Below are 72,089 nucleotides of genomic sequence, written 5' to 3' on the forward strand. Positions count from 1 at the left end.
TTAAAAATCCATTTATTATCATCATAGAAATTCTTTTAAATCGAATTTTAGTTAAATGTAAATTGAAAATTTAGCATAATATAAAATTCACTTTATAAAATTTTGCTAAATAGAAATTCGATAATTTAATATTCGACGCCGTAAAAATTTTTATATGTTAAATGTGGGTATTAGCATTAAGTAATAAATTTATTCGTATTAATGAATAATTTACTTTATTCGAAGTTGAACCGATAAAATAAAATTGTACCAATTAATTTTTATTTATATTAAAAAACCAAATATTTCACTGAAAAAAAAATTAATTAATATTGTTATCAAAGTTTAAAAAATCATTCATTAGATTCAATAAATAGTAGTAAATAATTATTATATCACATGTCTAATAATTGAGTGTGAAGGCCAACTTTTTAATTTGCATTTGCTTTAGGGAAAAAAGTAAAAAAAAATTTTTAAAACTAATAGTTACTTTAATTTATTTATAAAAAATTCCACAAAATTTGAATTCAATACTCTGTAAAAGAATCTTCCGCTATAGAGACATTTTTTTTGCCAAGAGTCGATCTTTTTAATGGTGCATCAAAAAATTTCGTAAATTTTTTAATAAACAAATTGAACATGGTTTTTGAAAAAAGTGAATTTTTAATGTTTTTTTCAGTTTACTTGATTTTAATATGGCTATTTCAAATTTATAGAGTATTAAGATTTTATTTCATTTTTCGAATTTCAGTTTATTTAATGCAACAAATTATTATTTGAGAAATTTAAACCGTATTGGATTCCATATTACAAAAATTATTCATTCAAATGTAAATTATTTTGTTCAAAAATGGATTACTTATTTGAGATATAGTAATAAAGTAATCGATTACTTTTGGATAAAATAAATCGTTTTTCTGTGAATTTTCCGTAAATTATTATCGAACTTATTACAACCGATTGCCATGATTTAAATTTTTAATCGATTAGCGCACAGAAAAAAAGGTAGGTAAAAAGTTGTAAAGATAGAGGATAAAAGTCGTTAGGATATGTAGGGTAAAGGATAAATTTGTGATGGATAAAAATGTTACTAAAATATTACTAGAAAAATGGATGTCATATTTGAGTAAACTGTCTAATTTTAATAAAAATATTAGTAATTTTACACTTAACTTATTAAATCCACAAATTTTATATAAATAAGTAATTGCATGTGGAAATATTTTGCCTATAATAAAATATTAATAAAAATAACTTTGACTAATACAACTGACAGCTGACGACAGTGCGTAAATAATCAGAACTGAGAAATTACAACTCAACGTCTGTATTGTTGCACGAAAGCAGAGTTGGGTAGTAACTGAATTTTTTGTGCATATTAGGCTGTGTCAGTCAGGGATGAGTAAATGTAACAAACTCGAGGTTTTCTACGTATGTTACATGGTTTGTTACAGAGGTAAAATACGTATGTTACCCCCCCACTACCGAAAAATGCATTGTGTAACAAATTTTTGAAGTATCATACGTATGTAACATACGGTAACAAACCATGTAATATACGTGAAGTATGTTACCTACCCATCACTGCAGCCTAATATGCACAAAAAATTCAGTTACTACCCAACTCTGCTTTCGTGCAACAATACAGACGTTGAGTTGTAATTTCCCAGTTCTGTTTATTTACGCACTGTCGTCAGCTGTCAGTTGTACTAGTTAAAGATATTTTTATTAATAGACAATAATTATAGGCAAAATATTTTCACATGCAATTACTTATTTATAAAAAATTTGTGGATTTAATAAGTTAAGTGTAAAATTACTAATATTTTTATTAAAATTAGACAATTTACTCAAATATGACATCCATTTTTCTAGTAATATTTTAGTAACATTTTTATCCATCACAAATTTATCCTTTACCCTGTATCCTAACGACTTTTATCCTCTATCTTTACAACTTTTTACCCACCTTTTTTCTGTGAGGCCTTTTTTCAAAGACATAATTCAAACCATAATTAAAATCAATATTGTACAATTTTTCGGGTCAAATTTTAATCAGAATTCTATCGATTATTTTTAGAAAATGTTTAATATTATATTTCATTAATTATTATTCATATAATTTCAATAATTAAGGTTATTTTTTGTCTCATTTAATAATAAATTTTTAGTAAATTTGAAAATTTGCAATATTAATATAATATCACGTTCACGTGAAAATATTAATTCAAAATTTTAAACGAATGTTGAAAAATTTACGCAATATATATTGCCTGAATATTTCTGTTTGTACTTTGAGTTCAATATTTTCACATAAATAAACATTTTTATATTAAACTGGTTTCGTAGCGGAATCTATATACACTATTCAAACTTTAAAAATTTCAATTTTATAAAACCAAACTTAAATCAACAATTAATTACAATAAGGGTCAATTAACAAACACTAAATATGTGAATATATTTAGAAAATTTCTTCTGTTTTATGGCAGTCGTTACTGTATATTTTTTTTTTGTTATAACCCCTTCTCTTGGATACAATATTGCATAAAAAAAAATTCAATGATAAAATAATTTATTCATTTAATAGTTGTTTTCAAATACTACACACTCGCGTGATCCTGTAAAGAAATTCCCACAGGGAATCAAAGTATTTGAACTTTGGAACGCCATTATTTGGAACAGCAAATTCATTTTTATACCTTTTTTTTAAAGTAATTTAAAAACTTTATATCTAATTAATATATGTACATATATAGTAAGAGAGCATATGAAGAGAAAAGAATTAAAATTTTCTCATATTCTTTAAAGTTTTTCATTTATTTATTCTTTTCAATCTCGGAAATTCATTCTTATTTCCAATTCCTAAAATTGAAAAAAGCATTGAAATTAATTAATCTCTATTCTAAAATATAATCAATTATTTTACTAAATTAAACAAAAAAAAATTAACTTTTTACCGCATGTGGGGGTTATTTTTACCTAAGAGTATAATTATTAAATTAAAAAAGACTATAAACTTTTTATATTCTTATTGATAATTAATTTAAGGTCTTTAGGTTCATCATATTTAATTTTAAATTATTACATAAATTATAGAAAAATAACAAAATTTATTTTATAAAATGTATATTATTTGAATTCATTTCAGTTTGATAAAATTTCTTTTGAAAAAAAAATTCAAGTTTTTCAAAGAATAATTTTTTCAAGGTCCACTTTCAGTTTTTCTCAATAAATATAAGATGAATAATTAGAAATAAAAATATTTAACAAGTTTAAAAAATTATTTGCTAAATAAATTTTAAGAATTCATCAAATAAAAGTAGAATTTAAAGGAAAAAGTTATTTTTAAAAAATAAGAATAAATATTGGAAAAAAAAGGTTTTCAAAAACGAGAATTTTAGAAAAATGAAAGCAATAAATAACAAAAATTTAAGAAAATAATAAGTCGAAGAAATTGAAAGAAAAAATGATAATTTTAAAAATTTCAATTAAGCGAGAATTTGAAGAATAATTTGAAAAAGAAAAAAAAATATAAGAATTTTATAAAAATGAAGAGAAATTAAATTTAATGTAATATGTACAGTGTGGAAAAGGGAAAATCGAGAATTTTATAAATTTTCAGAATAAAAGGAGAAATTGTGAGAAAATTGAGAATTTCTAACTAGTTTGTAAAAGTAAATAAATATATAAATTTTATGAATTGCAAAATGAAAAATAAAAATTTGATGGAAAAATTGCTTTAAAAACGAAAATTTTTAATAATAAAAAGATTTAAGAAGATAAAAAATATTACAAAATATAAATTGAAAAAAAAAATCGAAAAAATCTTCGAGTTTTAAAAAAATTAGAATTTATGATAAAAAATCGAGATCTTTGTTCCATTTGTAAAATTAAATAAATGTTAGGAATTTTCAAAAAAAAAAAATTTGCAATAACAAACCAAATTTTTAGTTTTATATTAACAATCCAAATGTCAGTGTAACAAATTATTTTAAAAAATAAATATCCTTTTAGAAAATTTTAATAATTCAAGGTTTTGTTACAAAATTCAAGTTTTTTCAAGGGTAAAAAAAAAATTTAAGGACATTTCAATGTCCACTGGACTGAAGTATAAATAAAATTTTTAACGTTCAAGGAAAAAATATAAACACTAAATTAATGTAATAAAAAAATTCTTTATTATTGTATAAATATTTTCTATTTACAGTATCTTAATACAAATAATAAATTGTTATATTAGTTATAACAAGTTTTTTTTTACCTCAACCAAGCTGTTTCAATAGTAGAAAGGCCTCGCATATAGTTTTTGCCAGTGCACACAATTTCAGTAAATAATACAAGAGAATGTTTTGTATTATGAAGTACTGAAGATGGATGTATTGAAACAGTTTGTCTTGAACCAAGCTGAAAAATCAATATTACAAATTTTAATACCAAAAAAAAAAATTCTCTTTTCCCTTTCATAGATAACAATTTTAATTAAAAACTTACAGTCATGTACGTTTGATCTCTTTGAAGTTCAGCCACATTATCGTAGAGACCTTCGAGAAGAGCTTTTCTTAAATTTTCAGTATTTGTTCCACAACTTGATTTTTCCAAATTAGCTCTTTCAGCCGTTTCAGCCAATTGTTTTCGAACATTACATGCATACTCTAAATTCCTGTGATGCAAATAATTTTCTTTACAAAAAACTTTCTTCTCTTTTGTTTCCACATAATTGCGATAAATTTTCAATAATGTAACATGATCTCCTTCCTCTGAGCTAAACCTAAAAATAAAATGAGACAATGAGAAAACATAAGAATCCTAATATTGATAATTTATTTGAAAATTTCAATGAAATACATACCTTGTTCTTGCAATAGCGGATTCTTTTCTTTTGCTTGGAGGTTCATTAAACACAGATTCTCCAGAGAGCATTGCAATAACTATGAGAGCTTCTTCCAAGCATTGGTGTTCAACAGAAGCTAAAATCACTTTTGTAAAACGAGGATCTAACGGGAAACGTGACATTGTGCGACCCAAAGTTGTTAATTGTGGTGGTGAGCCTTTGCAAATAAATAAGTCAAATTTTAATTAACATAATTAACAGGCATCGGATTATACGACTTTTTCTGACATTTTTTTTCGAAAATACGATTTTTTTCGACTTTTTCAAATAAAATGCGACTTTTATGACTTTTTTTTACATTTTTTTTTACAAATTTTTTAAACAAAATAAGTAATTTTTAGTATACAATGCAGATCTTCTTTAGATCTAATTTATTTCATTTATTTAACAAATTTTAAATTAAATTTTTTTTCTAAATTAATTATTTTTAATAATTTTAATGAAATTCTTCACAAATTCAATTATCTTAAATTGTTGATCAATATTAAAAATTATATGAAATTTTACAATTGTTTACAATTTTAAAAAAATCGAATAAAATTACCAAAAATTTCAATTTAAAACCTATAAAAAATTAAATAATTTTAAAAATTTTCCATCTAAAACTTTTTGAATTTTAATCATTTCATTTATAACTCTTCCAAAATTCAATTATTTTTAATGATTTTTAAAATATTCTTTGAAAATTCAATTATCTGAAAACATTTTTCAATTAAAAATTTTTAAAGTTCAATTTTTCTCTTTAATTTTTAATAAATTCTTCAGCAACAAAAATTACTAAAAATTTTATTTCAAAATCACTTGAATTCAATTATTTTCAAAAATATCAATTTAAAGCCTTCTAAAATTTAATAATTTCTAAAACATGCCTACTGTAACTCTACCAAAATTTAATGATTTTAAATTATTTTTTTATAATATTCTTCAAAAATTCAATTATTTGAAATAATTTTTCAATTAAAAACTTTTGAAATTCAATTTTTGCCTGTAATTTCTAATAAATTCTTCATCACCAAAAATTTCTATTAAAAATCACTTGCAGTTGAATTAATTTCTAAAATCTGAATTTTAAATCCTTGAAAATTCAATTACTTTTAAAAAAATGTTTTTCTAAAATTATTTGATAAATTATTTTCAATTCTGTAAAATTGAATTATTGTCTGAAATTTAACAAATTCTTTGGAAATTTAATTATTTCTAAAAAAATTTCTAGTTTAACTCTTCCAAAGTTCAATTATTTTTTAAAAAATTCAATTATTTAAAAAAAGTTACAAATAAAAAATCTAAAATTGAATTGTCAGAATTTTTGTTTTTAAAAATTTGTCCTATTTAGTTAAAATTTTTAAAATTTACGTCTTCGATTCTGAAATATTCGAAATAAATTTTCTTGATAATATTTCTAATTCTTATTAAGAAATTAATAAAATAGATTTAATATCGAATGACATTAGTTATTTAAAGTAAAATACTTATTAACTAATTAAATTTAATTAAAATAAAAAAAATTGACTTTTTCGCTTTTTTTTTTAATGTAAATCGACTAAAACAACTTTCTTTGCGCCTTAAAGTCGATCCAAGGACTAAGTTAAAAAAAAAAAAAGATGATTTTTAATGAAAATTGTTTACCTCTCACAGCGCCAAGTTTTTCTAAACATGCCACTGCTACTTCAATAGCTTCTTTTGGTGGTTTATCCATAAAATCAAAAGTTGTAATATCAATACCGATAGCCAATAATTGAAGAGCAACGCCAACAAGAGAGCATCTTAAAATTTCAGGAATAGGCATTTCCGCCAAAGCATCAAATTCAACTTTAGTATACGTTCTATAACAACATCCAGAGGACAATCGACCAGCACGACCAGTTCTTTGACGAGCCTGTGCCTTAGATACTTTTTCAACTTTCAAACTATCAAATCCAGTTGTTGGATGAAACATTCTTGTTTTTACAACGCCAGTATCAATTATATGACGAATACCTTGAAAATTTTCAATTGATAAAATTTGAAAAAATAAAAATATTACATTTTTTTTTTTTTTTGAGAATTGAGAAATAAATTTTATTACACACCTCCTATTGTAACGGAAGTTTCAGCAATATTTGTCGATATAACTACTTTTCGCATTCCTGGAGGAGATGGTCTAAATGCCTCTAATTGTTGATGAGCTGGTAATGCAGCATAAAGAGGAAACACTTTTACAGAAGGAAATCCTTTTCCTTCTGCTAATTTGGCTGCTCCTCGACAAAGCATAACTGCATTCTCTATCTCCTCTTGACCAGTTAAAAATACTAGAATATCTTCACTGTAAAGAATTAATTATTTATTTTTAAAATATCATTATTTTATATTTATATCAAAATGTTCATTCAAATTTTTTGAATAAAACTCAATTTTCATAACTATGAAAATAATTTAAAGATTTTTTGAATTACAATTACTACAAAAAAAAACAAGTAAATTAAATAAAAAAAAAGAAAATGTTAAATCATTATTATATTATATCGCGTCAGAGTTACATAAAAATAAATAAAAATTTCAAGTATTATTATGTGACAAAAATTCAATTATTTTTGCAATTCATTTTTTTTTTCATCAAATATTTCAGGGTGTTATAAAATTTATATTTTCAAATTTTCCAGATATTTCCCTGAAATATTTTTTCTGACTAACAATTTTCTTGATATTTAATTTGTAATTTCTGAAAATTCCCTGACTTTTAAAGAATTTTAAAAAAATTTCTAACTTTTATCTAAAAACCAGTTTTCACTAATTTCAAGTTCCTTTCTGATTTGCGATCACCCTGTATTATGACAATTAAATTATTTCCATATTTTGTAATTTTTCAGAAAATAGAATTTTAAAAATTAAATAAAAATAATTAGATTAGAAAATAATTAAAATTTTCAAGTACTTTTTAAAAATTTTAATATATTACGAGTGCACTAGAAAAAATGATAGAGGTACAGGATGTTAAATTTCCGAAAATATGTTGAATTTTGTTCCTAATGAATAGAAAAAATATGAATTAAATTTTAAATTTCTGTAAATATATTTTTCGAATTCGACAAAAAAAAAAAATTTTTTTTAAAAAAGGTTGTGTTTTTGATTAAAATAAATAATTTAAAATATTGTTTTCAATTTACAATTTTTATATATATTCAAAGTAATTTTCAAAATATTTATTCATAAACCAATTTGTAGAATTTCCTATCCCCGAAATACGAACCTGAAGTACGCAAACGTTTTTGATAAACGATTTTTAAAGAAATTATTTTTTAAAATGAAAAATTCTATAATTTTTTGTCTAAAAAATATTTTTTTATAATTTGTTGATTAATGAAAAGTACAAGAAATATTTTTTAGGCAAAAAATTATAGAATTTTTCATTTAAAAAAATTTTTTCTTTAAAAATCGTTTATTATAAACGTTGCGTACTTCAGCTTCGTCCTGAAATTCGACTTAAAAAAAAAGAAATTAACAGAAATACTCTAGTCTCTTTATTTATAATATTGTTTTTAAAAATAAGAATTATCAAAAAAACAAATGTAATTTATGTCACTTTTTTACAAAATATTTAATAAAATTATACACAACTTTTGCGTTATCAAAATTTTGACTGAAAAATATTAAGGTTAACAATTTTGAAATATTATTAAAAAAGTGTGGAAAAAATTGGTGATGAAAAATAATTAAAATTGGGAGAAAAAAGTTTAATATTTAAGAGAGACCAATGAAATTTCAACTCATTTTTTTTCTTTCATTCATTGAAAATCTATATGCGAGAAATTCAGAAGAATCATTAAAAAAAAGGGAGGAAAAAATTGCCGATAAAAAAATAGTAAAAATTTTGAAAAAAGTATAATTTTAAAAATGTTTGAATTATAATAAAATAATATCAACTAATATATTTTAGAAAATTTTAATAATTCAAGGTTTTGTTAAAAATTCAAGGATTTTCAAGGTTCACTGGACATCCTGAAAAATAATTGATTATTTTGAAAAATATTGATATTTGACAAAAAAAATCTTATTAAAGAAAATTTATTTTCCCAACTTTTTCATAATAAAAAATTAATGATTTTTAAAAATTCAAGGTTTAAAAAAAAATCTATGTGAATTCATGATTTCTTCAAACCTTAACGAAAAAAACCCAAAAATTTTAGTTTTCACCATAAAAATCAAATTTTCAGTTATTGTCATTATGATTTTTGTAATCAACGCATTAAAATACATAAAAGAACGTAATTTAAAAAAAACCGGAGATATTTTTAAAAAATTCAAAATTCCAAAATTATTTTAAAAAAAAAAGTTTTCCCAAGACCGGGCTAGGCTTAAAATTTTTGTAAAGGGAAGTAATTTTTTTTGAAAAATTTTTTTAAAACAAATCGAATGATACAGTTTTAAGAACAAGATTTTAACCTTTAAATTACAAAAAATATAGTAAATTTTAATTTTATAATTTTTTGCATAAAATTTTTGAAAAGTTCAGTTAAAAACTATATTTTGAAAGAAACTTTTAAAATTAATGCATTTTTATGAGTATTAAATATTAAGAAACTATTAAAATTCTCCAATTTCAGGCCTCGAATCAGGCAAACACTTAATCCACTTTTACAGATTTTTTATTAAAAATTTTTTTTAAATAATAATAATTTTGGAAGAGTTAAAGTTGAAATTATTAGAAATGATTGAATTTCAAAAGATTTGGTTAATTTTCAGACAATAATTAAATTTTACAGAACTAAAGATAATTTATCAAATAATTTTATAGATAACATTTTCAAAAAATAATTGAATTTTCAAAGATTTACAATTTAGATTTTTGAAATTAATTGAACTTCAAGTGATTTTTAATTTAAAATTTTTGATGATTTTTGTTACTAAAAAATTTATTAGAAATTGCAGACAAAAATACAATAATTTGAAAACTTTTTAAGTGAAAAATGGTTTCAGATAGTTGAATTTTCGAAGAACATTATAAAAATCATTAAAAATAATTTAATAATATTGGAAAGTAAATAAATCTTAGTTGATTTTAAATTGAAAATTTTGAAAATAATGTAATTTCAATCGAAATATTGGAAAATAATTGAATTTTAATTGATTTTGAATTGAAATGTTGGAAAATAATTGAATTTTAGTTGATTTTGAATTTAAAATTTTGAAAATAATTGAATTTCTATTGAAATTTTTAAAAATAACTGAATAATTTATTAGAAATTACACAAATATTGAATTTAAAAATTTTTTTCATTACAAAATGCTTTCAGATAATTGAATTTTCGAAGAATATTTTATAAAAAATTATTAAAAATAATTAAAATTTTAGAAATAATTTAATTTCAAGTGATTTTGAATTAAACATTTTTGGTAATTTTATTTGCTAATTTTTTTAAAATTATAAACAATTATTAAATTTCATAAAAATTTTAATTCAAAAATAGTTTAAAATAATGGAATTTGTGAAGAATTTCAAAAAAATTATTAAAAATAATTAATTAAGTGAAGAATTTTAGTTAAAAATTTGTTAAATAATTGAAATAAAGAAGATCTGAAGAAGATTTGCATTGTATCCTAAAAAAAACGTATTTTGTTTTAAAATTTTGTAAAAAAAAGAATTTTTAAAATCGCATTTTATTAAAAAAAAAAATTGAGACAAATCGAAGATGTCATAGTCGACGATATGTTGATTTATCATGGAATCCCTCATTATAATCAAAATAATAATTATAATACTAACTTTGGTGGAGATTCACGATTGATTTGAAAAACTGTTGAAAGAGCTGCAAAAAGATAATCATCCTGTGGTTTTGTGGCATGAAAAATTTCAACATCATGTTGACGACCTTCAATATATGCAACTTGACCCTGAAAATATTCGGCAAATTTCTCTACATCCATTGTTGCTGACATTATTATTAATTTCAATGGGGGATGATTTTTAAGTTTTCTTAAACTTTGTGCTCTTTTTGTAACACCAAAAAGAACATCGGTGTGCACTGATCTTTCGTGAGCTTCATCCAATATTATTACAGAATAATTGGAAAGAACCTCATCGGTCATTGCTTCACGCACCATCATACCGTCTGTTACATATTTAATTCTTGTATCGGAAGAAACTTTTTCATCAAAACGCACACAATAACCAACTCTTTTTCCACAAGATTCACCTTGTTCTTGAGCAACACGACGAGCGAGAGTCACAGCAGCAACTCTTCTTGGTTGAGTAACTCCAATGCAACATCCACGACCTGCGATGCCAGCAGTATATATTAACTGTGGAATTTGTGTACTTTTTCCACTTCCCGTTTCTCCTATTATTATTAGAGTATTGTGCTTTCTTATTAGATCAAGAATTCTGTGAATTAATATATCATATATATTTTAAATCGAAATTATAAGTAAAAAATTAGTATATACATAACCTCAATATTTACATACCCTTTTCTATGTATATAAACTGGTAATGATTTTCTTTCTTTTTGAAGTTCAATATTTGTTTCATTTGACAGTTCAAAATTTCTATTTTCTTCAACTTTTTGCACTTTATTTGATTTTTCATTTAGTGTTATAATTGCTGGTCGTTTAGGTGCTAGTTTAGAAAAACTAGAACTCCCTACATTATACTTTGATTCCGCAAAGTCGTAGACCCCCATATTTAAAATTATTTCTCACTTTTTAAAAAAAAAAAAAAAACATATACAATAAATGCAATAATAATTTTTTATTTAATTGAACACGTGAAGGAGAATTTATGGAGAAGGATAACACGCACAAATGCCTCTCAGCGTATTAACTGTTTAAAAAACATAACCAACCACGTTGTGCTGTTCAGCTGTTGATGTTGATAAAGCGGATGTTTTTGGAAAATAGAAAATCATAACAAAAAAATACCAATTTTCCATTGAAAGTTGTCATCTTTTGTTATTTTCCGTTAACAAATTTTTTATTTCATCAAGTTTTTTATAAAAGAAAAATTTTAAAAAATTCAAAGTATCATTTAGTAAATATAATTTCTGTTCATTTCTGAAGCTGGCTACTATTTTTTTTTATATGTATCAAATTTTGTAGTTTTTGCGAATAAAAATATGTCCCAAAAGTAATTTTGCAAAATTTTAATTTTTTCCAGAGTTATTGTCAGAACAATTTTTATAAGTAAAAAATTAGAAATTATTTTTTTTTTTACTGTTCTATTTATGATAGATTTTACTACGATTTAATTTGAGTAATACACGCAATAATCAAGTTTTTGAACAAAAAATATTTAGTTGATGTAGTCCTTAATTTGTTTATTAGCAACAATTATTATAAACCAAAAAATATATGTATAACATATGTACAATTTATAAAACTTTTAATATCAGTCAACACTCATTTCACTGTGAATGCACTGGTTCTCGTCCGATCACCAAAGTTAAGCACAATTGAGCGCGGTTAGTACTTGGATGGGTGACCGCTTGGGAATACCGCGTAGTGTTGACTTCTTTTTTTTTTTAATTTTTTATATTATTTCATGAGTCAAAAGTTCTGAACGTTGAAATGAACAAAATATTTTTTTGCAATCTATAAATTATTAAAAATTATGATGTCAATGTAAAATAAAACAGTAAATTAAACAATTATTAAATTAATAATTTATTTTTAGATATTTGAAACAATATTTTGTAATAAAATTTGTACTTAAAGAAGTTGCAAAAAAAATTTCGTTCATTTAAACGTTCAAAACTTTAGACTCATATTATTTCAAATTTTTCAAAATTTAGTTTACTTATTTTGTTTATTATTTACAACAATTATTTCTTTAATTAATTCTTATTTTTGAAAAAAATATAAATAAATAATTTTTTTTTTTATAATTTTCTGTTAACTATTGAAAAATCTAGTATTTTTACTGTTTAGTTCAAAAAGTTATAAAAAATAAACTTGAAAAAATAGTAGAATTTTTTTTACAAAAAAATTTTCAAATTCGATTATTATTTTAAAATAAAATAATTCTATATAATTCCATAATTTCTTTGGGCATAACTAAGATGACTTATAATTTTTATGTTTTTTATTAGAAAAAATTACCAAAACCTGTAAATCACTAAATTATGATAAAGTTTAATTAAAAACCAGAACGTCTTGAATATAAAAACATTGTTAATTATAGAACTATTACAAATTATATATTTTAAAAGTAACTAGTATTTATGTGAGAAAAGTCATTTGTTTCAATTTCTCAAAAAATAGAAATAGGCATAAAATAGAATAAAAAAAATTTATTCATTAAATTTTTTAAACTTACATATATACAAATTACAATAATAATTATGATAAAATAAAAATCAACTTATATATTAAAATATTATTACATTTAAAGCTATTTAATTACACACACAAATATTGACATGTACATATGTATATATATATATATATAATTATAACGAAGGTACAAAACATAAACAATATAATTATATATATAGTTATCTGTCAGATCCATGTACAAGTAGAAGTATATTTATATTTTTTTTACAATCACTTTTATACTTTTGAACGTTTTTATCTTAAAATATGTATCTTTTTGCCATCGAAATAAAATGTGTTTTAATGATAGATGCCAATTGAAAATGATAAAAAATACATAAACTTAAATTTTAGATCTTTAAATATAATACCATATAAATATTTAAAACACATTTTATGTTCCATAAAACAATTTTGTCTATAATTTGCTCTGTAGTTGATACACGAGTTTTTATACTCTTTTTGTTACCAGAACTTATCAACCTATTGATTTGCGCAGATATATATATGTATATATATTTAGGATTTTCAAAAAATTGAACATTTATTTACGATTATCACAGTATTTACTGCGCAAAAGGAAGACTGAAGAAATTATTTTTTTTCGTAGTTTGAGAGTGCAAATCATTAATTTCCTAATATTGCTTTAGCTATATTTTAATTACATACTGTTTGAACAATATTAAGGAAACATTAATGAATTGCGAAAACTCAATAAAAGATTAAATTTTTTCCTTATAGAATAAATTCATTAATTTAATAAAATTGTCCTAAATGATATATCCTACATCATTGGATTGTATTATATGTGAGGCCTTTTATATGCACGGGAACCTGAAATTAAAACAATAAATGTTAATTAAAACTTAATTGTACTTTATAAGTGAGTGAATCTAGCTACATACTGCAGCTCCGATCCGAGTTAAATATCGATTACGCATACGTGTGTCTGATTGAGATTGAAGCAAATCATCTCCGGATAGGTCGGTAGTTGATCCTGATGCCAGCAATTGTTCCCTTTCCACTACATCAATAGATCCACGACATTGATCATAATTCAATCGTGCACCTGGTGTCATGTTCAAATAACCACCTGTTGCTCTATCAGATATCCAAATTACAATCACTGTGATTAAAGAAACTAGAAAAAAAAGAGACAATTTTTTATAATCAACATTTTTGATTTTGGTAAATTAAAACTTAATTCTAAATTAAGATGATGGGAAACTCACTCCATAACCAAGAGAGGAAGAATATTTCTAACATGAAATATCCACCTTTATCGACAATCATTCCTGATATTATCGATACTACGGCTAATCCCAAATTCTGCACTGCTTGAGCACTGAAATAAAGAGAATAAAAAAATCATTTAATATGCACATAAAAAAAATAGTATGCTAGGTCAGAAATAATTACCTAGAGCGAATTTGGTTTATTATTTAAAAAAAAATCTATAATGAATAAATATTTCCGTATGTATTTATTTAGTAAAATATTTTTTATTATTTAAGAAAATAATTTTTAAGGAGTGACCAAACTTTGACCCCCTTAAATTTAAACTATATATTTTATAAAATTTTATTATTTTATTTTAAAATTAACACTGCTTTCGATTAATATTTCTCATTTTTTAAAAATAATGTAATTTTTTAAAAATAATATTTATTTAAAGTTCTGAAAAAATGCAAAAAAAAAAATAAATATTTACCCCCTAAATTAATTTTACTGTTGATTCTTTAAAAATTGAACTTCTTTCATAACATTGATTATTTTTTTTTATGATTTTGAACAATCAATCGTATGGATTTTAAAAAAACTTTAATGTTTGCAAAAATTAAAATTTCCAAAATGTACAAAATTAATTTTTTAAAAAATTTTATTAATGTATAATAATTTTAGATCCTGAATAATACTAGAAAAAAAATTACACCCCTTAACCACATTAATTGCGATAGTTTGAAATTTCACTGGTCCTTTTCCTTAAAAAAATAAAAATTAATTCAACTTTTCCCTCAATTTTTCAAATAATTTTTTTGTTGCATATTACTTTTGGGAATGATTTTAGTTTGTTTTACGAGTAATATAAAAAAAAAATTTTTGTAAAATCGAAGAAGTTAGATTAATAAATAAATTGTTTATATTTTTAACAAATTACTAGAAATATAGATTAATATAGAAATATTAATCGAAAGCTAAACGTGAATTTCATGAAAAAAATTTGGAATATTCAAAAAATATTGCTACACTTCACAACTTATATTATATTAATTACTAATGCCTTAAAAATAATAAAGCAACTCAGTCTAAGTAATTTTTGCTAATACAGGGTGTTCAATAATTAAAAAAAAATTCAAGGACTTTATAAGATTTTTCAATATCCAAAAAATTTTTTGTTAACTTCCACTTTCCTTGTAGAAACTATGAAAATATTTTTTATTTATAATAAAGTATTCTTTGTTCCTTAACTTTTCTCAATAAATATAAGATCAATAAGTGGAAGAAAAGTGTAAACAATTTTATAGTTTATACATAAAATAAAATTTGTTAATAAAATTTGTTAAATCTAATAATCGGATTGTTTATAATATAGAACTATATGATAATTCAAATTATAAAATTTCAAAAAATTTTATATGGAAAATTTTAGAAATAATTAAAATTTAAAATCTTTAAAATTGAATTTTTTTAAAATAATTGAATTTCAAAAAATTGTGTTAAATTGCAGACAATAAATATAAGAAAAGTTTTTAGTGATTTCTGTTGATGAAGAATTTATTAGAAATCAAATACAAAAATTGAATTCCAAAACTTTTTAATTGAAAAATCCTTTCAGGTAATTAAATTTTCGAAGAATATTATAAAAATCATTAAAAATAATTGAAATTTTTATAAATAATTAAATTTAAAGTGATTTTGAATTCAAAATTTTTGGTTGTTTCATTTGCCAATTTTTTTTTTAAATTATATTATCAAATTTCATAAAAATTTAAATTGAAAAATAGTTTAAGATAATTGAATTTTTAAAGAATTTCATTAAAATTATTAAAAATAATTAATTTAGTGAAGAATTTTAGTTAAAAATTTGTTATATAAATAATTGAAATAAAGAAAATATAAAGAAGATCTGTATTGTATATTAAAAACACGTATTTTGTTTTAAAATTTTATTTTAAAAAAATGTAAAAAAAAAGCCAAAAAAGTTGCTTTTTATTAAAATAAGTCGAAAAAAGTCGTATTTTTGAAAAAAAAGTCGGAAAAAGTCGTTATAATCCAATGCCTGATAGTGTGGAAAAAGGGAAAATCGAGAATTTTATAAATTTTCAGAATAAAAGGGGAAATTGCGAGAAAATTGAGAATCTCCAATTATTTTGTAAAAGTAAATAAATATATAAATTTTATGAATTGCAAAAAAAAAAGAAAATTTGATGTAAAAATCCCTTTAAAAACGAAAATTTTTTATAATAAAAAGATTTAAGAAGGTAAAAAGTATTTGAAAAAAAGAAATTTAAAAATAATCGAAAAAATCTTCAAGTTTTAAAAAAATCAGAATTTATGATAAGAAATGGAGATCTTTGTTCCGTTTGTAAAAATAAATAAATGTTAGGAATTTAAAAAAAAAATGTTCAATGAATGAAATTTTTTTTGCAATAACAAACTAGATTTGTTAGTTTTATATTAACAATCCGATTATCAGTGTAACAAATTATTTTAAGAAATAAATATCCTTTTAAGAAACTTTAATAATTCAAGGTTTTGTTACAAAATTCAAAAAATTTCAAGGTTTTTCAAAATTAAAAAAAAATTCAAGAACTTTTCAACGTTTTCAAGGTTTGCTGGACACAATGTACTATATAAAATTCTCGACCAATACTTACATTCCATAAGCAGTGCCAAGTTGATATTCAGGAACAACTAGTGCAATCAAAGGCCAAAGACTGCTCGCCAACATTGAATACGAAAGACCCAAAATGACCATACAAATATAAGGACTCACAAACGTAAATGCAAGAAGTCCATGTGCAACAATTGTACCAATAATACTGAGGAAAACCCATAAAACATTCTTTCCAGTTTTATCAATAACTAAACCAAACGCCGGCGATGCAATGGCAGACACAGAATAAAGCATTGAACACACGACATTTGCACTACTTGGATCTAAACCGTATTTTTGTATAAAAAATACTCTGAAAAATTAAAAGAAAATTATTAAAAATATTCATTGAAATACCTACGTTCATAAAATATTTTCATTTTAAATTTCAATTAACTTACTTTCCAAGTGCAATAAATGGAAATATCGCAACATAATAGGCGATACAAATAAATGCAACAAGCCAAAAGATTCCTCCAAAATCTTTCATATCAGTAAGTCTTACAATTCGTGGTTCTTCGCCTTCACCTCGTCTTAATACCTTTTCCATGCGTTTATCCATAAGTCCTAATATACAAGCACAAATCATTGATCCTACACATGTGACAGCAGCGAGAAAAAGTACAACTCCAATACACGTTGGTCCACGATAATATTGAGAGACATATTTATAAATTGGTTCCATTACCACGAAATTAACCGTGGATCCCACTCGGGCAAAACTTAACTGAAAACCAAATACCATATTCAATTCTTTGCCTTTAAACCAAAGGACAGCGTAACTATTTTGTGCTACTGCTAAAGACTCGGCTCCAATTCTGCAAGTGAAAAAAAAAAATAATTAAAAATTCTATATTATAAACAATAATTTCTAGCAATTGTTTACTAACGTGTGAATAAATTTTTAATTATCTAGAATAATAAGTTAAAAACATTAAAAATTTTATTTTTTCGTTTACGCTAGTAAACAATTCGTAGAAACTCTTTGATTTGGTAAATATTTAAATTTTATAATTATCTCATATAAGTATATTAATTAAATTATTATATTTTTAAAAATTAAATTTTAAATTACTAATTAATTATTTAAATAAATATTTATTAATTCAATTTAAACCATCTTTTGTAAAATCAGGCCTCGGATCAACTTTAAGGGTAAAAAAAAGTCGGTTTAGTCGAATTTTTTAATTTTAATGAAATTTAATTAATTAATAAGTATATTGCTTTAAATTATTATTGTTATTATAGATATTAAATCTATTTTATTAATTCTTTAAAAAGAATAATTCTTTAGGAAAATTATCAAGAAAATTTATTTCGAATATTTTAAAATCGAAGACTTAAATTTTAATTAAGTTGGACAAATTTCTAAAAAAAAAAAAATTCTGACAATTCAATTTTAGAGTTTTTATTTGAAACTTTTTTAAATAATTGAATTTTTAAAGAAATATTAAAATTATTAAAAATAATAGTTGATCTTTGGAAGAGTTAGTTATACATTATCATTTTTAGAAATAATTAAATTTCAAACAATAATTAAATTTTACAGAATTGAAAATAATTTATAAAATAATAATAATAATGCTTTCAAATAATTGAATTTTTGAAGAATATTATAAAAAACAATTTAAAATCAGTAAATTTTGAAAGAGTAACAGTTGAAATTTTTAGAAATAATTAAATTTTATGTTTTAAATTGTTGCTGAAAAATTTATTAAAAATTAATGACAAAAATTGAAGTTACAAATTTTTTAATTGAAAAATGCTTTCAGATAATTGAATTTTTGATGAATATTATAAAAATCATTAAAAATAATTAAATTTTGGAACAGTTATCATTAAATAATATTATTAAATTTCAAAAAGTTTTAGATAAAAAAATTTTAAAAAGGTAATAAAATTTTAAAAGATTTTAAATTTCATAAAAATTTTAATTGATATTAATTATTAAAAGTAATTAATTTAGAAAAAAAAAAAAAAAAAGTTCTGAATTGTATACCAAAAAAGACGTATATTTTTGAAGAAATTTCAGAAAAAGTCGAAAAAAGTCGTATAAATCCGAGGCCTGTAAAATAGAGAATTAATATTATATTTATATGTAAATAAGAAAAAGAAATAACAATTATTATGATTGAATTATGTTTAAATTTTAGATACGATTTTATTATTCTGAAAATTAGCGACGTTTATATTAAACTGAGCTCTGAGTTACGATTATATTGTTTTGATGATGGAATTACAATTTTATCAACGAGAGGCGTCGAATTCAATACAAGTATAATATACACTGTTAGAAATGATCGTAATTTTAATATACATAAAGTAATTAAATTTAAGAATTAAAATTCTTTATGTCCCAATTAATTATAAATGTTTATAGTAAAATTTGGTTTTATGGCTTTTTATAGGACAAGTAAAAGATATTAAGAAACATCTTTAACGTTTCGGAATCGGTACCGATTCCCTCATCAGAATTTATTTCATCAATTAATCCTGAGGAATTAATTTTAATAGTTGTGAATCAAATAAAAGATCATTTCTGTTAGTATTATTAAGAAATTTTTATGATTTGAGAAATGATATGTAAAAAAATTAAAATATTTTAAAAAAGGGGAAATTTAGAAAACTTTTTTTAAAAAATTATTAATATTAAAACGGATTTTTTGATCCATTTTTAGTTGAATCACAACCACTTAGTGGTTAGTGGTTGTGATTCAACTAAAAATGGATCAAAAAATCCGTTTTAATATTAATAATTTTTTAAAAAAAGTTTTCTAAATTTCCCCTTTTTTAAAATATTTTAATTTTTTTACATATCATTTCTCAAATCATAAAAATTTCTTAATAATACTAACAGAAATGATCTTTTATTTGATTCACAACTATTAAAATTAATTCCTCAGGATTAATTGATGAAATAAATTCTGATGAGGGAATCGGTACCGATTCCGAAACGTTAAAGATGTTTCTTAATATCTTTTACTTGTCCTATAAAAAGCCATAAAACCAAATTTTACTATAAACATTTAAATTTAAGAAACTGATATATTAAAGTGGAAGTAATATACAAAGTATCTTAAATTTCATTACCTATAAGAATCAGAATTAAAAAATTGCATTTTACTCAATACATGCATGTTCTTGTTTATACAATAAGTTTTTCACTAATCTAATACAGATTTTTCTAACATTGTAAGCATTAAGGAATATTTATATTTTTATCAAAGAAAATAACAGTTTTGAATTATAAACTAAAACAAACGGTGTTTATTTTCTTGATATTGAAAATTTATTTAAAATTATAATAAGAGTGTGTAATTCTTAAAAAAAATACTGGTGAATTTGAAAAAATTAAAAACTTTTTAAAAATGTTGTTTTTAATTTAGTTGAATAAAGTAAATATAAAATCTATACCTCCCTGAAGTTGGCTTCGACACTCAACGCCGAAAATTATTTTTCGCAGAATCAAAAATTTCAAATTATTATTTTTTAATTTTTCAATCCAAATTATACATTGGAAAATACTTCTCAATGCATTGTGTTGACTCAAAACATTTTTAAAAAATGTTTTGATATTTTTGGTCACATGAAAAATAATTTTCAACGCTGAGCGTCGACGCCAACTTCATGAAGCTAAATTTATGTTTATAATTTATAATTTTTTATGTTACAGCACACAGATTTTTTTTTATTATTAGTTCAAAAGATAATAATTAAAAAATAGTAATAAAAAATTGTCAAAAATTTTCGAAAACAAATTTTGAGATTGATTTTAAAAAATGAGAATTATCAATTAACGAAAGTTGTGCTAATTTAGAAAAATATTATTTTGATAAAATTATTTAGAACAAGTTTTATTTTACAAAATTCTAATTGGAAAATTGTAATATTAAAAATTTGTTATAAATAAAAAAATTATCGATTATTGTGAAAAATATTGATGTTTGAAAAAAAAAATATATTATTCTTCTCGCCTAGTATTAACTAATTGAATTTTTAAGAATTCGTTTTTGTTAACAGAAAATCAGTTTTAAAATTAGTTTTCACAATTCATGGTGAAATTTTGAATTCTTCAAACAATTGTTAACGATAATGTAGACCAAAAATCTATGTATAATTCGCATTAAAAGTTTTAATTTAAAAAAAAAATTCGAAATGTCTAATTTGAAAAATAAAAAATTTTAAGATTTAAGAAAAAATCAAGGTAAATTTATGATTTTTTCAAGGCATAACTAAAATCACATCATTTTTCTAATTTTTCAGTTTTCAAGATTGGAGATGTAAAAAAATTTTTTTTTTTTTTTTTACGTACCCAAAGACGAATCTTCCGACTACCATGAGCCAAAAGGCATCAGCTAATGCACCAAAGGCAACAATAAATTGGCCAATCATTGTAAGAGCCATATATATAATTGTTCCTAAACGAATTCCAAATACTCTATCTAATAAGAAACCTCCTATAAAGCAAAATATTACATTTGGCCAAGAATAAATTGAATATAAAAGGACGAATTGAGTCGTTGACATATGCAAGTCTTTCATTAAATTATCCTGAAGTGCTGCCGGATTATCATAGCAAAAATAAGAACCTATAAATGAAAGAGAAAAATAAATTAGTCACTTTTTAATTAATATATATATATACATTAACAAAAGAAATGTCATTGTCTGATAATAATTATTTGTTAAGAAGAAGTTTCCCACAAATGATTAATTAAACATACATATATCCAAATAAGGAAAAAAAAATGTGATTACGTGAATTAAATTCCCTTCGAAAATTATTTATAATATGTATCGCGTTTTTCATGCATGAGTAATATCATCTTGCAATCGTCATGTGTATCAGAAAATTCAATCTCTACATTAAAATGTAGTAGTGATTTTTTTAATTGGATTTCACTATAGTTACAAACAATTTCATTTTACAAGTGTATACAAAAAAACATAACAATGAATAATTTTAACTTGACGAAAAAAATTATCTTTATGAATACAAATCATTCAATAACAAAGCTTTGCATTGTTCACAATTAAGAATATTATTGTTAATAATATTAATTTACAAATTATGTAAAACATATAACAAAGCTATTTAAATTTTTGGAAAATTTTCTTATTCATTATCTATAGTGCCAATTATTACTTTAATAATTTATATTGTAAGTCAAATATTCCACAATAATTATCTCTAAAATTATAGCTTAAGTCTTATCAACGACAGCATTTGTGTTGATATTCTATTATCTGCATAATGTGAATGAAAAAAAAAGGAATTACAAAGATAGACGAAATATAAAACAAACGGAAAATTTATTTCAATATTTACCATAAATGTGTATTTAATTAAAAACATAATTTCAATTTTTTAATTTTTTAAATCTCAGCTTGAATATTTTAAAAAATATAAAATAAAATTATATATGACAGCTGAAATTATTTAAGTATTGTAAAATATAACTAATAAACAATGAAAATAATGATAGAAAATCCATTGTTTATTTAGACAGAAATTGATGTTTATAATTTTTATTTCTTACCAAAACCGAGTAAACACATAAGAATAAGTCCAGATAAACGAAAGCTAATTTTTTTTGGATTACAACAGCCATCATTATTTAATTCGTCTGATGAACTTCCCAGTGTTGACTCTGGACTCTCCACTATTCCACCCTCCATAATTTATATGTTCAACTAATCCTTTGTTATCTGTCAAAAGCTACTGATGCATTTACTTCTAATTTCACTATGTACGTCATCAACATCTGTTGATATTCGAACTCATTTGCACTAATTTTATTTAAATATACAATAAATTAATTGTATAAATATATTATAGGAAATAATACAAATTTTCAATTTTCAACTATTAAATAAAAACAAACGAGAACTTTAACATCTGTAGCAATACAATGTATATATGTTAAAATTTTCTCATTTGTTGCAACTATCACTACGCATGCGTCAATGATCCAAATAAATTCAGAGGTTGGTATTACGCATGCGTAAACTTTTCATATACTATAACTGATCTTATTAAAAAAAAGGAATTTTCAAATGAGAAATTTTTATTTAAAAAATACGTGACAAAAAATTTATCTACCTAATATTAAACTATATATTATTAAAAAGAACATTTTATTTTAATATTATGCGAGACCTGAGCCAGGATTATTTTTTTTTTTTTTTTGGAAATTACTGTTTTTTTATTCTCTGTTAAATTGTAAAATTTTTTGGAACAATAAATGAAATTTTAAAACTTAACGTTATGAGAAATAATTATAATTTATAATTTCTATAGAATTTTGGCAATTTTTAGAACAGGAAAAATATATCAAAAAAACATTTTTAACGCATTTCGAAACCAGTATCGGTTTCCTTATCAATTATATAATTTATGCTAAAAGTAAATTAACATTTTGCAAATTGGTGACATTTTTCCTACTGTAAAAATTTAATTAAAATTGTTTTTTAACGATTTTCATCGACCGATGTTTTTTTTTTTTTTTTTTTATATCAAATTTACATATCCGAATAAAAAATAATTCTTATTTCATTTTTTTTTATTTTTTATGTGAAAATTTAATAAAAAGGCACATAAATAATTTATATTTATATTTTTTCATTGGTAATTACTCAAAAGATAGATTAGAGTGTCTAACAACTGCTAGGAAAAAAATTCCCTGACTTTTCCCTGACCAAAATTACACCAAAAAATTTTTATTTTGATACAATTAAATAATCTACCTGTCTATTATCCACTAATTTCATATGCATTTGAAACAAATAAATAATGTTTCGTAAAAAATAAAATATTTAAGTGAAATTTTTGTCAAGAAAAAATCCATAAAAAAATTTTTTTAACATAATTGTTATTTTAGTAAATTTTGATTTATCAAAATATTTACTTAACAGAATTGTCATTGAATAAATCCACAATTAACAGAATTTCTATTTAACAAAATTTTTATTAAAGAAAATTTTAATTCGAACTAATTCTTATTTAACAGAATTCTCATTTAAGAAAAATTCTTCTTATTGTTAGTTCTTTTTTTGATAATTTTTATAGACATAAATTTCGTTAAATTGAAATTATATTAATTTGAAATTTAAAAAAAGTATTAGAAAAAATATAAGAGTTTTGCTAAATAGAAATTCTTTTAAATCGAATTTTAGTTAAATGTAAATTGAAAATTTTGCATAATATAAAATCCACTTTATACAATTTTGCTAAATAGAAATTCGATAATTTAATATTCGACGCCGTAAAAATTTTTATTAGTTAAATGTGAGTATTAGCATTAAATAATAAATTTATTCGCATTAATGAATAATTTACTTTATTCGAACATTCGAAGTAGAACCGATAAAATAAAATTGTACCAATTAATTTTTATTTATATTAAAAAACCAAATATTTCACTGAAAAAAAAATTAATTAATTGTTATCAAAGTTTAAAAAATCATTCATTAGATTCAATAAATAGTAGTAAATAATTATTTACTTAATGAATATAAGATATATCATATGCTTAATAATTGCGTTGGAAGGCCAACTTTTTAATTTGCATTTGCTTTGGAAAAAAAGTAAAAAAATTTTGAAACTAATAGTTACTTTAATTTATTTATAAAAAATTCCAGAAAATTAAAGAAATTCCCTGACTTTTTTTGATATATATATGTATATATATAAAAAAAAGACAAAAACATATAAAAATTGATTTTTGAAATTATTGGTGAAACGTCAAAATTTAATACATTTTAGTTATATTTTTTTTTAAGAAAGTTTGAAAATATTTTTTGATAATAATAAAAATATTATTGTTATATCATTATAATAGTAATATTTATAATTTAATGAAAATTAAATAATAAGATAATATTAAGTATTTTTCTATAAACTTGGCACACCAATAACCTGTTTCGAAAACAATAAAAAATTCCAGTTCTGGTTTTAAAATTCAAGATATATCTTCTTTAAATAATAAAAGTGCCTTTAAAGGTTAAAATAAAATAATATAAAATTTAATAAAATTGCCAGAAATAAATTTTACGGATATCAATTAAAATTTTTTACAAATTATCAGATTTTTCTAAAAATAGTCCACAACGACTTTAGGTGAAATATAATGGATTGACACTTTTACATAAATTATCCATATTCGAAACAACAAAAAAATATTCTTATTTCATTAATAAATTTTAATTTATTTTTAATGAAAATTATTAATTTTTATTTTTTTGTATAAAATTTTTGAATCTTTAATTCAAACGAAGATAATTATTTTTTGTCTTTACATAAAAATTCCATATCCGAAATAAAAAGTATTCTTATTTCATTAATAAATTTTTATTTATTTTTTTTTTTTTTAATAAAAATTTTTAATTTTTTTTTTAAATTTATTTTTTGTTATAAAATTTCTGAACCTAAAATGGATTGAAACGAAGATAATAAATTAACATTAAGGATACAATAGATTATATTCTGTATATTAGGAAGCAACTTCTTCCGTTGCTCCTTCAAATTCAAGCTTAACTTGACATTCCTCCGGTAATCCTTCAACATCAACTTCAGATTCCGATGCATTTAACATATTCAACGTTACTTCAGCTGATTTACCCATTAATCCTTGATTTCCTGAAACCTGTTGTACTTTTTGAACTTGTTGTTGCTGTGTATTAGATTGTTGTTGAGATTGTAAAATTTGTTGCTGTCTAATAGGAACTCCTGCTTCTTCAAAAGCTTTCTTTTTTAATGTAGTTCTAATCTGTGATCTGTAATAATTATACAATTTTTGTTTTTCTTTTTTGTTCTTAATTATGGAAAAATTTTTACTGATAAAGAAATTGAGTTAGAACCGTTTTTCTCGATTAGAACTTATTACGACTTACACAGTTCTGCATTTGATGTGTTCGCTAATTTTGTTTAATTCTTCACTAAATGTCTTAACCGAGTGACAGAGCATCTCAATTTCCTCATCAGTCCATTTACTGTAAAAAAATTTTATTTTAATAAATTGTCTAAATTCTCATTATAAGAAACAATTGAAAATCAATCATTTTTAAATAAAAAACAAAATTATTTATCTCATTGTATTTAAATTTTCGAGCATTTATTTTGATCACGTGACTAAAATGGTGAGCGCGAAAAAAATGTAAACAAAATATTATTCTCTTACCCGGCTGGTGAATCCGTAGTAGGATGTAATTGCATTGTTAATTCTCCCAATTTATTGAATGCTGCACCAGCTGCAGTGAAAATTTCACCTACCTGTTGAAAGCAAAAATTATTATAACTTTAAAACAAATGCATGATCATTTTTACCGACAATATATTGTGACAATAGAATGGAATATTAAAACAGATATTTAAAAAATACAATAATTTTAGTGATATCAACAATTTTAAATCAGTTATTTTTGAAATTATAAATGTTTTCTCTCTGTAAGTGGAAAATGTTGATAAAAGCATTTCAAACCTAACCTCTTGACCGCTGAAAATTGCCAATAACTTCTATTTTCGACTTTCACATGAGTATATTTAATGAGAAAAATTTAATAAAATGTTAAATAAAATATTTTCAGTTTATTTTTTTATAGTTATATGTAAATATTAACAATTTATCTTACCTTACTTGCTGAATTCATGTTAGCAACAACTTTTTATTATCCTTTTTACTGTTTTTTGCTTACGTTGGTAGCATTTGGTAATAACTATATTACCAACTGTCGCGGTTTTTTTAAAAAAATATTTTACTTTTTTTTTCCATTATTATATCGCAAAACATGCAAAATGTTATGTAGATATATCTGATTGAAACACATTATTTTTTTCCAAAATTCAGTTTTCGAGAAAAATACAAAAAAAAAAAAAACTTGAAAGATTTTAAGGTTATGTGATTGTTATGATTTGCTAAATAAATATTCTCCGCAAAATATCTACTTTATAAATTGAATTCAAATTTTGTGGAAAATTCAAAAAGAGTGTAAAAATACGTTGTCATGTGCCAGAGTGGTAGCAGTACAGAAGGTCCAAAATAAAAGGTCCAAGACCGATTATCCAATCCGAAAGGTCCAAAGGACAAAAAGTCCAAAGGTTAGGAAATCCAAAATCTAGAAAGTCCAAAAAATCCAAAAGTCCAAAACTAAAAATTTGAGGTCCAAAACTAAAAATTTAAAGTCCAAAAATAAAAATTTATTTAATTGATTGATATTTAGCCAATGTTATTGAAATATACATTATTTTGAAATATTTCAGAAACATTGTTTTCAAGACACACCACGGGGAGGTAAACAATCATGTGTCTCAAAGATCTGTAAAAAATTTAGATTAATATATTCAGAAATTTTTAAAAAATGTTGTAAAATGTTTTTTGTAAAAAAATTTGTTAATTTGTAAAAAGATTGTTGCAAAAAGTTATAAAAAGATTAAAATTTCAAAAATGTAAATAGTGACCAAGTGCTTCTATGTAAGAAGTCTGTCGATTTTCTTGGACGTAAGTATCATATTGATTTAATTCAAGATTGAAAATTATACACAAAAAATTTCGAATGATAACACGACGAGAATTTACATGTCAAATGATGGAAAACATTGAAACTATGAAAACAAGGTTACACGTTAAACAACTTCATGTGAAACAAATGAAAGTGGAATAAACAATTTCTTTCCCGCTGAAATAAAATAAAATTTGATTGGATTTTATATTTTTTGGACTTTTCAATATTGGACAATTTTTATTTTGGACTTTTCGGTTGTTTTGGACCTTCTAATTATTGGACCTTTGGTCCATTGGACCTTCTAATTATTGGACCTTTTGTCCATTGGACCTTCTAATTATTGGACCTTTCAGATTTGGACATATTATTTTGGACTTTTTGTACTGTAATCGCCAGAGTATATTCATATTTTGTTTAAAAAATGGCATATTTGAGGAAAAATCAATAATATTGTTAAAATGTATAATTTTAGTCATTGTCTCAAATATAAAATTTTTTAAAAATAAATTTTTTGAAATTTTCTTTTTAATAAACTCTGGCACATGACAACGTATTTTTATACTCTTTTTAACAATCATTTCTTTTTTTTATATTTTTGTAAACAGCTTTTTTTAAATTTAAATTATTTGAAAAATACTTTTTAAATGACCCGAAGAAAGTTAAAAAATGTTTATTATTTTCAGAATTGTAAATTTTAAATCTTCGAAAACAAAACTTAATTTCTAAAGAAATCAAGTTTATTATTTTATTTATTTATTAAACTTAATTTTCTTCTTACATATTTATTTTGCAAATAGAAATAAATATTTTATTTTATTTTAACATTATATACGGGTTTACAAAAGAAAAACGACTAAGTTAAATCTAAATTACAAAACTAATCTAATTTTATCGCTATATTTTATCAAAAATTTTTTTAGATAATTATTTAATCCTCGCAAAAATCTAGTTTTTGAATTATTAAAAAAATCAACATCTTTTGTGGCATGAGAACAATAATATTAATGTCAACTTTTTCTTTTATAAATCAATAATCTCCTTTGCCAATTATTTTCATTCGTTATTGTTACATTTGAAAAATTACATTCATTTTTTAAAATCTTTGCAATGTGCATGTACATATCGCCTTTTAATTTTAGTTTATTTAACAGTAAAAAATCATCAACATTTGCCTTACGCAATCGTCTTGAAGCATTTCTATAACTCTTCCATTGTTGAGGCTCAATCACAATCATATCAGAAATTTCACAAACTGTTTTTAAAAATTTTATTAGACCCTCATCACCATGATTAAGATGAATCCACATTGTAATTGAAAAGCAAAAAGCCACATTAAATTTAGATTTATTTATACTTTTCAAATGGTCCGATATCAACTGTTCTCTGTCTTGAGATAAAAAGTCCAGACACTCAAATTTGATTACACTAGACGTGGGACATTGTAATTGAGCTTTATCAATTAATTTTGAATCAAGATCAATTCCCAAAAGTGAAATTTTACATTTATCCTTAGGTGATACATTGTCTTGGAGGAAATTATACAGCAAACATGATAAATTCTATAAAAGGCAAGATTTATAAAAATTAATATTTAAATAATACATTATTTTACTTTTTAAAGGTCAATTTAATTTATATTTCACCTGAAGCAGACCTTGGATCGACTTTAAGGCACAAAAAAAAATCGTTTTAGTCGATTTATTTTCCAAAAAAAAAGTCGAAAAAGTCGATTTTTTTATTTTAACAAAATTTAATTGGTTAATGAATATTTTACTTTAAATAATTAATGTTATTAGATATTTAATTCATTTTATTAATTCTGTAATGAGAATAATTATATAAAAATATTATCAAGAAAATTTATTTCGAATATTTTAAAATCGAACTAATTTTCAAAATTTTAGTTAAGTAGGACAAATTTCTAAAAAAAATTCTTAAAGTTATAATTTTTTTGAAAACTAATTTGAACAATTTATTTGAATTTAAAATTTTGGCAAATTTTTAAATTTTAATGATCAAAAAAATATCGTACTATAATTAAATTTTCAAATTTTTTTTGAATAATTGAATTGCAAATTTTCTGCAAATTTCAACTGTTATAGTTTTTCTTTTTTAATTTCTGACAAACAATAATTTAATTTTAGAGCTTTTTTTCGAAACCTTTTTAAATAATTGAATTTGTAAGAAATATTAAAAGTATTAAAAATAATTAAATTTTGAAAGAGTTACAGTTGAAAATTTTAGAAATAATTGAATTTTAAAACATTTTGTTAAATTTCCGAAAATAATTAAATTTTACAGAATTGTAAATAATTTGTCAAATAGTTTTAGATAACCTTTTTTCAAAAATAATTCAATTTTCCAAGATTTACAATTCAGATTTTTGAAAAATAAAAAAAAATAAAAATTCAGGCAATACTTAACAAAGTTTTACAGATTTTTAAATAAATTTTTTTTTTTAAATAATAATAATTTTAGAAGAGTTAAAGTTAAAATTTTTAGAAATAATTAAATTTCAACAGATTTTGTTAATTTTCAGACAATAATTAAATTTCACAGAACTAAAATTAATTTGTCAAATAATTTTAGATAACATTTTTTAAAAGTAATTGATTTTTCAATTATTTACAATTTACAGTTTTGAAATTAATTTAACTTTCAAATGATTTTTAATTTAAAATTTTTGATGATTTCTGTTACTAAAAAATTTATTAGAAATAATTGCAGACAAAAATACAATAATTTGAAAAATTTTTAAATCTAAAATAGTTTCAAATAGTTAAATTTTCGAATATTATTATAAAAATCATTAAAAATAATTGAAATTCTTGCTAAATAATTCAATTTCAAGTGACTTTGAATTAAAAATTTTTGGTAATTTTATTTACTAATTTTTTAAAAATTATAAACAATTATTAAATTTCATAAAAATTTTAACTGGCAAAAACGAAAAGGCATTGCCTGTATATATGTAAATAAATAAATTGAAAAATAGTTTAAGATAATTGAATTTGTGAAGAATTTCATTAAAATTATTAAAAATAATTAATTTAGTGAAGAATTTTAGTTAAAAATTTGTTAAATAATTGAAATAATGAAAAAAAAGTCAAAAAAGTTGTATTTTATTAAAATAAGTCGAAAAAAGTCGTATTTTTGAAAAAAAAAGTCGGAAAAAGTCGTATAATCCGAGGCCTGCTACAGTCTTTGAGGCCTATTTTGAAAAAACTCTTATAATTTATAATAATAATTTTTTATATTCGTGCAATTCATTTTTTACATTTAATAAAATTTCATATATTTACCTTGTAAGGTAAATATATTTTAAAGATGAGTTTTACAAAAGTACTTAAATTTTAGAAGTCAAATTCTATTTTGAACCAAATTTTGAAAATTTAATAAACATAAAAATTAACTTCTTTACCAATTCCAAAATTTGTTAGAATAAAAAGGAATATTAAAAAATATTAAAATATAAAAACTTAATATTAAAATACTAAAAAAAAAAGGATTTTTTCATTTTTCTGTAAAGAAACTGTTAGTGTTCAAAATCAGCGAAAATTCTCAAATCATTAACATTAAAGGTAAATCTTTTTCATATTTATATAAAATAAAATTAAAAAGTAAAAAATGAATTGTACGCGGATATAAAAAATGATTATTAGGATAAGATTTTTCTAAAAGTAGGTCGCAATGACTTTAGATGAAATAATACTTAATCATAAATTATTTTATTATAGAATTTTTAAATATTATTATTATTATTAATTATAACGTTATTTCTTAAAAGAAATAAATATTTTACTCACTCCACTATTACAACCAATATCCAGAGCACTAAATTTATAATCTACTTCATCCGAAGAATTCCAAATATTTAAAGGAAGTTGTTGAATTCGTTCTTCAGCAGAATGAAAATTGTAATAATTTAGAAAATTTCCATATCTGTGTCCTTCAGGATCAACATTTTTTTCTTTTTCTTCTTTCATTTTTTATTTACATTTAATTGAAATTTCTAAAAATGTAAAAAATATTATGTCTATAATAATGATGATAAATTCATGAAGATTATAATAATTTGTTGGATAATTTTCAGAAATTTATCATTCGGTGGTGTTAATATTTTTTTCTTTTTACTTAACAAATTTACAGAAAAAGTTATTTTACATCTTTGTACGAATATTTACAATAAAAACAAATCATGATTGAACTAAAATTGTATACATTACATATTAAGTATTAAATAATAACGCGTCGTTTATAAGTAAAATAAAAATTAACAGTAACTATAATGTTGAGAAGAAATTTTTTAATTATTATTTCTTATATTTTAAACGCAAGGAATAATATAATAAATTACACTTAAAACATAAGGAACTGTTATAGAAATGAATATATTTACCGGAAATATTACTTTATTTACATTATTAAAACAAGTATATTTCTACATAAAGTTGATGGTAATTTTTAAATTATTTTATTTCTTCTTTTTCCTCCTTTTAAATGAAAATTATTTTATTTGTATTTATATTTTGTATACAAGTAAAATTACTGAGATTACTGAGATTACTGAAAATAGTGAAAATAGTAGTGGGCTTGTGGGGTCGACTTAAAATTTTAAAGCAAACCCCTGTTGTTTCTTGCATAAAATGTGAAAAAAGCTTAATCTCAATCTTGTAATGAATAATGAGTGCTGAAAATAAATCGGTAAGTTGAAATGTTTATTAAATAAATTTAAATTCAACTAATTGTTTCGAAAATTAATTATAATTACTTATGAAAATCATAAGTAATTATAAAACTTGACATTTAAAAACACAAAAAGTACGTGAATACATTTGAGGTTTTAAATCAATTTTCCACTCATCTCTGAAATACTTTCTGTATAAATTAAGTTTCGTTCAGTTATTCGAAACAATTGGTTGAATTTCAATTTATTTAATAAACATTTCAACTTACCGATTTACTTTCAGCACTCATTATTTATTACAAGTTAAAAGGAACCGACAAAACGTAAACAAAACTCTGAGAGACACTCACAAGGAAGAAGCACTGTACAAACCATTTCACAAACATCGTCATTTTACACTTTCTTGTAGCAGAAAACGTTTTAAAGCAAAATTTGCTAAATTTTTCAATCAAATCATCTTTCTATCACTATTTTAAAGTGTTTTTACATATTTAAACAATTATTTAATATTATATTACTTAAAAAAACATTTTTTGTTTAAAACAATTCAAAAATACCCGCCGTGAAAATGACTTTTCACGCATTTTCACGGTCCAGAAATAATGTTCATCTCAGTTCATCTGATCGAAATTTGAGGTATAAAAGCACCTTAACCTTCTGGTCGGTTGTCGGTAGACAATTTAGGGCGCACTCACACCTCTGGCTGCCTGCACAGGCAGCCTCCCACCACGCAGAAAACGTACAAGAGTAAGAGAGACAGAAAATTCAAATTTAAATCTACTGACTCTTTGATTGGCTCTCACTGGCTGCCTGTGCAGGCAGCCAGAGGTGTGAGTGCGCCCTTACGGAAAAAAAGACGATCGGCCTTTAAAGCCCAAAGAACAGTCTCTATAGCGGGAAATTCAAATTGAAAGAAAAAAATAATAAAACAAAATTGATTAATTATTAATTATTAAATGATCAATAATTAATAATAACTTAATTTTTCAGTAAATATTATATAATTGAGACTCCCGATCTTAAAAGGGGATACGCGGAGGACAGGCGAGAAAAACGTTGGCCCCTGTAGGTAAAATTTTGAAATTGTCCAAAATTAAATTTCAATGATTGTTTCTTATAGAGAATTGAAATGCGCAACTTTTTTTCAGATGAAAAACTTTTCTATAATTTACCGTTTTTTATTTATTCACAAAAAATGTAACTTTTACGAAATTGAAATTTCAATACATTTTTGTGTTCAACTCGCGATTACTTCCTTAAATATGAATATTTCTTCACTAAAATTTTACACAATATTCTTCAAACTATTCTAAAAGTGAAGGCACATTTGAAAAATTTTCAAAAAATTTTGCAACCTAGTATTTAATTGTTTAAATAATTTTTCTCGGAAATTGATTCTCTTGCATTCAAATGGAAAAGTTGAGTAAGGAATTTTCGAATTCGGAAAACTTCCAGTGACGAAAATGTTCATTAATATATAAGGAAGTTTTCTGGAAAATATTAGATCTTTAGTTATTGATTTGAAAAAGTTGCAACAATATAAACAACGTTGCGTATTTTATGGATTGCGACGCTACAGGATCGTAGTCAGCTGTTGTACGTTGTAGCATAAGGGCGCTCGCACAAGAAAAGACGGAGCAGTGTGCAGGATATGATTCAAATGAGTTAGAAAAGAAAAGAGCGATATTCCTGTCTTTTTCTATCTCATTTGAAACACATCCTGCACACTGCTCCGTCTTTTCTTGTGCGAGCACCCTAACGGTCAGGCAACCGGTTATACTGCGCTGCTACGATCCTGTAGCGTCGCAATCCACAAAATACGCAACGTTGTTTATATTGTTGTAACTTTTTCAAATCATTAACTAAAGATCTAATATTTTCCAGAAAACTTCCTTATATATTAATGAACATTTTCGTCACTGGAGGTTTTCCGAATTCGAAAATTCCTTACTCAACTTTTTCATTTGAATGCAAGAGAATCAATTTCCGAGAAAAATTATTTAAACAATTAAATACTAGGTTGCAAAATTTTTTGAAAATTTTTCAAATGTGCCTTCACTTTTAGAATAGTTTGAAGAATATTATGTAAAATTTTAGTGAAGAAATATTCACATTTAAGGAAGTAATCGCGAGTTGAACACAAAAATGTATTGAAATTTCAATTTCGTAAAAATTACGTTTTTTGTGAATAAATAAAAAACGGTAAATTATAGAAAAGTTTTTCATCTGAAAAAAAGTTGCACATTTCAATTCTCTATAAGAAACAATCATTGAAATTTAATTTTGGACAATTTCAAAATTTTACCTACAGGGGCCAACGTTTTTCTCGCCTGTCCTCCGCGTATCCCCTTTTAAGATCGGGAGTCTCAATTATTAAAAATAATATATTTAAATTATCTCTACCTCAAAAAAAAATTGTTGCGTTAAGGAAATACTTTTTTTTGACAATTCTTTTCTGTGAAAATAAAATTAATTAACTAATTATTGATTTTTCTAGTTAATTAATTTTTTAAAGAGAAAAATTGCAAAAAAAATATTTCCTGACCCAAAAAAATTGTTGTGATGAAGAAATAATTTTTTTGGCAATTTTTCTCTCTGAAAAAAATTAATTAACCAAATAAATCAATAATTAGTTAATTAATATTTTTACAGAGAAAAATTGTGTAAAGAATTATTTTCTCATCACAACAATTTTTTTTGGGGAGGGAAATAATTTTTTTGACAATTCTTTTCTGTGAAAATAAAATTAATTAACAAATTATTGATTTTTTTAGTTAATTAATTTTTTTTACAGAGAAAAATTGCCAAAAAAAATATTTCCTGCTACAAAAAATTGTTGTGATGAGGAAATAATTTTTTTGGCAATTGTTCTTTGTAAAAATAAAATTAATTAATTATAGATTTTTTTAGTTAATTAATTTTTTTACAGAGAAAAATTTCAAAAAAAAATATTTCCTGGCAAAAAAAATTGCTGCGATGAGGAAATAATTTATTTGACAATTCTTCTCTTTAAAAATAAAATTAATTAACTAATTATTGTTTTATCTAGTTAATTAATTTTTTTCACAGAGAAAAATTGTGAAAAAATTTTTTCCTCATAGCAATAATTTTTTTCGTGCAGGAAATAATTTTTTTGGCAATTTTTCTCTGTGAAAAAAATTAATTAACTAGATAAATCATTAATTAGTTAATTAATTTTATTTTCATAGAGAAGAATTGTCAAATAAATTATTTCCTCATCGAGGCAATTTTTTTTTGCCAGAAAATAATTTTTTTGGAAATATTTCTCTGTAAAAAAATTAATTAACTAGATAAATCAATAATTAGTTAATTAATTTTTTTTTACAAAGAAGAATTGTCAAATAAATTATTTCCTCATCGCAGCAATTATATTCGGAATAGCACTCAGAAGAACTGGGTCGATTAAAAACAAATAAGTGACAAGACAAATTATTTTTTTCGACAGATACTGCCTGTTAATAGGCAGCCGATCTGCGAACATTTTCATTCTCACCCCTTCTTTTGCTCTTCCGGCCAATGAGCGATCGTCTTCAATAAAATTCATCCAGTCGTAGCGCGCTATAGAATGCAAGACATCGCTAATTTGAATAGACCAATCACGAATCGAGAAACGATTTAAGAATTACCCATGTGATTTTTGCGGAAGATACTCGTGATTGGTTGTCATTTCTCCCTCATTTTTGCAACTTTCAGCCGATCAACTCAGTATCAGTACTACTGTCTTCTACATCATATATGGTAAGTGCCACATTTATATTAAAATAAAAGAAAGTTTCCCAATAATAAATTTTTTATTTAATTGAATTGATACTAAAAATATTTTATAGTATTTTTTTATCTCAAGTTATAAAAAAAAAAGATGTGAAGTGGTGAATTTTTAGTCTGGTGGACCACGTGCCCGTGAAGATTCAAGATATATTATGCGGGTTTTGTCTCTGTTTTCTTTGTTTGAACATTTTTATTTCGATTTCAATGTTTTTCTCAAATTTATTAATATTTTCCAGTGAATCGCGAATAAAAAATTTATATTTAATTATTCGTGGCACGTTTATTTCGTTTGTTGCTAAAAGAAAGGTGTCGTTTTTTCTCAAATAAACTAAATTCATTTAAATTTCGAATTAAATAAATGTTACAAAATTTTGAGATAATCCTTTTTTTCAAAATTCTCTGCTTTTTATTAAGGGAAAATGTGGCAAAACCGGGTACCTTTTTTGAATTGCCTTTTTACAGAGAACCAAACGATGAAATTAAGAATTCTTTATTAAACCTTTTATCATTCGAAAATCAGGATGATTGTTGACAAAAAAATTAATAAGATAATTTGTATTTTTTAAAATAAAAACTAACAATAATTTTTATATATAATCTTATTAAAAAAAATTCAAAGTTTTTAAAAATTAGTTAGATAAAAATGTTAAATCTTGGAAATACACTGTTTGCGTTTAATTTAATTTAATTTAAGAAACAATAAAACATAAAGTAATTCATTTGTAACTTCAGATTTCAACAGAAACCATCAATCGAAAAAATTTATAACATCGAGAAAAAACGTTGATTCGTGGAGGAAAATTTAAATGCAGCGTCGGAAAGGTAAATATCCATGGAAGCTGGAAAACGGATTAATGATTCTGTTGCCGAGGGTGCGAAACAACCACCAAAAACGCGAAATGCAACATTTTTGGAAAAAGGTTATGTCAAAGTCTGTTCAACCGAAGATATTAAAAAGAATTCGGAATTTCACGAAGATTTGGAAAAATGTAGCGAGGGGTCGTCAGGAAACGATTCCTATGAGAATGCCTCAAAACCTAGAAGCAAGAGCGTATCCAGAAATGACAATGGAGATAATGATATTGTCCTTACTGGTGAGTTGTTTCATTAATTTGATACTTGTTTTACTAGATTTATTGTTTTATTAACTTAGTTTTCTTTTACTTATTTTTAATTTAATTTTTTTTTATTATGGATATAGTTCAATTTTGGAATTGTAGTTATTTTTTAAAGAATGAAAATTTTTAGAAACAAAGGGTGCACTTCCGAAAACCCCCCCCCCCTTCCGATTTTAATGAAACTTGGTATACTTACGTAATTTCATGCGCTGATCACGAAAATGATAGTGAAAATTACCGCAAATTTCATTTTTATGGTGAAAACCATAAAAAACACCATAAAATTATGGTTTTTTGCGTTTAACTCGTAAAAAACGCAAAATTAAAAAAAATCGTTCTCACAAAAGTTGTAGAGCTTCTAAAAATGAACATTTTATGTCCTATACATTTTTTACCAAAAGTCATTAGTTTTCGAGAAAAATGCAGAAACATGAAAAGCACACTACAAAAATTACTAATACCACGAAACTGGAATTCCTATAAAGATAGTTTTGAGAGATCGCACATTAAATTTGATTCGTTTGAATATTATATTATATTATACATATATTATGTATATATAATATAAAAGATGTCTTCCCCCCCTCCCCCCCTGGAAGTAGCTCTGCACAGCAAAGAATGCAGAGGCGGGAGAAGCGCGCCATCCCTAGTATCGTTGCTCTCTTTCAAAACAGACAGTCAAATTCACATTCTTAATGGTACTGAAAGGTACGGAACCCACCCCGACCCCCCTCTTCCAAGATGTCTTCCCCCCTCCCCCCCTGGAAGTAGCCCTGCACAGCAAAGAATGCAGAGGCGGGCGAAGCCCGCCTTCCCTAGTATCGTTGCTCTCTTTCTAAACAGACAGTCAAATTCACATTCTTAATGGTACTGGAAGGTACGGAACCCACCCCGACCCCCCTCCTCCAAGATGTCTTCCCCTAAAAGTTCTTTTCGAAATAGCCCTGCACAGCAAAGAGTAGAAGGTTTTTTATTAAAAGATATTGTCCGTCACATAAGACATCTGCCTCTTGTGGATAATAGCTAGAAGTTGGTGATTTTCACCGTTTTTAAATATTTTGCATTTTTCTCGAAAACTAATGACTTTTGGTAAAAAATGTATAGGACATAAAATGTTCATTTTTAGAAGCTCTACAACTTTTGTGAGAACGATTTTTTTTAATTTTGCGTTTTTTACGAGTTAAACGCAAAAAACCATAATTTTATGGTGTTTTTTATGGTTTTCACCATAAAAATGAAATTTGCGGTAATTTTCACTGTCATTTTCGTGATCAGCGCATGAAATTACGTAAGTATACCAAGTTTCATTAAAATCGGAAGGGGGGGGTTTTCGGAAGTTTATCCGATTACAATCAATGTTCATTTCCACTGGTCTAAACTATTAATGACAATTTAAATTGATTATGCATTTAATTCATAAAAATATAATTAACATAAATTTTAATTTATAATTAATTTAATCCAATTTTATAAGTAAAAATTTCAATATATTCTTAATTTAATTATAATTTTAATACTAAGTAATTTTAATAAGACTCAAATTTCTTTTTAATGAACTTTCAATTATCCAAATTATTGTGATCTCTGTTATTAAAAATTTGTTAAATAATATTTTTTACTTTTTTAAAATTGTAATTTAAAAAAAAATGAAAATTTTTATCAAAATTCATGAGATTAATTTTTTGAAAAGTATTTTTAAAAATTGTTGATGAAAAATAATAAAAATTGTAGAAGTAGAATTTTAGAAAAATTACTTAAAAAATGTATGCCAATAAAAATGTACGTTATTTAGGAATGACGATTTTGTTTAACATTTTTTGTGATGTAACATCGTAGTCTGTTATGATAAATTAAAGAAAGAAATTTTTGCTGTAAACAATAATTTATAAGTATATATATATTTATCAAATCAGTGGGAAATTCACTGGGAATCAGTTACATTTCACTAATTTCCAGTAAAATTTAATTGATTCAAACAATTATCTTCACTGAAAATCAGTGAGAAGTCAGTTATAAATTGCAATCAGTGAAAATCTCACTAATTCAAATTAAGAGAGTGGAAAGTAAAAAAAAATTTAAACTTCTTTCAAAAAATCCGGTTCTATTAAAGAAGACGATTATTTATTTAGTTTATTCAATTAATTTTTATTGTGAAAAGAGTAATATGTTCTAATTATCTAAGATATTACTATATATACTATATGGGAGATTTCACGTGAGATTTCCGTCGGCCTTTTAAAATCGTCAAAATATATTTGTTTCTTGTTCTGCAGTAAAAAAAAGAGATACATACTTTTTTCTTTTTTTTTTGACAAATTTTTGAGTTATGAATTTTTAAATTTTCAGTTTTGTAAATGTAGACCTATTTTCAATGGCTCATATAACTCGAAAAAAACGGATATTTCAATTTTTTCCAAGAGAAGAAAAGTTTTAGTTTTTCTTTTACTTTTCAATAATGTTAACGAAATTTTTTTTTTATTTTTTATAAACAAATTAAGTTTTTTTAAATGTAGATATAATTAAAATTTTTTTTTAAACATACCTGGAAATACTAAGAAGATTTTGCCTCGGATTTTGCAAAAAAATTTAGAGTGGCCATAAAGTTTTATGGGTTTAAATAAACATTTAAATACCGCGCGCAGCCTTGTGCACATTTCTGCAAAGTAAAAAAATTGTAAAATTGTTAAAAATTTTTTTTTACTTTTCAGAAATGTGCACAATACTGCGCGCGGTGTTTAAATGTTTTTTAAAGATATAAAACTTATATTGGCCCACTCTAAATTTTTTTGCAAAATCTTTTTAGCATTTCCAGGTATGTTTAAAAAAAAATTTTTTTCAATCATATCCAAATTTAAAAAAACTTAATTTGTTTATAAAAAATTGTTATTTTTTTAATAAAAAATAAAAAAAAATTTTTCGTTAACATTATTGAAAAGTAAAAGAAAAACTAAAACTTTTCTTCTCTTGGAAAAAATTGAAAAAATCTATTTTTTTCGAGTTATGAGCCATTGAAAATAGGTCTACATTTACAAAACTGAAATTTTAAAAATTCATAACTCAAAAATTTGTCAAAAAATACGTACCTTTTTTTACTAAAGAGCAAGAAAAAAATATATTTTTCTGTATCCCCTACCCGAAAGTACGGACTTCCCTGTCGGTAATCGTTCAGGGAAGAACGGCTTTTGTGGCCGGCCAGAAACAACGTGCGCTCTGATTGGCTACGAGACTTTAAAGGCTTGATGGCATAGCAACCACATAGCAACGCTTATTTCATGGCCTGTTTTGTGTCAAGTGCGGTAAATAACCACAAAAATAAGCAACCTAAGTTAAAAAAAAGTGACAAATCATGTATAAATAAGATGTACTTGTGTAAGTGTTATTGTACTTTCTCCTTCTTTTTAAATGTCTAAACTGAAAATCTTTCACTTTCATCCACTATTATAAAGTAAACAAAAATTTTCAAAGGTTAACTATATATACACAAAGACACAACACAGGTGATTAGATGCCTTATGGTTAATAAACTAAATTCCATATGCCAAATTATTATTCGTGCATTGGATTTTTGTGCGTTTTATTTATATTTTTCATATAATTTTGACGCCCGCCCCGACCAGCAAAACCTCGGCTTCGCCTCGGTTTTGCAAAAGTCGGGCGGGCTACCTGTCATCTGTAACTAAGCCTTCTGCTACAAGCTTCGCTACGTGGCCGGGAGGGCGCGCTGACGCGAGCCACAGCAGTAGACACATGGTTAATGCCATTTTATTAAAAAATAATAATTATTAAACGTACTTTCGAGTGGGGATAAAGAAAAATTGTATACGACACACGGCCAAAAAGTTTGATGCCCTGCTGAGCGTGATATAAGGCCTCGGCTTCGCCTCGGCCTTATATTTCACGCCCGCCAGGAAATCCAACTTTCTGGCCTAGTATCGTAATATACTATTACCGATTTTAAAGGGTCGACGGAAATCTCACGTGAAATCGCTCATATATTACATTGAACTTGTATTTATTTCAGAAACTAAAGGAGAAAGTCAAATAAGACTGCAAACAATTTGCAGAAAGCTACAATCCCGCTTGCAGCCTTTTCATTCATGCCAGCAAATGAGAAATGAATCCAATGTACAACAGCAAGCGAATGGATTTATTCATAAAGTGAACCATACAACGCCAACATTGGAATCAGAACAAATAGGTGTGGAATTGTTGCAGATCAATTCCAACATACAATCACCAATAAAAAAGGAAGAACAAAAAACAGAAAAAACAAAGATAAAATTATCGAAAAAACGAAATAATAAATTTTGCGAAGACAACAAGTATGAAACTAAGAAATTTGTTTTAAAAATGGGTCTTAAAAAATTTTGCAAAAACGAAGAAGTTAGACAACGAATAATCAAAGATGTCGATATAGTGTCAGATCTTTTGATAGAAGTGACATATTTTGTTGAATATTGTCTAAGAAACACGGAACAACCGTGGCTATTAAATACTTGGTGTAAAGAAGAACCAGACTTTTCAAAAATTATTCCATATTTTAAGGAAAAAAAACACTCATCAAAACATCCTGAACTCGATCAACTGTTTAAGATGTATAACGAAAAAAGGAAAGAAAAGAAATTGTACAAATGTGAACACCGCACTCACTTGCTTCAGGAAATGGCAAAAACCTTGGACAGAAATTTCAAAACAAATATTGTTACTCATGCAAAAAAACGCATAGTAAATTATTTATTTTCAAAGTTTTTGAATGAAAATTCAAATAACAACATAACATGTCCTGAAAGTATGGAAGAGAAGACTCAAGATAAAAAAAAAAGAAGAGCAAATGATGAAACGTGTTGCACGCAATAAACGACGAAGAGCAAAAACGAATGAAAAGAAGAAGACTGCAAGACACAGACAAAAAACACTAACCCCTGGCGAAAAACGGGAGTGGAATAAGAATCAACTTAAGCGATTAAAACAGGAAACTGAAAGGATCTACACCAAAAACATTCGATTAGCTACTGCGAGTAACAGTAAAGAGGAGGAAGCAAAAAAGATAAAGAAAAGAGAGAAGCAAAGGAGAAAAAAACAAAGAAGAAGGGAAACTATGAAAGAAAATGTAAAAAAGAATAAAAGTACCAAAAATAAAGGCACTTTGTCGGGGTTAGTTCGAAAAAAAAATTAAAAGAAATTAAAGATGACGTCGATCAGTTGTTCAACACCAATGAATTGGAAAATAAAAGTTTTAAAGAGCTGCTCCGCGATGACGAAAAACTTAATTTTATTTTAATTGATGAAGAGTTTTACAAATTCATAAAATTTTACCAACGACTTCAAATCGAGTTTCATAAAATGAAAATCAAAAATTTTAAGTTGATTCCAATTTTAGATTACGGCTTAAAACATGTATATTACACCAATACTGTTTTGTCAGAATTAGAAAATGCAATAAATGCAGAAAAGTTGTCACAGAAAAAAAACTGGGAGTAAAAAAGAAAAGAGCAACAAGGACACAAAGCGAAATCATTAAAGAAAAAGAAGAGAAAACCAGAAGAAAAAATGAACGTGAAGCTTTGTCAACTTTGAAGAAAAATATGCAAGAAAATGTAGATGCATTGCAAAAGAAACAAGATGGGGGTCCCTTTTTATAAAAGAAGTTTATGTTCATTTCATGAACATTTTGCTTCCTCATTGCGCAAAGCAAAAGATTTGCTTCCTCTTGGAGGAAGCAATAAATTAATAATTTATATACATATTATTTTTAAAATATGATAAATGATTTCAAAAAATATATCTTTTTCCACCTTTTCCACTCTTTCAACCGTTTTATTGCTGTTATCGACTGATTCCGGTATTAAAATCGATTTTTTGAAAAAAAGTAAAAAAAAATTTTTTTTAGGGGGTACTTTCTAAAATTGTTGTGTTCATTTTGAGATATTAATGTGACAAATGTACATACCGATTTTTAGCCAAATCCGTTAAAACGTATCAACGATATCGTGTTCACAAAAACTTTTTTAACTAAAATATGAATTTTTGAATTTTGAATTTTTTAATTTATTCTTTAAATTTCAATGAAATATAAACTTTATATATACCAATCGATTCGTCTTGATATGAGGAATACGATTTTACTATGTATTGCCTTTAATTTTGCTTTCAATAAATTTTTTCGATTAAAATCGATTTTTTTGAAAAAATGCCAAAAAAAATTTTTTTGTGGGTATTTTCTAAAATCATTGTGTCCATTTTGAGATATTGATGTGACAAATATACGTACCAAATTTTAGCCAAATCCGTTAAAACGTATTAAAGTTATCGTGTTCACAAAAAAATGGATCCACACACACACACACATACACACACACATACATACATCCGGACAATTGATCAGGGACTTATATATGACATTTATAAATAGAAAAAAATTTGTTTGGTGCATTTCTAATAATTTCATAATTTGAAGGACTACATAGCTTCCTCCAGAGGAAGCAAAAGAAAATAATCTGGAAAGGATTGAAATTTAAGACAGATATAGAGAAAGAAGAAGAAAAAGCAAAAATTAAAATTATAGAAGCAGAAATAAAACCTTTAAGAGATGAACTGAAAGAAATGTCAAAAAATAAAGGAAAACCAATTGAAGAAAAGGAAAAGGGCGAATACAATTCCAAGAAAATTGAAATTGGCGAGAAATGGCGGGAATATTTCAATGTGGAAAAATTTGACAATACTGCGAAGAAAAGGAAAGGGAAAAAATTAAAGTATAAAGAATTTTCAGGAACTATATCCACGAATGGTATAGATGTTTCTATAATCTTCGACATAAAAAACCCGACGTTTTCTTGTGCGATTCCATCGGACACTAAATCAGTGCCGAAAGACAAATACAAACGGTATGTAGGACTCGATCCAGGAAGCAAGGCTCTCGTTGCTGGCGTCATTAGAAAGGATTCCCCTGAACCATCAGAAACTAACAAGAAGAAGGACACTGCAGTATACATCAGCAACAGAAGCTATAGATGGCGAACAGGTGAACAAAAGCGGCGATCAATTTTGAAAAAAAAATGTAAAAACGAAAGAAAAGAAAATTACCAGGCTTATTTTGAAAGAGTTTTGAAAAAGGAGGAATATAAAAACCTTGATACGAATAATCCAGAAGATTATGAACGAGTAACAAAATATAGATTGGAAACTTTTCACGATCAATAACCTGCTCGCAAAAATAAATACGTGGCCCGACTAAAGTGGGATAAATATATGAGTGTCCAACGTGAAGTTGACCTAATTGTTAACTTCATAATTGGCAATGTTAATGAAGAACCGTGCTTTGTTGCTCTAGGAAAAACGGAAATTCCAGGTTTCATTAGGGGATACGTGAAAACTCCAGTAAGAAAAATAGAGAAGCGCCTTTTGGAAATGGAGAGGGTGTTAGGCCCAAACAAACTGAAAGTTGTGACGGTCAATGAGCACAGAACAACAATAATGTGCAGTAATTGTGTCGATTTGGAGTCAAATAAGGTGTCCAAGAGTCCCCATAGGTATGCAGTTTGTAACAACTGTCATATCACGTGGGAACGGGACATTAATGCAGGACGCAATATACTAAATATTGGTCTCATTCTCCATGGGATTTTGGAACCAACAGCTATAAGAAATCCCGAAAATTTCAATGCCTTGAAGTCTTTCGTAGAACATTTGTCGGTGGAGGATCCCAGTCCATCCATCTAAACAAGCTCGAAAGAGCGTGCACAAAAAGTAAGTTTTTATTAAATATTAAGTAAATGTGGTACTCTTCAAATATAAATTGGTTAATAGCTAATTATCAGTAAAAATCATTATATGTTATACTCAGTTTGATTATTTCTTTCATTTCATTCCAACTAATATAACTATTTAATATTAACTACTTTTAATGTGAAGAGTATTAAATAAGAAAGCTTTAATTAAAAATTGGAACAATTTTACAGTTTCATCACATCACCTTAATAAATATATTATTTCTAAATCTCATTTGGATTCACAAAATTTCTTATATATGAGCTGGTAAAATGAATTTGACCTATTAATTAAAAATTTTATATTTTTCTAACACAAAGATTAATTAATCGATAACAAATATTGAAATAATATTATTTAAGTTAATGTTAATATTAAAGTCAATGGAAAACCCTAGAATATTTATGTTAGTTAAAATTATTTTCTCCTTAAATGAATTATAAATGACTAGAAATTAAATTATTTTCACGTACAATGCCTCATATATACAAATGCAATAAAAATCATATCCGAACATTTTTAAATTAATTTTTTAATAAAAATTGGATTGAAAAATAATACAGAATTTAATAAATTAATTAATTAATATAAAAATAAATTTAATGTATAGAAAAAATTCATTTTGAAAATAATCTCATAAAATTTATTTTTTTTTATTTTATAATTACTTTATGTTTTATTGTTTCTTAAATTACATTAAATTAAACGCAAACAGTGTATTTCCAAGATTTAACATTTTTATCTAACTAATTTTTAAAAACTTTGAATTTTTTTTAATAAGATTATATATAAAAATTATTGTTAGTTTTTATTTTAAAAAATACAAATTATCTTATTAATTTTTTTGTCAACAATCATCCTGATTTTCGAATGATAAAAGGTTTAATAAAGAATTCTTAATTTCATCGTTTGGTTCTCTGTAAAAAGGCAATTCAAAAAAGGTACCCGGTTTTGCCACATTTTCCCTTAATAAAAAGCAGAGAATTTTGAAAAAAAGGATTATCTCAAAATTTTGTAACATTTATTTAATTCGAAATTTAAATGAATTTAGTTTATTTGAGAAAAAACGACACCTTTCTTTTAGCAACAAACGAAATAAACGTGCCACGAATAATTAAATATAAATTTTTTATTCGCGATTCACTGGAAAATATTAATAAATTTGAGAAAAACATTGAAATCGAAATAAAAATGTTCAAACAAAGAAAACAGAGACAAAACCCGCATAATATATCTTGAATCTTCACGGGCACGTGGTCCACCAGACTAAAAATTCACCACTTCACATCTTTTTTTTTTATAACTTGAGATAAAAAAATACTATAAAATATTTTTAGTATCAATTCAATTAAATAAAAAATTTATTATTGGGAAACTTTCTTTTATTTTAATATAAATGTGGCACTTACCATATATGATGTAGAAGACAGTAGTACTGATACTGAGTTGATCGGCTGAAAGTTGCAAAAATGAGGGAGAAATGACAACCAATCACGAGTATCTTCCGCAAAAATCACATGGGTAATTCTTAAATCGTTTCTCGATTCGTGATTGGTCTATTCAAATTAGCGATGTCTTGCATTCTATAGCGCGCTACGACTGGATGAATTTTATTGAAGACGATCGCTCATTGGCCGGAAGAGCAAAAGAAGGGGTGAGAATGAAAATGTTCGCAGATCGGCTGCCTATTAACAGGCAGTATCTGTCGAAAAAAATAATTTGTCTTGTCACTTATTTGTTTTTAATCGACCCAGTTCTTCTGAGTGCTATTCCGAATATAATTGTTGTGATGAGGAAATAATTTTTTTGGCAATTGTTCTTTGTAAAAATAAAATTAATTAATTATAGATTTTTTTAGTTAATTAATTTTTTTACAGAGAAAAATTTCCAAAAAAAATATTTCCTGGCAAAAAAAATTGCTGCGATGAGGAAATAATTTATTTGACAATTCTTCTCTTTAAAAATAAAATTAATTAACTAATTATTGATTTATCTAGTTAATTAATTTTTTTCACAGAGAAAAATTGTGAAAAAATTTTTTCCTCATAGCAATAATTTTTTTCGTGCAGGAAATAATTTTTTTGGCAATTTTTCTCTGTAAAAAAAATTAATTAACTAAAAAAATCAATAATTTGTTAATTAATTTTATTTTCACAGAAAAGAATTGTCAAAAAAATTATTTCCCTCCCCAAAAAAAATTGTTGTGATGAGAAAATAATTCTTTACACAATTTTTCTCTGTAAAAATATTAATTAACTAATTATTGATTTATTTGGTTAATTAATTTTTTTCAGAGAGAAAAATTGCCAAAAAAATTATTTCTTCATCACAACAATTTTTTTGGGTCAGGAAATATTTTTTTTGCAATTTTTCTCTTTAAAAAATTAATTAACTAGAAAAATCAATAATTAGTTAATTAATTTTATTTTCACAGAAAAGAATTGTCAAAAAAAAGTATTTCCTTAACGCAACAATTTTTTTTTGAGGTAGAGATAATTTAAATATATTATTTTTAATAATTGAGACTCCCGATCTTAAAAGGGGATACGCGGAGGACAGGCGAGAAAAACGTTGGCCCCTGTAGGTAAAATTTTGAAATTGTCCAAAATTAAATTTCAATGATTGTTTCTTATAGAGAATTGAAATGTGCAACTTTTTTTCAGATGAAAAACTTTTCTATGATTTACCGTTTTTTATTTATTCACAAAAAACGTAATTTTTACGAAATTAAAATTTCAATACATTTTTGTGTTCAACTCGCGATTACTTCCTTAAATATGAATATTTCTTCACTAAAATTTTACACAATATTCTTCAAACTATTCTAAAAGTGAAGGCACATTTGAAAAATTTTCAAAAAATTTTGCAACCTAGTATTTAATTGTTTAAATAATTTTTCTCGGAAATTGATTCTCTTGCATTCAAATGAAAAAGTTGAGTAAGGAATTTTCGAATTCGGAAAACCTCCAGTGACGAAAATGTTCATTAATATATAAGGAAGTTTTCTGGAAAATATTAGATCTTTAGTTAATGATTTGAAAAAGTTACAACAATATAAACAACGTTGCGTATTTTGTGGATTGCGACGCTACAGGATCGTAGCAGCGCAGTATAACCGGTTGCCTGACCGTTATGCTACAACGTACAACAGCTGACTACGATCCTGTAGCGTCGCAATCCACAAAATACGCAACGTTGTTTATATTGTTGTAACTTTTTCAAATCAATAACTAAAGATCTAATATTTTCCAAAAAACTTCCTTATATATTAATGAACATTTTCGTCACTGGAAGTTTTCCGAATTTGAAAATTCCTCACTCAACTTTTTCATTTGAATGCAAGAGAATCAATTTCCGAGAAAAATTATTTAAACAATTAAATACTATGTTGCAAAATTTTTGAAAATTTTTCAAATGTGCCTTCACTTTTAGAATAGTTTGAAGAATATTGTGTAAAATTGTCGTGAAGAAATATTCATATTTGATGAAGTAATCGCGAGTTGAACACAAAAATGTATTGAAATTTCAATTTCGTAAAAGTTACATTTTTTGTGAATAAATAAAAAACGGTAAATTATAGAAAAGTTTTTCATCTAAAAAAAAGTTGCGCATTTCAATTCTCTATAAGAAACAATCATTGAAATTTAATTTTGGACAATTTCAAAATTTTACCTACAGGGGCCAACGTTTTTCTTGCCTGTCCTCCGCGTATCCCCTTTTAAGATCGGGAGCCTCAATTATATAATATTTACTGAAAAATTAATTTATTATTAATTAATGATCATTTAATAATTAATCAATTTTGTTTTATTATTTTTTTCTTTGAATTTGAATTTCCCGCTATAGAGACTGTTCTTTGGGCTTTAAAGCCCGATCGTCTTTTTTTCCGTAAATTGTCTACCGACAACCGACCAGAAGGTTAAGGTGCTTTTATACCTCAAATTTCGATCAGATGAACTGAGATGAACATTATTTCTGGACCGTGAAAATGCGTGAAAAGTCATTTTCACGGCGGGTATTTTTGAATTGTTTTAAACAAAAAATGTTTTTTTAAGAAATATAATATTAAATAATTGTTTAAATATGTAAAAACACTTTAAAATAGTGATAGAAAGATGATTTGATTGAAAAATTTAGCAAATTTTGCTTTAAAACGTTTTCTGCTACAAGAAAGTGTAAAATGACGATGTTTGTGAAATGGTTTGTACAGTGCTTCTTCCTTGTGAGTGTCTCTCAGAGTTTTGTTTATGTTTTATCGGTTCTTTTTATCTTGTAATAAATAATGAGTGCTGAAAATAAATCGGTAAGTTGAAATGTTTATCAAATAAATTTAAATTCTACTAATTGTTTCGAATAACTGAAAGAAACATGTACACTGTACAAACCATTTCACAAACATCGTCATTTTACACTTTCTTGTAACAGAAACGTTTTAAAGCAAAATTTGCTAAATTTTTCAATCAAATCATTTTTCTATTACTATTTGAAAGTGTTCTTACATATTAAAACAATTGTTTAACATTATATTTCTTAAAAAAAACATTTTTTATTTAAATCAATTCAAAAATACCCGCCGTGAAAATGAATTTTCACGCATTTTCACGGTCCAGAAATTATGTTCATCTGATCGAAATTTGAGGTATAAAAGCACCTTAAAGCAAACCCCTGTTGTTTCCTGCATAAAATGTGAAAAAAGCTTAATCTCAATTCTTTGAACTCGAAAAAATAGGGGTTGTAATTGCAATAATATATTCTAGATCGTTGCGCCTATGTTGGCGGACAATCACAATATGCCAACCAGTGCTAACTTCATGAAAATGACAAGTGTTAACTAATTGCTTTTCAGATTTTTCCATTAATGTATTTTTAAAATCAAAAAAACAATTAAAAGTTTCGAAATTTAAAAGTTAGCGAAATTGTGAAAATTATATAGGACAATTATCAAATAATAATTGGATAAGAACGATATGGAACATGACAGCTTTGTGATGACAGCTGATGAAATTACTCACAATTCAGTTTAACCTCATTAACAGTGCGGTATTGGTTTATAACTAGAAAGTGTTCAATAACGAAGCAGATGGATAAAAAAAAGCTCACCTTATCAGTTAAAAATTCTATTATGATGGAGGACCTAAAATTCAAATTTTTAGGACTCCTCAATAAACAGGTTAGTTTTATTTATTCATTTACATTTTTGCTATATATATATATTATTTTATTTATTTAATTTTATGTTTTACACTTAAACACGTGAACTGTCAATTATTTTTTTATGCTTATATTTGTAGTAATGCGTCGTAGTCACATTGGAATTCGAGATCTCTTTTGCAATTGAATTTGTAATTGTCGTGACGCAATAATATGTATTTATGATTGCTTTTAGCAACAAAATTTATGTTTTCGTTTTGAAAACTTAATTTTCTTTTTTTAAGAATCAACCTAAAATACCATCAATGGGACTTCATCCAGATCTATTGAATCCTTTAAATGCAAATGAATCACAAAATTCTGATGATCGTTATTCCGAAGCAGGTCAATCTACTGAAAGTGAAGCAGTTCCAGATCAAGAAATTTTAGAATCAATTGAACAAATTTATTATGAAGTTGACACTGATTTTGATCCTTGTAGATATGAACTTGAAAAACTACCAAAAGTATTAAATTCAAAAGATATTGAACGCTATTATAAAAATTTAAAACAACAGCAACAAGTTGTTTCGAAAAAAGTTCTCCAACTAATTCTTCAAAAGCAAAATAATTGTAAAGAAGAATTTGAAAGAATCTTATTGGTACAGGAGCAACTTCAAGATACTCTTGTAATTTGTAGAGTTGGAAGGGCAGATTTAAATTTGGCGAGAAAACAATTTACGACGGCCAGTTTAGGAATTCTCGCTCACTATCGAAAGAGGCAGATTATTGAAGATTTACTTAGTAGTTTGAATACTATCAAGACTCTTGTGAGTTTATTCATTTTATATATATATATATATTTTTTTTAATAAATAGTTTGTGCAGGCATAGGATTATACGAATTTTTTACGAAATTTTTAAACGAAATACTTTTTTTTTAGTATACAATGCAGATATTCTTCAAATCTTATTTATTTCAATTTATTTAACAAATTTTTAACTAAAATTCTTCTTTAAATAAATTATTTTCAATAATTTTAATAAAATTTTTCACAAATTCAATTAGATTAAACTATTTTTCAATTTTCAATTTTATGAAATTTAATAATTGTTTAAATTTTTTTTTAAATTTAATTCAAAATCACTTGAAATTTAATTATTTTAAAAAATTACAATTTAAAGCCTTCGAAAATTTAATTATTTTTTAAATTTTGCTTGTGAAACTTTCTGAAATTTAATAATTTCAACTACAAAATTTTGAAATTCAATTATTTTCAGTGATTTTTATAATATTCATCGAAAATTCAATTATCTGAAAAAATTTTTCAATTAAAAACTTTTAAATTTTAATTTTTGTCTGTAATTTCTAACAAATTTTTCCTCAACAGAAATCGCCAAAAATATCAATTAAAAATCACTTCAATTATTTTCAAAAATATGAATTTTAAATCTTTGTAAATTGAATTATTTTTTTAAAAAAATGTTATTTAAAAATAATTCAAATTATTTTCAATTCTTTAAATTTTAATTATTCTCGGAAATTAAACAAAATCTTTTGAAATTTAATTATTTTTAAAAATTTCATCTATAACTCTTTCGAAATTTAATTATTTTTAATAATTTTAAAATTTTCTTAAAAATTAAATTTTTTGAAAACATTTTTTAATTAAAAATTTTTAAAGTTCAATTATTGTTTCTAATTTCTAAAAAATTCTTCATCAACAGAAATTACCAAAGATTTCGATTGGAGTACAAAAGTGCCAAAAAAAAAGTACCAATCCAAAATTTCCAAGAAAAATATCCAAAACTTAAAAATAATAAATGAATTTGCATTAAGTATGAAAGTTGACTTTCAAAATTTCCACTTTTTTTTTGGAAAAAATAATTTGTGGCAAAAACGTCCATTGAAAAATTAAAAATTTTGGAAATTTTGCATTGACACTTTTGACTCCCTACCAAAATTTCAATTAAAAATCACTTGAATTTAAATTATTTTCAAAAATCTGAATTGCAAATCTTGAAAAATGTAATTATTTTTTAAAAAAAGGTTATCTAAAATTATTTGATAAATTATTTACAATTCTGTAAAATTTAATTATTGTCTGAAATTTAACAAAATCTTTTAAAATTCAATTATTTCTAAAATTTTCAACTATAACTCTTTCAAAATTTAATTATTTTTAATACTTTTAATATTTCTTACAAATTCAATTATTTAAAAATGTTTCAAAAAAAACCTCTAAAATTAAATTGTTATCAGAAATTTTAAAAGAAAAACTATAACAGTTGAAATTCGCAGAAAATTTGCAATTTAATTATTAAAAAAAAATTTAATTTAATAATTATCGTTCGATATTTTTTTAATCATTAGAACTTAAAAGTATGCCAAAATTTTAAATTCAAATAAATTGTTTAAATCAGACTTCAAAAAAATTAAAAATTAGAACTTTAAGAATTTTTTTTAGAAATTTGTCTTAGTTTGATTCTGAAATATTCGAAATAAATTTTCTTGATAATATTTTTGTAGAATTATTCTTATTAAGAAATTAATAAAATGAATTTAATATCATCAATTTAATAATTATAACATTAATTATTTAAAGTAAATTTTAAAAAATGTTTTTGTTAAATTAATATTTTTTCTTTAGCAACGAACCGAGGATCGTCTGCAAGAACTTTTGAATGAAGAAAATTATCCAGGAGCAATTTCATTACTTTTAGAATGTCAAAGTGCAGCTCAAACTTTTAAACATTTTCATTGTGTTGCTGCTTTAAATAGAAAACTTCAAGACACCTTGGAACAAGTTGAAGAAACATTAGATGTTACTCTTGCAAAATTATGCACACAATTTGACGTGACAATATATTCTTCTGTTCAGGAAGCTTATAATTTATTAGGAAAATCCCAAACGGCAATGGATCAACTTCATATGCATTTTACGGCAGCAATTCATAATACCGCTTTTACTGCTGTTTATTCTTTTGCTGGTGGCGATTTAAAAAAACAATATAAACAATTATGTCGTTCAATAAGTCATGAAAATTTTATTCCCTGTTTAACGGAACTATGTAAATCAATGTGGGCAATTCTCAGCTCTTATTTTCTTATTGTCAGATGGCATGATTCAAATGAAAATCATGCAACTCAAGAATCAATAAATAATAAAGACATTGAATCTAATTTTAATCGACAGTACATCAAACAAAAATTAGAAAATGGAGTTGTTAGAATTTGGCATGATGTCGAAACAAAAATATCGACTTTTATGGGAACGGATTTGTCAAATTTTAAATTTGAACAATTTGTTCAGGTCTTAGGAATTATTAATAGGTAAGAAAATAATTTGTAAATTTTGTTTTTACAAAAATTTAAAAATTATAATTTTTTTTTTTTAAATTTTAGAATGATGAAAATTGGAGAAGAATTATGTGCAAGCAGATCGGAGAATTTGCAAGAATGTATTAGAAAACAGTGTTTGTCTTATTTTTTAAACTATCATGCCTTAAGATTAGATGAGTTAAGGATATTTTTGGAGAACGATGGATGGGAGCTTTGTCCTGTAAAAACAACTTTCGCGGCGATGCAACTTCAGGAGTTTAAAAGTTTAAAACCTATTTTTAACAGCCTTAAAAATTGGAATGCCTCCGAAAGTTCAAGTTTGTCTGAAAATGAAAATTGCCTCTCTAATGGATGGTTACAAAGATGTTTAGATGGAGGAACATCACCTTTTGATGTTGGTTTAGACGAGACAATGGATGAAGATATTTTAGCAAATACCGGGGTAAGTTTTTTTTTTCAATGTTTAAACAAAAATATAAATACCTGGAAAAAACCATCAATTTACTTTTTTTTTTTTTAAATAATTTGACTAAATTTTTGACCTACTTTGATGTTAGAAGTTTGTTTTGTAGTATTCTAATAACATTTTTTTGTTAATTATCAATATTTTTCAAAATTTATTTGAAATAAAATTACGTCGGTGAAATCCCAACGTTTATGATCGACGATTGAAAAAAAATCATTTTCATCCGGAAAATAATAAATTTTTTTTATCTTCAAATTATTTTCTTTTAAAAATTGTTGATTGAAAAATGTTATAAAAATTTGTTTAGACAAAAAATTATAATAATTTGCATAGGAAAATATTTTTCTTCTAAATCGTTGATCATAAACGTAAACTTTAGCGACGTAATAAATTTTCCATTCAGAATAACTTGAAGAAGCTAAAATTGTGCTAAATAATTTTACAATGATGAAAAATTTGTAGTCAAAAAATTAATTATTATTTTTATTAAATTATTATTATAATATATAATTATTATAATTATTATTATAATATTTTTATTAAGGGTCAGGGAAAAAATTAAAATTCTAACTGAAAATCAGGGAAAAACAAAATAAAATTTTTGCGGCAACTCTGTAAATTTTAATTTTAAAATTTGTTTTTTTTTTAAACCATGAAAAAATCAATTCTGAAATTTCAATGGATATCGTTTATAAAAAAAAAAAATTGCCTCTTTTATAGGATGAATTATCAGGATATTTTTCTGATGATTCAGAAGATGATATGTCTGAGGAAATTCGTCACGATTATGTTGAAGAGTCTGAACATGGAAAAGTGATAAAAAAGAAGCACAAAGCAAAACATACTGGACCAATTGTTACTAATACAACCTTGAGTGTTCTAAGAGTCTGTGGACGATATTTGCAAATGATAAGACTATTAAAATCAATTGCCGAAACTGTAATTCAAAGCATGATTCAATTTTTTGATCTTTATTTCTATACAGTTCATTCGTTTTTTACTTCTGATCTTGCAATAACAAGTGATTCTTTGTACAGTCAAAAATTGAAACTTGCTTTAATTCGAATGAAAGAAAATCTTATATTTAATGAAATTGATATCGAAAATCCAACGAGTCGATATCACAAGGTTCAACAACCACAATTGTCTCCTATTGTGAATCTCACGCAACCCGAAAGACTTCATGGATTGACTGAACGAGCTGTAGCTGTAGAATCTTTAATATTTTTAGGTGATCAGTATGGGAGTTTTAGACATTATTTTGAACATTTAATATCGAATAGTCCGGAGAAAAATTATCTTCATCAATTTTATGATAATACGATAACTTCAGTAACGGATTTACGAAAACCGGTTTATATGGCTGTAGTGTCACAAGCTCTTGATATTACCGGAGTTTTGAATCTCATGACAAAAGTGAATTGGGAAGTGAGAGATGTGATGTCTCAACACAGTAGTTATGTTGATAAAATTTTAAAGGTATGTATTTTATTGTTGACTATTAAATTGTATTAAAAATTTTAAAAACACAGACTTTTGTTTAATATGCACAAGAAATTAATATTCATAATATAATATAATGTATACAAATATTTTGATCCGTAGAATCTCATTTTTTTTTTACACTCTATTGAATTAGAGTTTATTAAATTGAAAAATTATTGATTTATTTTTATCCTGTAGGAAATGGAAGTATTACGTGTGAGACTTAATGATATTGGAAATCGTGTGCCTTTGCCTAGAGAAGTGTACATTGCAATATGGGAAAATGTGTCCCATTTGGTCACTCGAACCTTAGTAGAAGGGTAAGTTTCAGAAATTTATAACCTCATTATTAATTGATCTAAAAATTTGTTTCTCAGAATATCCAGGGGACCTTTAAATCTTTGAAAAGCTCATAATTTTTTTTTTTTTGAACCTGGAAAAATCTTAAAATTCCTTGAATAATTAAAATTTCCTCAAAAAATATTTATTTTTTGAATTATTAAAAGTTTAATACAAACGGTTACAATACTAACAATCGGATTGTTAATATAGAATTAACAAATCTGGTTTTACAAACCGAACTTGATTTTTTACCATAAATTCTAATTTTCGTTTTTAAAGCGATTTTTCCCTCGAATTTTCATATTTATTTTGCAATTAATAAAATTTATGTATTTATTTATTTTTACAATCTAATCAGAAATTCTCAATTTTCTCGCAAACAATAAAATTATTCTTCAAATTCTCTTAATTGGAATTCCTAATAATTATCTATATTTTCCTTTCAATTTTTTCGACTTTTTATTTTTTTAAAATTTTTAATTTGCTTTCATTTTTAAAAAATTCTGGTTTTTCAAAACATTTTTTCCCCATATTTATTTTTATTTTTTGAAAATACAAAAATTTATTTATTTAGTATTACAAACTGGACCATAATTGTCAATAAATAAATAATCTGTTAAATGCAAACTAATTTGTTTTTAGCGAATTTAAATATATAAAACTTTTAATAATAATCAATTTTTTATTAATAATTAAAGTAAAGTCAGGTAAATGCTTAGTATAAATCAGAGTAATGTTTCTACGTCAAAAGTGGTCTTTGAAAAAAATTATTTTGTACCTTAAAAAACGTTGAAAAATCCTTTAATTTGTTTTCTTCAAAAAATGCTAAACACTCTGTTTTTGTATTTTATATGTTTTGCCTTTTACAGATTTTCGAATGCTAAAAAATGTTCTAATGGAGGAAGAGGATTGATGCAACTTGATTTTACTCAATTAACATCAAAGTTTGAGAGCTTTACTACTTTGAGACCAATGCCGCACAAAGAATACGTTGAATTATATATTAAAGCCTTTTATTTAACAGAAGACAAATTGGAAGAATGGATAAAAGAACATAAAGTAAGAATTATTTTCATTTTAACTAAATTTTTTTTTTATATTTAAAAAAAATTACTTTTTAACTATTTCAATCAAATGCAAATTCAATTTATCGAAACTTCAAATTAATGAAATTTTAATCTATCTAAAAATTAATTAATTTAAGTTTCAAATTATCTAAAATTCAATTTTTCCAAATTTTAATTGATTTATGTATCAAATTATCTGAATTTCAATTTGTTTAAATTTTAATTGATTTCAGTTTTAAATTATCCGAATTTTAATTAATTTATGTCTCCAATTGTCCGAATTTCAATTTGTTCAAATTTTAATTGATATAAATTTCAAATTATCCAAAATTTAATTGATTTAAATTTAAAATAATTCATATTTCAATTTATGCAAATTTTAATTCATTTCAGTTTCAAAATTATCCGAATTTTAATTTACCTAAATTTTTAATCCATGTAAGTTTCAAATGATTTCAATTTCAATTTATCAAAACTTTAATTGATAAAAGTTTTAAATTATTTGAATTTTAATTTATGTAAATTTTAATTCATTTTAGTTTTATATTATACGAATTTAAATTTGTCCAAATTTTGACTGATTACTAAAATTAATTAAATTTAATAAAATTTGTTGTCGCGAAAATTTTTTAATATCAGAAAAATTGAAATTTTTATTCACCAAATTTTTGTTTTTAATATAGATAATGGTTAAAAAAAATTTTTTTAAACATTTTTTTATGCACAACATTAAAAAAAAGTAAATAATTGAAATCTTAAATGTACAAAAAAAAATCTCAAATATGTAATATAATTGAATTTCACGGAAAAATTTTAAATGTACAAAAAGAATGGATTTTACAAAATTTAATATTAAAAAAAATTAAATTACAAAATAATTGAATTGATTTGTTCGTAAGGAATTTTAATTTTATTTAATTGTTTCAAATCAATTTTATTGTTAATGAATTAGTTTTAAATATAATTAAAATTGTTTTTTAATCTGCACTAATGCTAGACTTGTAATCTACTGTGACTTTAATTTATTTTCTCAAGTCGAAATTTGATTAATAATTACGAAATAAATGTAGGGACTGATTTTAAAAAATACAAATTAAAAACTCAAATTGTGCTGAATTTTAGCAAAAATTTGGTTCGATATAATTATTTACAACAATTTTTTACGGTTTAAAAAATTGAAAAAAAATTCACGATTATTTTTGAAAAATATTGAGGACATTTTTCACATTATTTTTGTTTTTTTTTCTATGAATAATATTGAAATATATTTATTTACTAGGAATACTCAACAAAACAATTGAAGGGACTTGTTTCTTGTACTTGTCAAAACAACAAAAAAACGCGACAAAGGTTAATAGCAGTAGTTGAGGATCAAAGACCAAATAGATAGCATCAAATTATTCGTTACAACATTCCCGAAGAGAACATCGAAGTGGAAGGAATCGATCTATTAAAAATTGATTGTACAGTTCAATCAATTCAATGAATCTCCAGTGAAAATTAATTGCCTTCCAAAAAGTTCATGGCAAATAAATTGTATATATTATATAAAAAAAAAAAAGAAAAGAAAAGACAAAATCGCCATAAACATATCTATGCGTGAAACGCTTTCGTGAATCTTTTAGTAATTATTATTATTATTATTATTATTATTTTTTTATAGTATTTTTAAAAAAAAAGAAATAGAAGTAAAACCGTTATTATTGTATTTTTAGTTTTTATTTATGTACAGTAATGGCTTACGTTTTGATTTATTTTGTGTTAATTTGTACAAAATTTGAATCTCATAAATGCTGTCTACCGTGCAAAGTTGATAATTTTTTATATATCTAAGAATTGTTGTCGCAGAATACATTAATCTGTTTTTACATTTAATATATATATATATATATTTACGCTCATTGTAATCAATTTGAAAATTTTTCCGTCTTTTGTGAAAGTGAGACAGATATTATTATTATTATTATTATTACAATTATGTTTCCTCATATTTTTTTTACAATTTAAAATAAGAGGAATTTTAATTTCTTCTTACATCGAACGAAGCGTAGTAATAAAGTCATATAATTATTTTATTGAAATAATTTTATTATCAAAATTAAACCTGTCTTCCTGTCATTAATTGAAAATTACTCATTATAAATATATCATTAAGAATCAAATTAAAAACAATAATTTTATCAACAAAAAAAAAATCCATAAAATTTCATCTTAATTTTAAAAAAAAATTGCCTTTTTGAAATGTCGAGGTAACTAGAAAATAAAAATTTTTCAATATTTATAATACTGACTTGAAAACAAAGTATCTAGCCACTAACAATTATATTTACAAAAGTAATTTTACACGTTGCGTTGAGGTTTTACCTCTCCCGTTTGTGGATCAATAATCATTTTTTCTTGAGTTCCAGTTGGATTTGGAGAATTTAAACAAGCAGAAGATTCTAACGACGGAAGATATTTTCCGTCTGCGCATTCTTGAAATATCATTTCTTTTTCTACGTTACTTTTTTTATTGCTTTCATTTATTTTCTCCATGGAAAGCGATACAAGTTCAACAACAAGATAAGACTCTGGTTTGAACATTCTTGTGAAATGCAATTTATTATGCTCAGCAATATTTTCCTCCTTCTTTGGAACATAATCACAGTAAGGACATGAAGGTGTCATTCTATCAATTCCATGACGCCTTTTATGCGCATCCATAATATCTTTGTCGTTTGAAAAAAAGGGACACGATTGACAGCGAAATTTTGGTTCAGATTCAATTAAAGCTTGCATTTCCCTCCTCTGCATTAACATCACAGATTGTTTGTCTTGATTTGAGGTTTGAAGGGGATTAATTTGAGATTGCACGAGACTTGTTTTTTTTAATGATTTTCCACATCGGCCACTAAATATTCCCTCATCAATTTCATTTTCAATCGGAATTGTCTCAACGTCACCTTGACGTCTCTCGGCCTGAGCGAGAGCATTCGCTTCATGTTTCTTGAGATGTTGAACATAATTGGCATAATATTTCACTGAATAGTCACAGGAACCGCAACAATAACGTTGCTTTGCACCATGTAAACCTAAATGCACACGATATTGATCACGTTTTTCAAATGCAGAAGGACATTTATGGCACTTGTAACGTTTCTCCTTTAGTCTACCGTTACGTAAATATCCGGGATAAACAAAATTTGGATTTCCACGCATAAATGTACCAAATTGAGGATCGGGAGGGGGAATTCGTACTGTGGCATTTGCATTTGTTGCCTCCGTATGACGACGATGTACCACTTGATGTTTGACAAGATTTTGGGCTGTTTTTGATGAATAATCACATTCAGAGCATTTAAATCGATTATTAGAGCCATGAAGTGTCATATGATATTCCAAGGCATCAAGTTTGAAATAACGAGCAGGACACTTGGCACATGTGTATACCTGAAAGTGAAAAATTATTTATTATCAATCACTATTTTAAAATTAATAAGAAAAGTACAAAAATTCTTTTTTCTTTTCATCTTTTAATTATTAAAATTCAGTTTTTTTCAGCATAATTTAAAATCCTTAAAAATATGCAAAAAATAAGGTAAATTTCAATAGAATGAAATTTCATTGGTCAAATTAATAATAGTAAGAAAAAAGTTTAATCGATTTCAAATAAATAATACTGTATAATAATCGAAAGATTTCGTTAACAAATTTATTTGCATTCATTTTTTTATGTTTTCATCAAATTGGCATCATCAAATTTTTGATTTTTAATCGAAGCTAAATACAATTTTTTTTTGAAGAAGAAGAATTTATTTATGTTTGGAAAATTATTTTTTTTTATTTTTTATTTTTTTTAATAAATAATAAATAAAATAATCGATAATTACTCTCCATAACAGAAAAAAATCTTTTAATTAATATAATTGAAATCAGAAAATAATTAAATTTAAAAAAAATTGGACTTATTACTTTTGATATTTTAAAACTAATAGAACACAGTGATTTTGAAAAATATACCATTAATAATTTATTTTATCAATGATAATTTAATTGTTTACGTTCTAAATAAAATGTTTGATTTTAAATAAAACATTTTAAAATGTTTGAATAAATAATAATAAATATTATTTTTAACCAATCAGAAATTTTAATGTTTGATAAATGGCTGAATATTTTGTTATTAAAAAAATCCAATTTTAATTAAACATTTTCTTAACAATTTTACTAAGATTTTGTTTATTCGTTTGGCTCAATATTTTTAATTTTATCTTTATTACTTTATTATTCTTCACTCATTTAAAAAAGAAATTATATTTTGCATAACTTGTAAGCAAGTGTAAATAAATAACAAGATGTCCAACAATTTAAAAAAAAAATTCAAGGTCTAAAATAATTTTTTTTTTCAAGGTCCACTTTCGACGTAAAAACTATGAACATATTTTTTATTTATAATAAAGTAAGCTTTGTTTTTCAGTTTTTCTCAATAAATATAAGATGAATAAGTAGAAATAAAAACATTTAACAGTTTAAAAAATTATTTGATAAATAAATTTTAAGAATTTATAAAATAAAAGGAGAATTTGAAGGAAAAAATTAAACACGAACAAATTGAGGGAAACATGGAAAAAAAACACGACAATTTAATAAAAATAGAAAATTTGAGGCAATAAATATAAAAAAAAACTTTGAAAAAAAATCAAAAATTTTAGAAATTGACAAAATGTAAGCATTATTATTTGTCAGGAAAATTGAGAATTTTGGGCCATTTTGTAATACCTAAATAAATAAATTTTAGAATTTTTTAAAAAATAAGAATAAATATTCGAAAAAATGTTTTAAAAAACGAGAATTTTAGAAAAAAGAAAGCAAATTAAAAATAAATGAAAATTCGAAAAAATTGAAAGAAAGAATGATCATTTTAAGAATTCCAATAAAGAGAATTTGAAGAATCATTTGAGAGAATTTTAGAAAAATGAAGATAAATTAAATTTAAAGAAGTATCTATAGTGTGGAAAAAGGGAAAATCGAGAATTTTATAAATTTTGATAATAAAAGGAGAAAATTGATAATTTCTGACTAGTTTGTAATTTGCAAAATTAAAATAATAAATATATAAATTTTATAAATTGCAAAAAAAAAATAAAAATTTGATGTAAAAATCATTTTAAAAACGAAAATTTTTAATAATAATTTAAGAAAATAAAAAGTATTACAAAAAAAGAAATTGAAATAAAAATCAAAATAATCTTCGAGTTTTAAAAAAATTGGAATTTATGATAAAAAATCGAGATCTTTGTTCTGTTTCTAAAAACAAATTAATGTTAGGATTTTTCAAAAAAAAATTTTTAATGAATAAAATTTTTTTGCATCATTAAACCAGATTTTTTAATTTTATATTAAGAATTCGATTGTCAGTGTAACAAACTATTTTATGAAATAAATATCCTTTTGGGAAAATTTTAATAATTCAAGGTTTTGTTATAAAATTCAAGGAATTTCAAGGTTTTTCAAGATTCAAAAAAAATTCAAGGACTTTTCATGGATTTCAATGTCCGCCGGACACCCTGAATTAAATAAATAAATAAATAAATACCTGATTTGCTGGCCGAGGACCATTATTTATGACATTATTTCCAAAATTCTGCTCAGATGTTGCCGGTACTTCGACAACAATCCAAGCGACACGTGGTGAATTGCCATCCGCTGATTCTTGACCCCCAGCTTCTATGCAAGCAGTCGTTGGTGGTGGATGCCTCTGTGAATGTCCATAAATCGACAATAAATATCGAGTTCGCTCCTGATATTCTGGAGCGTGTGCTTTTTGATGAGATAATAAATGTGCCGGTTGCCTCGCTGCATAGGAACACCATTGACAATTGTAGGCCAATTCCGTGGAATGATATCGAAAATGAATTCTAAGTTCCTTTTCGCAAAGAAATCGAGCTGGACATTTACTACAACAATGCACAAGTCGAGAATCATCTAAATCTGGCTCAGCACCCATATCCGGCGGTTTCGATAAACCAAGAAGAGTCGCCAAATCATTAAGCTGCTGCGAATCAGGACGTGAATCATCAACAAGACAATGAACCGTTCCCAGAGAACCTTTATGCATATCCGAATGACTTTCCATAATATCAGTTCGAGAACATGAGAAACTACATTGTGGACATTCAATAAATGGTCCCGGTAGGGCGGAATTTGCGTGCATTGTTTCATGATCGAGAACTTCGGCTCGACGTTGTGAAACATATGGACAATGGCGGCATTTTAACATTTTTGCAATTACACCATCTGGACGTGAGACCCAAACTAATGGCGCATCTGGAAGTTCACGAGTATCAAGAAGAAGAGAAGGCACTTCGGGATTTTTATAAAGACTTGCACCTGACGCTGTCGATGTTGTTGGCGACAATAAGCTCCGTTCTTGAAATGAATCATCCTTAGAGCTTCTGCTTGCTGAAGGAATGGAAAAAAAGAAGAATGAAGTTAAATTAGATGAAAAATTATTCAAATTTTAAATTCACAAAAAAAATGTTTACGATGCTGAAGTACGCAGTACGTAGTTATTAATTTTTATTTTATTAATCAACAAATTATAAAAAAATATATTTTTTTAAGTAAACAATTTTCTAATTTTTCGTGTTAAATAAAAATTGATTTCTAATCGTTGATCATAAACGTTGCGTACTTCAGCACCGTAATTTTTTTGCATATTTTTACAATTTTTTATTTTTTTCCGCTAATATCATGTAAAACCAAAAATATTTAATAGTGAGAAAATATTTAGATTCTAATTAATTAATAAAACGTCAATCTTCCTGTTAATTCACAATTGTTAATCTGAAATTATTGTTTACTTAATTTAGAAATACAAACAAAAATTACAATTTACATTTTTTCAAAGTCCATTGTGTTTATTCATTAGAAGCGATAATTTTATTTCATATTTTTATGAATTATTATTTGATAACAATTGTCATTTTATTCTTCAATAAATATTATCAAAATCAAGATCATTTTTATAAAATACTAATGAAATATTAATTTAAAACATAAATTAAATAAATATATGAATAAACTACAACTTGAATCGAGCGAGCTAGTTATTTAATTAAAATGAAAATTCATTTATTTACCATTGTCTAGATTTTGCTGTAACTGTTTTTTTGCATTAACTGAATACGATTCCGATTCCATATTATTCTGATGTACATTCGCCAAATCTTCTCCATGAAGTCTTGAATGCTCCAAAAGTTCTCTAAATTATGAATTCATTTTTATTTGTAACGATATAAAAAAACTAAATATAATTCAGAGTTGCCACAAAACACTAATTTCAAAATTCCATGAACATTAATTAAAAAATTTCCAGGTTTTCCAAAAAATTCCAAACTCAAATAAAAAATTATCGTGGTAAATTTTTAGCCAGTTACGACAAAAAATAAAAAATATTTCAATAAAATTAACAAATTTGGTTAATTGTTGCAATGAAATCTAAATTTTGAATGAAAATAATCCAAGCAATGACCTTGGATTATTTTAATAAAATATAAAATTATTATTTACTATTTTTAATCCAAGGAATGACCCATAAATTATATTATTATAATATAATAATTAATAATTATATAATTATCATAATTTAATTTATGGGTCATTTTTTGGATTATTTACATTCAAAATTTAGATTTTATTGCAACTATTTTTTTTAATTCTACATTGAAAAAAATGTAGAAATATTTTTTTGTTTGTAAATTAATTTAAATTACTTGAGTTACTAATTTTTGAAAATTAATGTTTACATAAACAGTGTACTTTTGATACGTGTTTTTCTTTATTATATTGAAAAAATTGAAAATCCTACATAAAATTTGTTGGAATTTTGAAATTCAAAAACAAAGTTAAATAATGCTCACTGAACCTCAAAATACATTTATTATTGTTTTTTATTTTAATAATTTCGTTTATAAATAAAAAATTAAATTAACTCTCTAAATTTGAATTAGTAAAAAGTGAGCTATTAATTTAAATTAGTAAAAAATTTCACAAATTTTTAGTCACTTTTTAATAAAACTTTAGTAAAAAAAAGTTAAAACTACCAAATTAAATTGTAATATTTTACTTAAAATTAGTAAAAATTCTTACTAATGTGAATTAGTAGCTCACATTTCACTAATTCAAAATTAGAGAGAATATACCTAATATATTTAAAATGCATTTTCAAATAATTAATAAAAAAAAAATATGTGCAACATTATAGCAAAACTAATTAGATTTATAAAAAAAAATTAATGAATTTTTAAATTAAAAATTCAATTAAAAGCAATAACCGAAAACATTTTTTTTTTTTACGAAACATATTGCCTTCTAGTGGAGAATAATATTTAATATTTTAAAAAATTCATGTAAATGAATTCAATAATTTATTATTAAAGAAATCTTATCATAAATGCGTTTAAAATTTTAATATTGAACACAAAAATTTCATCACTGTGCACAGAACCGCTAATAGCAGAAATTATAAGTTTATATATTATTTTTAAAGTTTTTTTTTTATTTTGAGGTTAAGTGAACATTTTTTTACGTTATACGTCAGAAGTTAGAATAATCTTGCATTAACATTTTCAATAGAATTATATTGTACACAACTACGCGTGTTATTATATTACACGCAAATTTCAATTAAAATTGTCTTGCAACTGAATATTGAAAAAGAATTACCTTGTACAATTTTTTTTTTGTTATTTTTATATTGCACTTATTTTTTAATTAGTATTATCTTGCTTTAACATTTATGTTAGCATTTTATGAACGGGAGGCGTCGCAATGTAACTTTACAATTCTGTCGAAAATAAAAACACTCAAGTTCGATAAAAAAAAAACAAATGACTATTGTTGTGAAATTATCATCACATTTATAAAAAAAGAAAAAAAAACTCTAAACCATAAACTCTGTATCATGAACGAAAAATCGTAAATACTATTTAGACGATAAAAACTCCACTTTCTGATAAACGGGGAAAAAATTCCTTATTTACCAGAGATTACGTTGAACAAAAATATTAGAAAATCGATGGTGTCTCTCTTTGAAAAAAAACAATGTTTCTATTTATTAATAATTTTAATTTTTTTAGATATTTCCAAGAAATATTATTTTTTTTTGCATATTTGAAAATTTTTTAAAAATTCCAACAAATGTCATGTTGTAAATTATTTTCAATTTTTTCATTATAATGAAGAAAAACACGTATCAAAAATACACTTTTCATGTAAACATTAATTTTCAAAAATTAATAACTCAAGTAATTTAAGGATAGGGGCCAGTGAAATTTAAATCTATCGAAATTAATGTTTTCTCTAAGTATTTAAAATTATAATAAATAATATGAAAAATTAGTAAACAATCAACTTGTTAATATTTTTTCAAGTAAGACTAAAAATTGTCGAAAATTAAAAATTTGAACTTCTCTGACAATTTTTCTTAGTTTTCATTGCCAATTTTTAAAAATATTTTTTTTACATTATTTTATATTTTTCATGATTTTAAACAATTAAACGTATGGATTATAAATTTTTGATTGGTTTAAATTTTACTGATGATTCTTTAAAAATTTAACTTCTTTCACAATTTTTATTTTTTTTTCTTAGCCGAATTTTTTTCTACTTTCTTTTCATGATTTTCAACAATCAATCGTATGGGTTTTAAAAAATTTCAATTTTTGCAAAAAATAAAATTTCCAAAATTTGGATGAATTTTTTTTTAATTTTTAATAATATTATAAAAATTTTAGACTCTAAATAATACAAGAAAAAAATAATTTTTGCAAAAAATAAAATTTTGTTTAGATTGCCTTGGAAATTTGAGAATTTTGCTAATAAAATACAGGAAATAAACTTTCCAAAACGAAATTTAATAAAATTTCCTGACATTTTCAGATTTTCCAATGACTAAAAAAAAAAGGAAAAAATACCAGGTTTTTTAGGTCTGTGGCAACCGTGGATAAATGTATATTCAAATGCAAATGTATACTTACGCCTTTGTTGTGACGTAATAAGGACAAAAATAACATTTAAAAATAGCATCCAAATTAGGACGATGATGCATTCGATGTACAGCTAATGTTGCTGAATCCGGTGCTGAAAATGGACAATCTCCGCAACCAAAAGGATTCTTAAAAACAAACAATTAAATTAAAAATTCAGAAATATTATTGAAAAATGAAGAAAAGGAAGAAAGTACCTTATCATTGTTTGAACTATCAGAAGAATGTGAATGTTGCATTTTTACATGTTGCAAGACAACAGATCTATCAGAATCTTTAAAATTACAACGTTTACATTTCCATGCGGATTTTCTTGGCTCATCCATTCCTGAAGATAAAGAAACAGGAGTAATTGAACGTGATAAATTAGTTGGCGAAGTTGAATTTTTTCTTAATAAAGAAAAACCCTGATTTCGATTCGCAGCTTTTAAAGGAGGAGGAGGTCTCAAGGGTACATTTGAAGTTCCTTCGGTATTGGCATCAGTATTCAAAACAGCAACAGGTGCTGGTGTTAATTCAGGTGGTTGAAGATAATTTTTATTTGAATTTGTAATCAAATTTGCCAAACGATCGGCTTCTTCTTCAACGTTTAATTCTTCAATTCCTTGATCTCCCAAGTTGTTCCCTCCCACCTACATTGCACAGCATATCAAATACAATCATTAGAATTCAATTTTCAATTTTTCAAAATGCAAAACTGGTAATCTTGCGACAATAAGAGTAAATCACAATATATATAATTGAAAAACAAAATGGAAAATTAAATTCTAAATATTGCGATTATACTCAAAATGCAAGATTTAAAAAAAAAAATAATGGGTTGGAAAAACAATGACAAGCACGTAAGAGAATTCAAAAAAAAATAACCCTCACTACCCTGCCTCTGCCTATTGATCAAACAGACATGCCCGAAATAAAATAACAGTACAAACAAGTATAAAACACGTTCTTTTTCGAAACTAAATAATATTAAAGTGACAATCCATTATATTTCGACTAAAGAAAGTTGCTGACTAATTTTTAAAAATTATAATACTTTGCAGGAATGATTTTGAAGTTATCGAGATCACGAAATAAAAAGAATTTTATTAAAAATCTAATTATTGTAAAATATGAATTTAAAGGATATGAGGAGCTGATAACTCAATTTTTTAGCTATTAGAAAATATGCAAAAAAAACATACAATTTACCATAAAAACAAAAACTAAGAATGAATAAATTTATCACTATCAATTGATATAATTATTTAAAAATATTTTTGAAATATTTTTGTCAATATAGCCTTAAAAATAGGAAAATTTTAATCCGATCTATCTTCGAATATAGCTCCGGGAACAACCAGCGAAAATCTCAGTATAACTATTTACAGGCCTCGGATCGACTTTAAGACACAAGAAAGTCGTTTTATGTTCCAAAAAATATCGATTTTTTTTATTTTAACAAAATTTAATTGGTTAATGAATATTTTATTTTAAAGTTTATAAAAACATTATCAAAAAAAATTTATTTCGAATATATTAGAATCAAACTAATTGTATGACAAATTTTCAAAATTTTATTTAAATATAACAAATTTCCAAAAAAAAAAATTCTTAAAATTCCATTTTTATAATGTTTTTAAGTCTGATTTAATCAATTTATTCCAATTGCAAATTTTTTCATAGTTTTTAGTTTTAATGGTCAAAAAAAAATTCAGGCAATACTTAATCATGTTTTACAGATTTTTAAATAAAATATATTTTTAAATAATAATAATTTATCCAAAATAATTATTTTGGAAGAGTTAATGTTGAAATTTTTAGAAATAATTGAATTTCAAAAAAATTTTCTTAATTTTCAGACAATAATTAAATTTTACAAAACTAAAAATAATTTATCAAATAATTTTAGAAAATATTTTTTAAAAGTAATTGAATTTTCAAAAATTTATAATTTAGATTTTTGAAATTAATTCAACTTCAAGTGATTTTTAATTTAAAATTTTTGCTGATTTCTGTTACAAAAAAAATTTATTAGAAATTGCAGACAAAAGTATAATAATTTGAAAAATTTGTAATTGAAAAATAGTTTCAGTTGAATTTTTGAAGAATATTATAAAAATCATTAAAAATAATTAAATTTCAAAAAATTTTAGAAATAATTAAATTTTAGAAGCTTTTAAATTCAAATTTTTGAAAATAATTGAATTTCAAAAGATTGTGTTAAATTTAAGACAATAATTATTCAGAGAAATTTTCAGTGATTTCTATAGATGAAGAATTTATTAGAAATCACATTCAAAAATTGAATTCCAAAAGTTTTTAATTGAAAAATACTTTGAGATAATTGAATTTTCGAAGAATATTATAAAAATAATTAAAAATAATTGAAATTTTTGCAAATAATTAAATTTCAAGTGATTTTGCATTAAAATTTTTTGGTAATTTTATTTGCTCAATTTTTTAAAATTATGAACAATTATTAAATTTCATTAAAATTTTAATTGAAAAATAGTTTAAGATAATTGAATTTGTGAAGAATTTCATTAAAATTATTATTTTGAGTATTTTTCGAAAAAGTCCGAAAAATTCGTATAATACGAGGCCTGTATTTACTATACATTTAAATAATTTTCGAAAATCCAATATTTTTTCATTTTTCTCCAAGAAAGTTATTGACGTTCAAAAATAATGAAAATGAACAAAGTGGCTATTTTATTTTTAAAATTTTTTATACTTATGAAGAAGAGAGAAGAAAAGTGCAAAGAAATTCTAAAATTTTATCACAAGAACTTCATATTTAGTAAGTTTTTATTTAATTTAATGGCTCTTTTTTTATAATTAACGAATAAAAATCGCAAAATTAGGTTATTTGACTTGAAAATCATATTTTATATATTATTTCACTTTTTTAAATAATTACCATATCAATTGATAATGATAAATGTATTCATTCTTAGTAAATTCCAATAATTTTTTTTTTTATAGTAAATTGTATATTTTTTTTCATATTTTCCAATGGCTAAAAAATTGAGTTTTCAGCACCTCATATACTTTAAATTCATATTTTACAATAAATAATTAAATTTTTAATAAAATTCTTTTCATTTCGTGATCTTGATAACTTCAAAATCATTTCTGCAAAATATTATAATTTTTAAAAATTAGTCAGCAACGAATTTAGTCGGAAATAAAATGGATTGGTCCTAAAATAAAAATTCAAATTTTGTCGAATCAAAATAATTTGAAAAAAAAAAAAAATTGTGTGGAATACAAACAGTAAAAATAAAGAAATAAATTTTTTTTTCTTTTCAATTAATAACTGAACGAATGAAATTGAAAGTTTCATGACTGATATCCTGACCTGAGTAAGATACTTGTTGTACTTGGAGTAATTACGTCGACCTGTTTCATCAGTCATGAGAACCCGAGCACTCACGTGTGCTGGATCTCTTGCTGCTTTAAGTTTGATATGCTTTGTGATATCCCATCGCCAGTTTGATCTGTAGGCGCACAGCGAGCACTCAAACGGTTTCCGGTTCAAATGACCAACAATGTGCACATGAAACCTGCTTGCTGTGGAAGCCCAGAATGGGCAATGAGGACATTTGAATACTCTGCGCCGGCTTGAATTTGCAGAAACATTCTCGACCTGCCAAAAGCACCTTCAGTATCTTAAACTAGAAGAAGGACATGTCAATTCTACTCAACCAACACCAATTTTTTTAATTTTTTTTTTTAGAAAATTAGTTGAATTCAAGCAAGTCAAATTTTAAAAGGATATGGGGGGTGGTTCGCGACATTTCAACATGTCGTTGACTTTAACACTTCCGATTTAGCTACATTTTTTTTTATCTTTTAGTATTCTACCAAAAAGGGTTCCATGATTTCTTTTTAAAAATTTTTTCATCAAGCTGTTTATGAGATACGAATTTTTTTAAATTTCACAATTTTAATGATTTTGCTTAGGAAGCTATATCGCACCGCTTCTTGTTATCAAAATATCTTAAACACGTTTTGACGAATCAGCTTGAAATTTTATAGGCTTATTGCCTTCATCAATATCTAAAATCAGACACAAGGATTTTCAAAAATATCCACGCAATTTCTTTTTCGAAAATTTTTTCAAAAACTCGAAAAAACGTTTTTTGACAAAAAAAATTTTTTATTCTAAAAATTTAACTTTATATTTGAGAAAAACGTATCAATTTTGTTTTTTTTCAAATAATTTTTTTCTTATTATAGATTTTAATCAAACCAAATATTGTACATATTTTATTTAAATTTATAAAATTAATCGTTCTTTTTAAGTAAAACAAAAATTAAATTTTACTTTTGTTTAAAATTTTTTTTAGACTTATGATAAAGAATAAAATATGTAAAATTTGAATTTGATTTAAGAAAAAAATAACAATATTATCTTTATAATTTTATAAATTAATGAAAATAAAGTAATGTAATAAAAAAAAATGAAGGAAAAATAATTATTTGGGTCCTAACAACAAAAATTGTAATTTTTGAGTATTATATTTTTAATTTTTTTTAATGATTTTTTCGTATGGATTTTCAAAAAAATGTTGTTTAAAAAAAATCCAAATTCTAAAATGGTGAAAAATTTAGATTTTGTTATTTTAACCACCCTATATGTTTTAGGACCCAAATGATGCAATAAAAAAATATAACATCGTGTGAACATTAAAAATTGAAAGAGGTCTAAATTTTTTTAAATTGTGTGTTTTTACATGAACTTTTTGAAAATTCGATGCAAAAGTTCCGAAAAATATTATATTTTTTTGCAATTTAAATATTAAATTTTTTTTAAACTATTAGTATCCTTCGATTTTTTTTTGAAACATTTTCAAAAAAACTACTTCTTTTCTCAAAAATTGTAAGTAAAAATGCCCGCAAATTTTATAAAAATTAAGGTGAAAACCATAAAAAAGACATAAAATTTGTTTTTTTTTTTGGGGGGGGAGGGAAAATATGTTAAATTTTCAAAAAGTATTCATAGGATATAAAAAATATAATTACATAAATATAATCTACAACTTGTCTAAAAATTTTTTTTTGAAAATTTCGCATATTTTCAATATTTTTTAATATTTAATATTTTTAATGTTCAAATTTGTAAAACAGTAAAATTTTGTTTCATAAAATTTTTGAATAGAATTTTCAAAAGCTTCACGTAAAAATACACAATTAAAAAAAAAAACTTTAAAAATTGATATATTTTTAAGGAAGTTATGACCAATTTAAAAATAGAAAATCATTAAAATTTTTGAAATTTTAAATATTCATATCTCGTAAATAGCTTGATAGAAAAAATTTGAAAAAAAGATTACTAAAAGATAA

The 72,089-nt window shown here is 24.1% G+C and overlaps 7 protein-coding genes and 1 non-coding gene across 12 annotated transcripts in view; 3 read left to right on the forward strand and 5 right to left on the reverse strand.

The window, feature by feature from the left end:
* Positions 1-4,137: 4,137 nt before the first annotated feature.
* On the reverse strand, positions 4,138-11,671 carry LOC127279750 (ATP-dependent RNA helicase DHX33-like). Its single transcript, XM_051302277.1, has 7 exons — positions 11,315-11,671; positions 10,614-11,231; positions 6,943-7,175; positions 6,500-6,850; positions 4,832-5,030; positions 4,474-4,750; positions 4,138-4,386 (listed from the first exon to the last, which is right to left on the reverse strand). Exons 1-7 carry the CDS (start codon positions 11,527-11,529, stop codon positions 4,240-4,242), a joined length of 2,040 nt encoding a protein of 679 aa, XP_051158234.1. The 5' UTR covers positions 11,530-11,671; the 3' UTR covers positions 4,138-4,239.
* A 565-nt stretch (positions 11,672-12,236) lies between these two features.
* LOC127279852 (5S ribosomal RNA) lies at positions 12,237-12,355 on the forward strand. Its single transcript, XR_007842713.1, has one exon. It is a non-coding gene; the product is annotated as a 5S ribosomal RNA (ribosomal RNA).
* Positions 12,356-13,119: 764 nt separating this feature from the next.
* LOC127279747 (major facilitator superfamily domain-containing protein 1-like) lies at positions 13,120-22,982 on the reverse strand. Of its 2 annotated transcripts, none has more exons than XM_051302273.1 (7): positions 22,577-22,982; positions 21,349-21,625; positions 17,438-17,854; positions 17,038-17,349; positions 14,392-14,504; positions 14,065-14,300; positions 13,120-13,993 (listed from the first exon to the last, which is right to left on the reverse strand). In XM_051302273.1, the coding sequence occupies exons 1-7, from the start codon at positions 22,713-22,715 to the stop codon at positions 13,949-13,951; spliced, it is 1,539 nt and encodes a 512-aa protein (XP_051158230.1). In that variant the 5' UTR covers positions 22,716-22,982; the 3' UTR covers positions 13,120-13,948. The 2 variants fall into 2 exon arrangements, with proteins under 2 accessions (XP_051158230.1, XP_051158231.1); XM_051302274.1 differs by having other exon boundaries at positions 14,103-14,300; positions 22,577-22,981.
* Positions 22,983-25,393: 2,411 nt separating this feature from the next.
* LOC127279743 (chromatin complexes subunit BAP18) lies at positions 25,394-26,817 on the reverse strand. The gene is made up of 4 exons (XM_051302268.1): positions 26,667-26,817; positions 26,216-26,307; positions 25,929-26,027; positions 25,394-25,811 (listed from the first exon to the last, which is right to left on the reverse strand). Exons 1-4 carry the CDS (start codon positions 26,682-26,684, stop codon positions 25,529-25,531), a joined length of 492 nt encoding a protein of 163 aa, XP_051158225.1. The 5' UTR covers positions 26,685-26,817; the 3' UTR covers positions 25,394-25,528.
* A 1,568-nt stretch (positions 26,818-28,385) lies between these two features.
* Positions 28,386-32,582, reverse strand: LOC127279745 (pre-miRNA 5'-monophosphate methyltransferase). Its single transcript, XM_051302270.1, has 4 exons — positions 32,493-32,582; positions 31,936-32,226; positions 31,343-31,548; positions 28,386-29,095 (listed from the first exon to the last, which is right to left on the reverse strand). The coding sequence occupies exons 3-4, from the start codon at positions 31,520-31,522 to the stop codon at positions 28,544-28,546; spliced, it is 732 nt and encodes a 243-aa protein (XP_051158227.1). The 5' UTR covers positions 31,523-31,548; positions 31,936-32,226; positions 32,493-32,582; the 3' UTR covers positions 28,386-28,543.
* Positions 32,583-36,749: 4,167 nt separating this feature from the next.
* On the forward strand, positions 36,750-43,018 carry LOC127279744 (uncharacterized). Its single transcript, XM_051302269.1, has 2 exons — positions 36,750-37,106; positions 41,152-43,018. Exons 1-2 carry the CDS (start codon positions 36,845-36,847, stop codon positions 41,985-41,987), a joined length of 1,098 nt encoding a protein of 365 aa, XP_051158226.1. The 5' UTR covers positions 36,750-36,844; the 3' UTR covers positions 41,988-43,018.
* A 6,652-nt stretch (positions 43,019-49,670) lies between these two features.
* LOC127279838 (syndetin) lies at positions 49,671-58,814 on the forward strand. The gene is made up of 8 exons (XM_051302457.1): positions 49,671-50,067; positions 50,333-50,857; positions 52,679-53,361; positions 53,434-53,812; positions 54,557-55,315; positions 55,520-55,641; positions 56,533-56,722; positions 58,010-58,814. Exons 1-8 carry the CDS (start codon positions 49,978-49,980, stop codon positions 58,118-58,120), a joined length of 2,859 nt encoding a protein of 952 aa, XP_051158414.1. The 5' UTR covers positions 49,671-49,977; the 3' UTR covers positions 58,121-58,814.
* Positions 58,414-72,089, reverse strand: part of LOC127279837 (zinc finger protein Xfin-like) — a 23,720-nt gene continuing 10,044 nt past the window's right edge. For 3 of the 4 annotated variants that reach the window (XM_051302452.1, XM_051302453.1, XM_051302454.1), the window contains exons 7-12: positions 70,102-70,389; positions 66,956-67,390; positions 66,750-66,886; positions 63,852-63,973; positions 62,306-63,171; positions 58,414-60,159 (exon numbers count right to left, since the gene is read on the reverse strand). In XM_051302452.1, the coding sequence (XP_051158409.1) occupies positions 59,071-60,159; positions 62,306-63,171; positions 63,852-63,973; positions 66,750-66,886; positions 66,956-67,390; positions 70,102-70,389 (2,937 nt within the window). In that variant the 3' untranslated portion in view covers positions 58,414-59,070. The remainder of the gene's footprint in view (positions 60,160-62,305; positions 63,172-63,851; positions 63,974-66,749; positions 66,887-66,955; positions 67,391-70,101; positions 70,390-72,089) is intronic. The other variant, XM_051302455.1, reaches the window with a different exon arrangement.

The sequence above is a fragment of the Leptopilina boulardi genome, unplaced genomic scaffold (assembly GCF_019393585.1).
Source record: "Leptopilina boulardi isolate dan_hultmark-lab unplaced genomic scaffold, ZJU_Lbou_2.1 LbouV2_223, whole genome shotgun sequence".
Classification (NCBI taxonomy): Eukaryota; Metazoa; Arthropoda; class Insecta; order Hymenoptera; family Figitidae; genus Leptopilina; species Leptopilina boulardi.

Coding starts and splice junctions, on each gene's coding strand:
- LOC127279750 (XM_051302277.1), bottom strand. CDS start 11,529: ATGGGGGTCTACGACTTTGCGGAATCAAAGTATAATGTAGGGAGTTCT. Junction 5,031..6,499: donor AAAACTTGGCGCTGTGAGAG/GTAAACAATTTT, acceptor TTATTTGCAAAG/GCTCACCACCACAATTAACA. Junction 4,751..4,831: donor TCCGCTATTGCAAGAACAAG/GTATGTATTTCA, acceptor TTTTATTTTTAG/GTTTAGCTCAGAGGAAGGAG.
- LOC127279747 (XM_051302273.1), bottom strand. CDS start 22,715: ATGGAGGGTGGAATAGTGGAGAGTCCAGAGTCAACACTGGGAAGTTCA. Junction 21,626..22,576: donor TATGTGTTTACTCGGTTTTG/GTAAGAAATAAA, acceptor TTTCATTTATAG/GTTCTTATTTTTGCTATGAT. Junction 13,994..14,064: donor TAACTCGGATCGGAGCTGCA/GTATGTAGCTAG, acceptor TTTTAATTTCAG/GTTCCCGTGCATATAAAAGG.
- LOC127279743 (XM_051302268.1), bottom strand. Junction 26,028..26,215: donor ACTACGGATTCACCAGCCGG/GTAAGAGAATAA, acceptor ATTTTTTTACAG/TAAATGGACTGATGAGGAAA. Junction 25,812..25,928: donor CACATCAAATGCAGAACTGT/GTAAGTCGTAAT, acceptor TAATTATTACAG/ATCACAGATTAGAACTACAT.
- LOC127279745 (XM_051302270.1), bottom strand. CDS start 31,522: ATGAAAGAAGAAAAAGAAAAAAATGTTGATCCTGAAGGACACAGATAT. Junction 29,096..31,342: donor ATATTGGTTGTAATAGTGGA/GTGAGTAAAATA, acceptor TGCCTTTTATAG/AATTTATCATGTTTGCTGTA.
- LOC127279744 (XM_051302269.1), top strand. CDS start 36,845: ATGGAAGCTGGAAAACGGATTAATGATTCTGTTGCCGAGGGTGCGAAA. Junction 37,107..41,151: donor TAATGATATTGTCCTTACTG/GTGAGTTGTTTC, acceptor TATTTATTTCAG/AAACTAAAGGAGAAAGTCAA.
- LOC127279838 (XM_051302457.1), top strand. CDS start 49,978: ATGGATAAAAAAAAGCTCACCTTATCAGTTAAAAATTCTATTATGATG. Junction 50,068..50,332: donor TAGGACTCCTCAATAAACAG/GTTAGTTTTATT, acceptor TCTTTTTTTAAG/AATCAACCTAAAATACCATC. Junction 53,362..53,433: donor GTCTTAGGAATTATTAATAG/GTAAGAAAATAA, acceptor TTTAAATTTTAG/AATGATGAAAATTGGAGAAG.